The 72089-nt window shown below is 36.1% G+C and overlaps 1 protein-coding gene across 3 annotated transcripts; it reads left to right on the forward strand.

Annotated features, from left to right (window-relative positions):
* Positions 1–14685: 14685 nt before the first annotated feature.
* Positions 14686–56953, forward strand: LOC150081010 (TAR DNA-binding protein 43-like). 3 transcript variants are annotated; one of them, XM_090380606.1, is made up of 3 exons: positions 14686–15556; positions 20996–21073; positions 56175–56953. In XM_090380606.1, the coding sequence occupies exons 1-3, from the start codon at positions 14786–14788 to the stop codon at positions 56193–56195; spliced, it is 870 nt and encodes a 289-aa protein (XP_090236732.1). In that variant the 5' UTR covers positions 14686–14785; the 3' UTR covers positions 56196–56953. The 3 variants fall into 3 exon arrangements, 2 of the variants coding, with proteins under 2 accessions (XP_090236732.1, XP_090236731.1); XR_016547353.1 differs by lacking the exon at positions 20996–21073 and having other exon boundaries at positions 14686–16300; XM_090380605.1 differs by lacking the exons at positions 20996–21073; positions 56175–56953 and having other exon boundaries at positions 14686–16560.
* Positions 56954–72089: the final 15136 nt, after the last annotated feature.

A 72089-nucleotide genomic window follows, 5' to 3' on the forward strand; every position in this document is an offset into this window, starting at 1 on the left:
TTTTTTTTTTTTTTTGGCTGATGCTGCATAAGCTCATACACTTGGTTCCTTGCATCACATGCCACTACTATTACCACCTTCCAGACAGCATAGTTGGACATCTTGAGACATCTAGTGGAGTTAATGCTTAGGCAAATAGCGGATGTTATCCATGTGAAAGTAACTCAACACGGTATTAGGTTGGTTGTCATAAAGAAGTGAGCACTGAGGATATGTTGGTATATACAATTCTCTGCTTTGCGTTACGATTTGCTGCTCTTACGAAACAAAAGTACCAATCATTTATATGATTCCGAGTTTCCCCCCACGTCATAGGAATGTCAAATGTCATAGTTTTCTTTTCATCATGTTTCGACAATTGAAGCACCCTACAGATATATGGCACACTTTATGGTGGCACCTAAATTTTATCTAATTTAATTGCAAAATAGGTGCCATTTACATTTTTCACAAATGTTTTATCTGCCTATTCGCCATAACATAATTACCTCAAATGTATCAAAAATATACTGTGGATTGTTTCCGCAACAACGAGTTGCCATTGTCAAAAATAAAGAATATGAAAATCACTTTAGGAGCAAATACACATTGCTCGACAAAATTAACAGAACACGTAAATAACGTGGTAGAATTCGTGAAACTTGCGATGAAGCGAGACAAAATTTAGTATGGTGGGGTAGCATAGAATATGGATGAATTTTCCACCCCACGCCGGCTGGAAAAGGCTCGGGTTCGAATCCCGTCGATGACGCAAGGAACTTTAATTGGCTTTTTTCACTCAGTGGCTGAGTTCGTTGGTCTCGGGAGTAGACAGCAAGGTTCCCCCCCCCAGAAACGGGTTTTTTCGTCCAGCAAAACAGGCAAATCGACCAGAGAACACACGCAATTTACAGACAGAAATACGGGTTTATGTAATCAATTACGATGAACCCTAATATAATAATTTGATACCTGAACACAGTCTTCCAAATGTGGTCTTAGATTGCCTTGTACAGTGAATTATAATTTCCCTATCTCTACACGATAGTGTTCGATAAATCATCGATTGAACACCGTGGGCTTTCCTGGCTGTCTGTTTCCACTGTTCAAAAAACTTCATATCTGCTTGTATTGTAACTCCCAGATATCTTTCCCAACTCTATAACTCTCCCATACTATCTTTTTCTGCTCTATTTGACCAGCCAGCTCGGCACTCATCCATTTCGGCATCCTCCTCCTGCAACAGTTTCTTAAAGATGTGTATGCGTTTATGGCTTCTGTGAGTTTTGCTTAAAAATTATTGCATAATTCAAATGTATTCGCCATTCCGCGGCAATCCGCGCGGTTGTACAGATGCGATATAGTGTTTTAAACTGTCAAAGTCCCCTCTTCTGAAGTTAAAACGCTTGCTTTTACCTTTAAGTACTGCAACATCTTGCTTCAGCTAAGTACGAGCGTAGCCTGTGCGGACGTACATTTTTACCGCTCCTGGAACAGACAAGTTTTTCTGATTTATTTTCTGTTTTATTAGCTTAAATTGGCATATTGACTTATTTTCTAGAGTAGTTTTATATTCTTATTTATGATACTTAGATTAAAGTAACTTAGATAGAGATTTTGTAGGTATTATTTGGTATCGGAAAGGATATCAAATCCACGTGTTTACCGTCGTAAAAGAGCCGCCATTGCTACGCGATTCAAAATATCTCAAAATAGATAGTATAAGATTAATATAGTATAGTATAGTACATAATATTGTCAATTAATCAGATAATTAATCTTGTTGAACTTCATTGTCAATTAAATTGTACTTTTAACTATACATATAACGACTTGGGTTACGTAACATAAATAATTAGTAAAAAATAAATAATTAATACTTAACTTGATACGGAAGTTATGTAAAGGGATTTCGTAGTTACACTCGATACTGAAACATAAATACATGTATAGAGTTATAACTGTTTTGAGATATAAGTTTAGGGTTTTAATTTTGTACTGAAATTGAAATTTTATTGAAATTAAATCGAAATCATGACTCTGACCAGAGCAGAAAAGCAAAAGGCTCAAGCTAATGAGAGTGCTGTGGCTCAGGGGAGAACTGAGGGGGGGGGGGAAGTTGCCCTCTGAATTACAGCCTATTAAAATGCACTAATTGCTTGATGTTTGTGGAGCAGTCATGTACGGGACATGATACTGCCAGGGGGATGTCTTTGTGTGTGCGCGATGCAAGGAATGTAAGGAAATCAGGCAACAACTCAGCATTGTTATGGGCCTATATGAGAGCTTGAAGGACAGGGTGGATGCCATCAAAGCATTAAAAGTGAGGGGCACATCAAGCTCTCAGCTGCCCACACCAATGCCAGAGCTTGCACTTGGTCATCGCGCAACACAGCGGCAGCCCCCAAGGCAGAATGCGCTGGTCCCAAAGGAACTAGTAGTTGTTGGTGACTCTATTGTCAGGGAAACGGGAAACATGCTTTGTAAAAAGGATAGGTGAAACAGGACCAGGGTATGTCTGCCAGGGGCAAAGGTTGATGACGTTGTAGAGCGGATATCATCTTTTAAGGGCACAAAAGGTGATATAGTTGTACACGTTGGCACTAATGATATTAAGAGTAGGAGACCGGCGGAATTACTTAACAAGTACAGGTCACTGTTGAAAAAAAGCCGTGAATTAGGGTTGAATTTGAAAGTCTGCAATTCTGCCAAAACATGTTATGACGGAGTATATGATGAGAGCCCTGTCCATCAATTCGCCCCTGGAAGGATTGTGCAAGGCTCAAGGGGTAGAATTTTTTTCAGCCTGGTCTGTACTTGTTAACAGGAGAGACTCTACAGGGATGGGATACACTTAAATAGAAAGGGTGCAAGAATGTTTGCTGATGCTATCGAGGAGTGTTAGGTGGGTCGGAAAACTGCTAGATTGGGGGATACAATGACTAATAGATTAACAGTAGCCACTGGCAGAGGTGAAAGTGTTTCTTGCACTGCTTCTATTGGAATGAGCCGCAGCCTGGAAAATAAGATGCAGGATATTTCAGAGACTGCTGGGAATCATTGTGGTACAAATAAACACATAGGTTGTGGTTACGGTAGCTAAGAAAAAGAACAGGTGCATGTGTACTTGCGTGTACACCAATGCTACGAGTTTAATAAATAAATTTGATGAAATTGAGGTATTGCTCAAAACATCAAAGGCAGATGTGGCGATTTCAGAGAAGTGGTGTCACACAGATATAAGGAATGCAGAACTGGAATTTGGGGAGTACAATGTCTAAAGAAAGGATAGACAGGGTAGGAAGGGAGGAGGGGTCATGCTATTAGTTAAGGAATACATAAAATCCAAGAAAGTGAAGCCAGTCGACTTTTTGGACAGTGCAGTGTCCAGTCAGTTTGGTGTGACATAAGCATTGGGAAATCAAAATTGAGAGTAGGATTGTGCTATAGGCCTAATGACTCTGATGATTATAATAAGAAACTGTACGGGGAAATAGAGTGCGCCAGTAAATCAGAGAGTCTTATAATGGGGGATTTTAATTTCCCAGATATTGACTGGAATTTGGGGGCTGGTTACTCACACACTAGCAGGGCTTTTGTGGATTTATTGGATTATTGTTTTCTACATCAGCATGTTCGGGAGGCAACTAGAGGGAGTAATACTCTTGATTTGATTATCAGCAGTAATTCTTCATGCATTAAGAAACTGCAGGTAAATGAACCACTAGGTGGCAGTGATCACAGTGTGCTGAAGTGGGATTTACTCAAAGAGGTAACTACCATTAGGGGTAATGGGAAGGGTTATTGTTTTCGTAAAGGCGACTACGATGGACTGGGACAGTATTTAAATTCTATACAGTGGGACCAACTGATGATGTTACCAACAGCAAATTCAAAATGGGAGCATTCAAAGAACTTATCTTGGAAGCCACTAGGCTTTACATACCAACTAAGAAATATTGTTCAAGGTTTAGGCCTAAGTGGATGTCAGATGAACTAATGAGATATACGGCACAGAAGAAAAATGCATGGGATACACACAAATTAACACCTGACACAGAAGCCTATGATAGATACAAGTTGATCTGTAACCAAGTTACAAAGGAGGTTAGGCAGGCGAAGGCAGATTACGAGAAATCTTTGGCAAGGGATGCGAAGAAAAACAGCAAAGAGTTCTTTACTTATGTAAACTCTAGAAGGAAGGGGGATGAATCAGATTGGTCTACTTGATATCGATGGGTCAACTGTTGATGATCTTGCTCAGGTAGCTAACAAACTAAATGAATATTTTGCATCGACATTCACACAAGAGGAGTTATTCAGCGAGCGGAAAGCTAGAGGTGTATTCAACTCTAGCAGTAAGCTAGAGAATCTTGTAATAACTGAGAGTAAAGTGGAGGAGAAATTGTTGAAGATAAACACAACAAAGGCACCAGGGGTGGATGGGTTCTATCCAGTTATATTAAAGGAGGCAGCAAGGGAAGTAAGCAAACACTTAGCCATAATTATGAGAGCTTCCTTGGACTCAGGGGAAGTACCCATGGACTGGAGATGTGCAAATGTGGTCCCAATTAACAAAGGAAGATCAAAGGGCGACACAAGCAATTATAGACCTGTTAGGTTAACTTCTGTTCCTGGAAAATTAATGGAGGCACTGGTTAAAGAAGCACTGCAGGATCATTTAGACAAGACTTCAGTTCTAGCTCAGACACAGCATGGTTTTGTAAGGAGAAGTCTTGCCTGATCAATTTGATTGGATACGACGATGCAGTCACAAAAGAAGTGGATGCAGGGAATAACTTTGATATTATATACTTGGATCTTAGAAAGGTTTTTGATAGTGTTGCACATGGAAGACTGCTGCACAAATTGGAGCAGTGTGGCATTGGAGGAAAATTGCTGCTAGGGATAAAGGGGTGGTTGAGGGGGAGAAGACAGAGAGTGGTAATCAATGGACACTGCTCATCGTGGACTAATGTGATTAGTGGAGTCCCTCAGGGTTCAGTATTGGGTCCATTATTGTTTTCTGTATTTATAAATTATATTGATCATGGTATATCAAGCTTAATGTCCAAGTTTGCAGACGATACGAAGGTTGGCAGGGTTGTCAAGGACACTACTGCTGCAACAGGATCTGGCTGCAAGACGATCTGGAAAGGTTGAGCAGATGGGCTGAGAGGTGCCAAATGAAGTTTAACATTGACAAACGTAAAGTACTACATATGGGAAACAGCAACCCCAGAGCAACGTATCAACTCTGTGGTACTACACTGACAGTGGTAGAGAATGAAAGGGACCTGGGGGTGGTTGTGCAGGCACATATGAATTTTTCTGTGCAGTGCAGACGGTCCGCAAGAGTAGCTCATGGTGTATTGTCGATGATATATAGGAATTTTTCTAGCAGGGATAAGGAGGTGATTATTCCCTTGTACAAGGCAATGGTCAGACCACACCTAGAGTACTCTGTACAGGTCTGGAGGCCTCATTTCAAGAAGGATGTAGGAACGAGTACAGAGAAGGGCAACATGATTAGTGAATGGAACAAATGGGTGCTCTTATGAAGAAAGGCTTGCGTTTTGCAAATTATTGTGTCTGGAGACTAAGCACGGCGAGGTGATCTGATAGAGGTGTATAAAGCCTTGAATGGTTTGAGCATGCTCAATGCTGATGGGATTCTTCCTCTAGCTCAGAATAATCACCTGAGAGGGCATAAATTCAAATGGAGAAAAGAAAGATGTAGGATAGACGTGAGGAAATTTGCCTTTAGCCAGCGGGTGGTTGGTTGGTGGAATAGACTTCCATCCCTTGTCGTGGAATTTGATAGCCTAAATAAGTTTAAGGCTCAGCTGGACATGTATTTCGAACGAACAGAGGAGTGAAGTGGAAGTGGTTATTTTTTATTTATTTATTTATTTATTTATATATATATATATTTTTTTTTTTTTTTTTTGGGGCTGATGCTGCATAAGCTTGATTTCTTGCATCAAATGCCTCTACTAATGCTAATGCTAACGCTAATGTTCATAGACATTGAAAATGGCATTTTTGGTAGAGCACTTGTTTTCTGAGTTCTTCTGCTCTTACTTTTAATTTCTCATTTTCTATGATAAGAGTTGTCCATAATAAAGTTTATGGCAGACATTGTTATGTTATTTGCCTCATGGGTGATATATAGGCCACCATGTCACATTTAATCTCTGATGTGGCTTCATTTATAAATGTTAGAGAGTCAGATGTATGTTCTTTATTAATGTTAGAGAGTCAGATGTATGTTCTTTATTAATGTTAGAGAGTCAGATGTATGTTCTTTATTAATGTAATTGTTATTTTTCGTTATTGTATCTTCTGCTTTGCTACTGCAGGTATGCACCTGGCTGGAGTCATCAACAGCACACAGATGCTGTTCTGGCAGTTGGGAGCATTTTTATGTTTCATTTTCTGGTGGGGGAGGATGGTTTGCCTCTCTTTCCTGATTAATAATTTCCGTCAGTTCTTCTAGTTCTGGGAAATCCTGATGATCTAACCTGTCAACCTGCACCACCGGTCTTCCCTTATCTAACGTTGCACTGTCTGGGGGCCTATTGTCAGGGGCCCTGAACTTTGGGTGTTCCATTTTGTTTTTGTTGTAGGTGTGGTTTCCAGAAGAGAGTTGAATAATGGTTGACCCATGGCTTACTTTTAAGGCTGGAGTGTTTGGTTTTTGTTTTATGTTCCTTGAAATTCCTCAACAAGGGATGAAAACTGATGTGGTTTGAGAGACAACTCTTTTTTATTATCAATTTCGATGGTGTGGTCCTATAAGGGTATAGATGGTCTTAATGGAAAAACGGAGGTCTTAATTCTTATCTAGAAAAGTAGTTGAATGAAGGTGAGGGGTAAACTAAGGCTCCTCTTGGAAGTTACACCTTCAGTTACACCTCTCAAAGAAAAACAGAAAAGAGTTCTTTACCTATTTAAACTCAAGAAGGAAAGGGATGAATCAGATTAGTCCACTGAATGTTGATAGTTCAACAGTTGAGGATCCTCCTCAGGTGGCTAACAATCTAAACGAGTATTTTGCATCTACATTCACACATGCGGAGTTATTCAGGAAGGGGAATGTCGTAGGTGAAGTAAACATTGGCAGTGAGCTAGATGATTTTCTAATAACTGAGAGGAAAGTGGAGGAGAAATTGTTGAGGATAAACATAAAAAAGGCACCAGGTGTGGATGGGATCTATCCAGTTATATTAAAGGAGGCAGCAAAAGAAGAAAGCAAACCCCTAGCCATAATTATGAGAGCTCTTTGAACTCAGGGGAGGTACCCATAGACTGGAGATATGCAAATGTAACACCAATTCACAAAGGAGGATCAAAGGCGGACACAAGTAATTATAGGCATGTTAGTTTAACTTCGGTTCCAGGTTCGGTTCTAGCAGGGATAGGATGTGGTTATTCCCTTGTATAAGGCATTGGTCAGGCCACGCCTTTGTTTGACCAATTTGATTGGATACTATGATGTAGTCACAAAAGAACTGGATGCAGGGAATAACTTTGATATTATATATTTGGATCTTAGAAAGGCTTTTGATACTGCTGCGCATGGAAGACTGCTGCACAAATTGGAGCAGTGTGGTATTGGAGGCAAATTGCTGCTATGGATAAAGGGATGATTGAGTGGCAGAAGACAGAGAGTGGTAATCAATGGATACTGCTCAACGTGGACTAATGTTATTAGTGGAGTTCTTCAGGGTTCAGTGTTGGGTCCATTGTTGTTTTCTGTATTTATAAATGATATTGATGATGGTATATCAAGCTTAATGTCCAAGTTTGCAGACGATACAAAGGTTGGCAGGGTTGTTAAGGACACTACTGATGCTATGCTGCTGCAACAGGATCTGGAAAGGTTGAACAGATGGGCTGAGGGGTGGCAAATGAAGTTTAGCATTGACAAATGTAAAGTACTACATATGGGAAACAGTAACCCCAGAGCTGACAGAGTTAGAGAATGAAAAGGACCTGGGGGTAATTGTGCAGGCAGATATGAAGTTCACTGAGGAGTGCAGACGAGCTGCAAGAGTAGCTCATGGTGTCTTGTCAATGATATACAGGAATTTTTCTTGCAGGGATAGGGATGTGATTATTCCCTTGATAAGGCATTGGTCAGGCCACACCTTGAATACTGCATACAGATCTGGACGCCTCATTTCAAGAAGGATGTAGAGCTGCTGGAACGAGTACAGAGAAGGGCAACAAGATTAGTGAATGGAACAAAGGGTTGCTTTTACGAAGAAAGGCTTAAGTTTTGCAAATTACAGAGTCTGGAGACTAGTCATCGGCGAGGTGATCTGATAGAGATGCATAAGTCTTTGAATGGTTTGAGCATGCTCAATGCCGATGAGATTCTTCCTCTTGCTCAGAATAATCACCTGAGAGGGCATAAATTCAAATTGAGGAAGGACGGATGTCGGATAGATGTGCGGAAATTTGCCTTTATCTAGCGGGCAGTTGGTTTGTGGAATAGACTTCCATCACTTGTTGTCGAAGTTGATAGCCTAAACAAATTTAAGGCTGAGCTGGACAGGTATTTCGAACGAACGGAGGGGTGAAATGGGAGTAGTGGTTGTGTTTTTTTTTTTTTTTTTTTTTTTTGGCTGATGCTGAATAAGCTCGGTTTCTTGCATCATATGCCTCTACTAATGCTAATAATGCTAATGTTAATGCTAATGCTAATGCTCTCAGCCCAACTGCTGAACTTTTTTAAATCCTGTTGCAGCAGCGTACTGTCATTAGCGTCAATCGCCAGTAACAACCATGCCGAACTTCGTATCGTCTGCAAACTTGGACATTGAGCCTGATATACCATCATCAATATCATTAATAAATACAGAAAACAACAATGGACCCAACACTGAACCCCAGGGGAATCCACTAATTAATATTAGTCCCCGAAGAGCAGTATCCATTGATTACCACTCTTTTTTTCTCCCACTAATCCATCCCTTTATCCATAGCAGCAATTTTCCTCCAATGGCACACCGCTACAATTTGTACTGCAGTCTTCCATGTGCAGCAGTATCAAAAGCCTTTTTAAGATTCAAGTACATGATAACAAAATTATTCTTTGCATCCAGTTCCTTTGTGACCACAGCATAGTATGTAATCAAATGGGCTAGACAAGACTTCCCCTTAACAAATCCATGCTGTGTCCGAGCTATAACTGAAGTCTTGTCTAGATGATACTGCAATACTTCTTTAACTAGTGCCTCCATTAATTTCCCTGGAACATATGTTAAACTAACAGGTTTGTAATTACCAGTTTCTCCCTTTGACTCTCATTTTTTTGATTGGGGTCACATTTTCACATCTCCAGTCCATGGGTACCTCCCCTGAGTCCAAGGAAGCTCTCATAATTATGGCTAAGGGTTTGCTTACTTCCTTTGCTGCCTCCTTTAATACAACTGGATAGATTTCATCCACTCCAGGTGCCTTTCTTATGTTTATTTTCAAATTTTTCTCCTCTACTTTACTCTCAGTTATTACAAGATTATCTAGCTTAGTAATGAAGTCCTTAAAATTTACTTTACTTAAATTAACATTAGCTGAGGCATATGATGCAAGAAATCAAGCTTATATAGCATCAGGAAAAAAAAAAAAAAAAAACTCGTCATTTCACCCGTCCATTCACTCCAATTGTTTGTCTCGTTCTGCCTTGAACTTATTGAAGTTTTTCTTCTCCACTGCAACAGATGGAAGTTCTTTCTTACTATCAATACCAGATTGCTAAAGGCGAATTTCCGCACATTTATTCTACAACTGTCTTCCCTCAATTTGAATTAAGTCCCTTCAGATGAGTAATCTGAGGAAGAGTTACAATCCCATTAGCGTGTCTGCGCGGGTAGCACAGTGGTATCGTTACCGTCCTCCCCACACCGGGTGGAAAAGGCCTGGGTTCGAATCCCGTCGATGACTCGAGGAACTTTAATGGGCTTTTTTCACTCCGTGGCTGAGTTAGTTGGTCTCAGGCGTAGATAGCAAGGTTTTTCTCCCCAGTAACTGAGGTTTTTTCTTCCAGCAAAACAGGCAAATCAACCATAGAACATACGCAATTTATAGACACATATACGGGTTAATGTATTTAATTACGGTAACCCTAAAATAATAATAATAATCCCATTAACGTTGAGCTTTCAGGAACCATTCAAGGCCTTATACACCTCAATTGCCTAGCCTTGAGAAGCTTCGGTTTGCAGAACTTAAGCCTTTCCTGGTAACACCAACCGTTTGTTCCACTCACCAATCTCGTTGCCCTTTTCTGTACTCGTTCCAGCAGCTCTACATCTTTCCCAAAATTAGGCCTCAGATCTGTATACAGTACTCAAAGTTTGGCCTGACCATTGCCTTATACAAAGGAAAAAAAGACACTTATCTGTGCTAGTAAAATTCCTGTTTATCATTGACAAGTCCCCAAGACCCCTCTTGCAGCCTGTTTGCACTACTCAGAAAACTTCATATATCTGATTACACAATTACTGCCAGGTCCTTTTCATTCTCCACTGCCCTGAGTGTAGTACCACCCAGTTGATACGTTTCTCTGGGTTTACTGCTACCCATATGCAGTACTTTACATTTCTCAGTGTTAAACTTCAGTTCGCACCTCTCAGCCCATCTGCTCAACTTTTCCAGTAGCATGTTATGATTTCTGTCATTAACAACCCTGCCAACCTTCGTATCGTCTGCAAACTTAGATATTAACCTTGATATACCTTTATCAATATCATTGATAAACACTGAAAGCAACAATGGGTCCAACACCGAACGCTTTTGGAATTTTCAAGGCTATGCTCTTTATTATGTTACCACTCAAATTACCCATATCCAGAGATCGCAATTTACAGTCTTTCTCGGTATGAACATCCTTTTATGCTCACAATCTTGGTGCGCTTCTCTACATAGTTCAGCAGAACTATGTCTTTCCTGAAATGATGTTTCGAAACCTGTATGTAGTATTCCATATAGAGCGTAACGGTCTAACCATTGCCTTATGTCAGGGTTTCGTAAACTTTGTGTAGTTAGGGACTGGTTTTATTCAGTACCATTTTTTGTGGCCCAAAATTTAAATGCATATAAAAACAATAAAAAACTTAATATAACAATATTGAGTTAACACAATATTTATTTTTATATCAATAAATAAATTAGTATAACAGTATTAAGTTATAACAATATATAATTTTATAATAATAAATAACTTATAACAAAAGTTGTCTGGTCGGAATGATAAATCTTCGTTTACCACTCGTTTGGAGAGGACTTTCGCTTGATTCCAGTCAAAGACTGGAGAAATTTATGAATTTCTTACTTCGAGGTTGACGTTTTTCCGATCTCAGGCGGAGGATGTAGGGTTTCTCCATTTATTATATTGGGTTTTCAGTCAGTACAACATGCAAATTGGTTTGCAAAAACACTTATAAAGACATAATACGGTTATGAGCACTTGCTTGGGAGCTGTTAACACCACTACTTATTCATATATCATGTGTGCACTTTATAGTAGCAAAAGAGGAGTGCTTCATCGAATTTGATGTTCAATCTATTTCTATACATTTTTAAGACGAGTTACTAGTTAGTTAATTACTGCATGGGCTCACATCTGGTGAGTGTTGTCACCCAGGATCCTGAGCGCTCTCTCTCTCACACACACACACGGCACGCACGCACGAGTTACACAACAAAAGTATCAGGCTGCCTTGCACCAGGCTAATATAATAATAATAATAATAATAATAATAATAATAATAATAATAATAATAATACAGGATCATCGTGAAAGGTGCCTGTGATTTCCCTTTTAATTATCTTCTGAAATATTTGATCGATTGCTGTGATCGTAGCAGCAAACAGTGTGGTAACTCACTATTTTTATTTGACACCTCAACGATGACCTTGGCTGCGCTGTGAATGTTCGCACAATGACTCCTACGCGCATCACCTTAGTCAGTTTCAGTAAGGTGGCCATGCAACAGAAAACGCAGTGTGTGGTGCGGTACGCTGAATTTCAACGCAATACGTTGAAATTCAGCGTACAATACATAGCATAGTGTGCATAGTGTTAGGGTCGGGCGCCACCTGTGGTTTCCCACATCTGCGCCATATGTACACTGTGAAGGAATACAGAACACTGTAAATGCCAGAAAAAGTGTAGTGTGTTGAATGTGTAGTATTGTGTTGGTTTCTCTTGTGTGTCCTGGCATTTGGCCGCAGGATCCCTGATGGACCCCCACGTTCCCGCACACACCACTAGGAGGTAGCCAGGCTGCCCATTATTCTCTGGCAGGTCTCCGTCAGGGTCGCCTGAACTTCCTGAACGGAGACCAATTAAAAAAATAATAAAAAAAATAATAAAAATAAATAAAATAATAATGAAAAAAAATTTTTTTAATAATATTAATAATAAAAATAATAAATAAAATAATAATAATAAAAAAATTAAAATTAAAATATATTAAATAATAAAAAAATTAAAAAAAGAAAATAAATAAATAAAAAATAAGGTAGAGTGTGGAAGTACAGGGTGTACAGAAGAAGATGGGGGATGAAAGTAAGAGTAAGGGGATGTAGGTGAGAGCATCCCCTAAATTGACAGTGGAGCGTATGCTCCACCAGGAGAAAAGGGGGGAGGGGATGACTCCAGAAGTGTAGAAAAGCCACTCAGTGAGAGTGCTGAGTGTGACATATTTTGCGGTGGAGTGGTCAAGACCGCTGGAGCCTACCCAACCATGTGGGTGAGTTAGCAGGTAATCCTACCTTAGATGTTCTAGGGTTAGCAAGTCGATGCTGGTAAAACGGTCAAGTACAGATTTTTTATTTCAAGTTTGAGTAAGTCCCTCACAGGTTTGTATCCCTAGCTTGAGTTGGTTGTAGAGTCCTGCGCCTAGAAAAGAGGTTCTGTGCGTACGCCGTTAATAATTTGTAATATTGTTCTTCAGAAATTAACAGGTGCTCCTGTCCTTGAGGTATGTGTTGGAGTCTGGTGTATAGTGTTCCTCGAAGATCGTCATAAATTGGGCAGTTATAAAAAAGATGGTCCCAATCTTCAATTTCTCCACATGTACAGTAGGGGTTATTGATGATTCCCAAGGTAGTCAACTTATGATTTATAGAGCCGTGCCCAGTTATAATATATGTACAGTAGAGGCCAGGAGAGAACCAAGGCGGCGACGTTGGATAAACTAGTTTGACATCCGGCATGAATTTCTTAGTTATTAGGCCCTTATCCGTCTCCTCCCATCTTGTCTGCCAGATTTGTAGTAGCATGGCAGCTAGTTTATTCTTTTCTTGCTTACAGTCAGTGCGGGTGTCGATGGTATGTCCAAAAATGGTAGCTGGGATTCCCCGCGACAAGCAGTAGTGCAATCCTCGACGGATAACCTCCAAGTCAAGGGGGAGGACACCTGCAAGAACCTGGAGGGCCGGAGAACTTACTGTGCAACAGGCCCTGGTAATGTCGAGCAACATACTCCGCTGAATTGTTTCCAGTTTGCGTTTATTGCGAACAATTATTGCTCTATGGTACCAAATCCCGAATCCGTATGTAATAACAGGGAGGAATATAGCTTTATACAGGAGTTTGAGTGTTCTCCGGTTCAGACCCCAGTCACACCTGCTTACTCGGACCATTAAGGCTGCATAATTTCTGATTTTTTCTTGAAGGTATGAAAGGTACGGGAAGAAGGAGAGCTTCGAATCCAGGATGATACCCAGGTGGTTTAGGGAAGTTACCAGCTTGATGGTTTTTCCTTGTACCTTGATCTGAGGAGGCCTTGATATTTGTAGGGTGCCTTTGAGAAGTATGGATTGTGTCTTCTGTGGAGAAATCCGGAGCTTGTGTAGAGTCGCCCAGTCCTGTAAGATCTGTAGTGCTTGATTTCCAGTGGCCTCGAGAGCTGCTCTGGTGTTCGCTGCGATGGAGATGGTAATATCAACGTACAATACAGTGCAACGCATTGATGTTGCATTTTTTTTGTTGATGTTGATGTTGCATTGTTTTTACATATTTAAATTCAGCGTACCACAACACGCACTGCGCTTTCTGTTGCATGGCCATCTAACTGACACTGACCGAGGCTGTGCGCGTAGGAGTCATTCTGCGCACACTCACGGCGCAGCCAAGGTCATTGTTCAGATTTCAAAAGAAGTCAAATATTTCCGAAGATAATGAAAAGGAAATCATGGACACCTTTTTAGATGACCCTGTATAATAATAATAATTAGTGCTTGTCGTCGTGATTTGTGGCGTTCGTGAACATTTGTCAATAATAATAGGCTGGTGCGATTATTTTTTCTATTTTTTAAGTGTCATAAATTTTTTTTTCTACGACTGATGCCCGGCCCCTGACCACACTTCCGAAAACTGTGTTGTACAAAGGAGTAATCACTTCTTTGTCCCCCGCTGGCAAAATCCGTGTATGTGGTTGTAAGCGAGTTGCTAAGAAATGAACGAAGAAAAAAATGGAAAGAAAATTATAGGTCTTCATTATTATTCATAACCAATTAATAACGAAGATGAGAGATAAATTTATTCGTGAATACAATACATTTTTTTTTTTTTTTTATTTCTACATTTTATTTTGCTCTTTTTATGCGAGAAAAAGAATTATTGTCATTGGTCTGCTGAAAAGAATTGCGGCGTGTCTGAGGGCAGTGTAATTCGCCATGATATTTGGTTGTGCTACCATGTTGTTTACAAACAGCGTAAGTCGCGCTTAAAAATTTAGCAGTTAATTTTTTGTGTTTTTTTTAATAATTTTATTCGCTGCAACTGAAAATGAGTGCGTTCATCCAAGTAGCAGAAGAAGAGGGCGAGGAACCCATCGAATTGCCGACAGAAGATGATTGTACGCTATTGCTTACTACGTTGTCTGCTCAGTTTCCAGGTACGTGCGGTTTGAAATACAAGAATGTTGATTCTGGTTCTATGCGTGGTGTTCGACTTGTGAACGGTCGCTTGCATCCCCCTGATAGTGGCTGGGGTAATATGGTATACTACTGTGTTTTCTCAAAGGAAAATAAAAGAAAGTCTGATGAACAGCTGGAAAACAGTACAGCTAAAACAAAAAGAATGGAAAACAGACAGAAATGCTCAGACTTGATTGTACTGGGCTTACCTTGGAAAACAACAGAGCAGGAACTTAGGCAATACTTTGAAACCTTTGGAGAAGTTTTAATGGCACAGGTCAAAAAAGATCCCAAAACTGGTCATTCAAAAGGATTTGGCTTTATTAGATTCGCAAATTTTGATTCACAAATAAGGGTACTTTCTAAACGTCATATGATTGATGGCCGGTGGTGTGATGTAAAAATACCGAATTCCAAAGAAGGACAGATTGCTGAAATGAGCAGGAAAGTTTTTATTGGTAGATGCACAGAAGATATAACAGCAGAAGATTTACGAGATTACTTTTCCAAGTATGGAGAAGTCACAGATGTTTTCATCCCGAAACCATTCAGAGCATTTGCATTTGTTACATTTATGGATCCAGAAATTGCACAGAACCTTTGTGGAGAGGATTACATTATCAAAGGAACAAGCATCCACGTGAGTAATGCTGTACCTAAAAATGGGCCTGGTTCCCAGCATGTGTTTCGTGGTTATGGTAGAGTGGATGGGCGTAGTGGAGCACCAGGTTTAGCAGCTGGTATGAGTGGGTATTCTGCTGGAACTGCAGGGGGAGCACCTTTTGTAGGAGGTCAGATTGCTCATCATGGGGCCTTAAGTATGGGTATAAGCGATGGTGTAATGTGGAACCAAGGAACAGCAGCTGCAGCAGTGGGTGGGCACAGAGGAGCGGAAGTTCCTAACCTGGCAACTTTAAGTAGAAACTTGGGGATAACACACACAGTTAGCATGGGAAGTAATCAGAATGCTGGGCAGGGTGGGGCTACTGGTCAAGGTGTAAACACTACTCCACCAACAATGGGCATGGGAGCACTAAATTTAGGTGCTGCACTGCCAGTTGTTGCTGCTGCTTTGGGTCAAGTAGGACTTGGCCTGTTTGGTGGAAATTTTCCTCAGAGTACGGGCCATGTTGATGCAACAGCAAATAATCCTAATCAGCCAGTAGCTACCTCTGCACCTGCATTAGGTGGTACCGCAGCAAGTGCTGGATATTTAGGTTGGATAAATCAAGCTCAAACTGGTGGTGAAGCAGCAACTGCACAAGGTCCCTGGCCTCAGAGAGATGTGAAATCTGGTTTTGGTATGCCAGTGTCACAGTGAGTGAATGACTGGAAAAACTGTTTGTCTGCTAGAAGAATGTTATTATCCAGATTTTCTTTAGAGGTGAATGAATATGATTGTCTGAATGCCAGTGTCTGTAAAATTTTATTTGAATGACTGTATCAGTGTACCAGTCTATCAAAAAGAGCTGAATTAGAATAATTATGTTGTTAGGATGGATTGTATAACTGTTGTATATGTGGGTTAGGAGCAAGTATCTATCTCTCTCTCTCACTTTCTCCACTCACCTCTCCCCTTCTCTGTAATGTCTGTATTGTAGAGATCTGTATGTATAATAAAAACTAATTTTTCTTGCTGTGAAACTGCCTTAACCGTCACTTATTTTTTGATTGCAAATATTTTCATGTTTTAAAGTAAGTACTCTTTAAAAACCACAAATTCAAGAATATTTGGTATTCCTTTCATTTGTTTTGAATAAGTGAATGTAATAGTTTATGAAAGCTCCAAAGTAGTGCTATAAAAGAATCAGTGCTTTATGTATCTAAATTTTGAAAAATTAGCAGCCTTGAAATTTGAAATGCCAGGTACATAGTAATAATATTTTTAAAAATGCAATTTTATGAACGAAACATCTCAGAATTTTTTTTTTCTTTTTCTTTTTTTTTTTTTTTTGTGTGTGTTCAATTTAATATAGCAGTTATAAGTAATTTGGCAAATTTCATGATTGAGTTTTTATAAGTAAACTGATCTTATGATTTAAATGATACTTGAAAGTGCACATAAATTACTTGAGTTCAAATTACCAACCTGTAGCAACCGTTGCATGGAGGTTCAGCAATAGTACTGGTAGTTGAAATGTAAATGAATGGAGTACAGTTGAAACTTAATGTAACATCTATAGTTTATTGAAATATATAAATGCCTAAAATAAGTCTTAAAGCGTGGTGAATAATATGTGAATTTTTCCATGAATGTGTAATAGTTAATATTATTAGTGTTATTCATATGAAGGAGATTATTTTCAATAAGCTGTTTTTCCTAATCTGTGATTTATATAAACAGGTATTATATAACATATATAATGGCAAATAAGAAGCTAATAGATTTATTGTGATCTAATAGAAGAAGCTAATAGATTTATTATGAAAATAATACTTCAGAGCTTAATTAAAACATGATACTGGAAGGTTGTTGAGCTTCTTGTGAACCTCTACTGGTGGTCATATGGCTTCTCTCTGGTCAGCTGTCATTGCTTATTTTTTGGTATCAAATTGTTGTGTTGTGTAATCAACTAACTGTAAGCATTTTTTAATAATTGATACTCGTGTTGAAAGTATATTTATATTTGATTATATTAGTGAAATTTATGTTGGAAAAAGGTATTTTATGTAGATTTGGCATCTGCTTGGTTATGTAACTGCATTATGCACATGATCAATAATCCAACTGATCACAGAGCTGTTAACAGTTAATGCAGAAATAGCTCAAGATAAAAAATATATACTATTTGTTTTAGAACAGAAAGGAAAAATCCTTTTGTTTCACACATACAGAATTTAATTTATATTACCCCTAAATGCATTTTATATGGAAACTTGGTGGGGGGGGGGGAGATTTATAGTTGGAAATATCTTTTTCAGATAATAAATTTTACTGAATTTTATCTTTTCCTCCCTAGTTTGCATTACAGAAACAAACAAAAACATAAAGAGCATGATATATTCAGTTATCAAGAAAGAGAAAAAAAATAGCAGGATTGTTAAAAGATTTATCCCTTTCGTGATTAAATAGTAGGATATGCAGACACAGCAGGGACATCCGTGGGACACATTCACGACTACAGATAACATCAATCAAATTTGTAACCATTCTAGCAAAGTATGTTTATAATATCAACATGCCTGAAATATAAGTTAAGCTTTATGGTAATATAAAAACACTTCTAAGAAATAATTTTATCTTGCAGACATATTTTCACCAGTCAATTTATATCATCATTTGTACTCCTTAATAATAGTTTTCACTAATGGAAACTAATGCAATCAAGTTTTCACACTAAATAAAGTTATTTATTATATGGATAAAATTATTTTTTCCATTTCCTTAGGTAAAAAGATGCTCTCAGCTTTTCTGATGGCTTGATTAAAATGAGACATTTATTACCAGTACCCCAAATTGTTTGACCAGGGCTTGTCATATGTCCGATTGTCTAGGTATCAAGATGAAAGTGACATATTACAGTTACTGGCAGTAGATGCATGCACTACTATCCTAATTAAATGTTTTTTTTTCAAATCTCAGATATAAATTATTATTAAATAGTATGAAACTATGACGGATAAATAATACTGTAAAGTTATAAGAAAGCATTTCTCAGTTGAACTGTGAGAAGCAAGATAGTACAGTATTGATTGAAGAACCTGTGACAGTATTGTTTGTGCGCTCTGGATCTTTGAAATTTTCTCTTTCTATAAGTAGTGAGGTTTCCTTAAAGTAAAGTAGTTATTTTCATCATAAGAACATATGGTCCTGATTTATTCCACTTGCTATAATTTCTTCCATTCAATAATCTTCATTTCTGCCATGTTTTTTTTTTTTTTTTTTTTTTTTCAAAATTGCAGTTGCCATTACTATTAATATCTCTGATAGTTCTCAAAATGTGAGATAAAATGGGATGATTTGTACTTGCCATTGGCCTGTTATTTTTGTTAATTAAATGTACTTTGCCTTATATTTATACATTTATTGGGCCTATTAACTGTTTTAAACAACACACTTTTTATTGCAGACTGAAAATGGTCTGTGAAGATTTATATATACACAGTAGAATGTCGAAATAACAGCACCCCAAATAATGGAACATTTGAGCTAACGGCACATTGAGATCTGATGTTTACATATAGCCCAGATGTATTGCAGTGTAGAAAAAAGAAAATGGCAAGTCACATGATTACTGTATTTGTTTACTTAAGCCATTTTGAAAGTGAATTCTGTACTGATAACACGGATTATATACTGCTGTTTTGCATTTATTTTAAATTAAAAACCCCTCACTATGGCTCCTAAAGTTAGTGACAAACTTGATATAATCCAAACTATTACATCTGGAAAGTTAATTCATATACCCATGTGTGTTGTTATGGGTAATTGACCAGAGAACACATTCTCTGGTCAATCTGCTTGTTTTGCTGGACAAAAAAACTCCAGTTTCTGGGGGGAACCTTGCTGTTTATTCCTGAGACCGACTAACTCAGCCACAGAGTGTAAAAAGCCCATAAAAGTTCCTCACATTATCGACAGGATTCGAACTAGGGCCTTTTGCACCCAGTGTGGGGAGGACGGTGACGATACCACTGTGTTCCCCGTGCAGGCTAAGCTTGATATAATAAAGAAAATAGAAAGGAGCATAAGTAGGGGTGCATTAATGGCAGAATATAACATTTGATCATCAACATATTTATGTTTTTGTGTGCAGTTAATAAAATTGCATTCTTAATTTCTCTCTTTCTTAATTAGTCTCATTATTTCTGGATTAAATATATTAAAAGTAAAACTTTCTAAATAACGGCACCTTGAATCCCTGAAGGTGCCATTATTTTGAAAGTCTACTGTATGTAGATAGACACAGCAATTTTCAAAATGCTGTAAATGCAGTGTGTGACATCCAATGTACCTGTTTTCGTGTAGATCATTACAAACATTTCCTGGTGTAGTTTTTTCCATTCTCTAAAAAATAGCAAGATAATAAAGTCATGTGTTTAACAGAGTAAACCCAACCTAAATGTGAAGACTCTTGCAGGGGCATCCTTTTTCTGCTAGGATTCAAAACAGAAAATGCTGAATGCCACCAGTTGCTTGGGTTCTCGCAAGTAGTGGTACAATAACAGTTCATTGTCACTAATTATGTATTTTTCAAACTAGATTTAATTTTTGTTAATGAACATTTTATATATAGAGTTTACATTTTTTTACATGATCCAACACTATTATTACATGATAATAATACCATATGTATTACATGAATGGATATAATAATGTTAAATATTGAGCAAGATACATAAACCATCTTAAAACAGTAAAATTTAATATTACTAAAAATGGATATTTTTAAAAGTCAGCATGAGGAAGGGCATAATACATAGTGCTGCCTACGTAGTTGTGGGCTGCGCAATACAAAGAAACAGGCTACATGCAGGCCATGGGTTGTGTATTGCTGTTCTGTGTCATACATTGATATTATTTCTTACAGTTTTTAGAAATGTAAATGGTTACTATAGGGATCAAACATGCCTTTAGTTTTTGCTAAAGATACTAAATGATCTCTTTTTTAGCAGAAACTTCCTGTACGCTTGTTAGTTGCTGTTGTATCAGTCAACAGGTTGCTTTTTGCAACCTGTTGACTGATAACAAAGACATGTTTGTAGTACTTGCAAAGGTGCAATCACTTGATTAGTATGTAATCAGCAGCATGAGACACACAGAATTATGAAATTAATAAATTCGTTGTTAAAAATCATTTTAATTTTACATGAAAATTGTGAAATTAATGAAATGAAAATTTAAGAAAACTGTAAATGTATAATTCACATGATATATTTACAGTATTTCATGAATTTTCAAGTAAAAATCGACGTCAACTCTTGTATTTAAACAGTATAGTGCTAAGTTATTTATAGAACTATCATTTACAGAAGTATATATATCACCCTAGCCCCCTTATCATTAGCATAGTGGCTATGATCACAATTCTTCCATATTATGTGGAAAATACTTTGATTCTGAAAATATTTTTTTCAGATTCCATCAAGATATGAGGAATGTTCCTTTTTACTCTGGCTGAGGGTTGGATCCCCCCCCGCCCCCAAGAAATTCAAGGTTTTTAATCAAATAAAATATGCAAACCAATCATAGAATATATGCAGCTTACAGATTACATTGAATGATCACTGAATTATGATCATCCCTATGAAAACTGAATGCTACCTGTTGACCACGTAAGGTACAAGAGTGCAAGTAGTCTACCTATGTAGCACAGATAAGGTATCAGTGGTTCAGTAGGTAGTAAAATTCCGAGTGTGATGGGTAAAAGGAAGGATTTGTCAGACTTTGATAAAGGACGGATTGTGGGTGCTCGGCGAGCTGCCGCCTTGATTTCCCAAACGGCTGAACTGGTGGGGTGTTCGAGAGCCACCATAGTTAAAGTGTACCAGGACTGGCATCAGAATGGTCAAACAACGACCGGACGGCAAAACTGAAAAGGTCAGCGAAAGGGAAGGTTGACGTTAGAGGTGAGCACCAGGTCCGACGACTCGTACTGGCGAACAGGCACAGCACTGTTGAAGAGTTGACTACCCAATACAACATGGGCCAACCCGGAACAATATCTGGCATGACCATGCATTGCATGTATGGGCTATAGCAACAGCAATCCCTATGGCATCTTCTCCTAACCAAGGTTCATAAAAGACTCACCTGGTGCAAAGAGCATGCAAGTTGGATGTTAGAAGACTGGAAGAAGTTGTGCTGGTCAGGTGAGTCACGTTATTTACTCCACACTGTGGATGGTCGTAGATGGATTTGGCATCACCAACAGGAGGCTCTTGATCCATCATGCATGGTATCAAAAGTGCATGCTGGTGGAGGCGGTTGTATTGTGTGGGACATGTTTTACTGGCAGGAACTTGTACCCCTGGTGCATGTGGAACAATGTATCAGTGGTCTCCGTTATCCTGTCATCAACTGCTTGCTGACTGTGTACACCCCACTATGGTACACTTTTTCCCAAATGGCGATGGTGTCTTCCAAGATAACAATGTGCCGAGCCATTGGGCACTTGTTGTGCAGGAATGGTTTTAGGAACACAGTTCTGACTTCTAGTATATTGATTGGCCTCCGCACTCCACCGATATCAATCCCATAGAGCACTTGTGGGACACTATGGAAAGTCATATCAGGCATCTGGATACACCAATCACCTCCATACCTGCATTGCTGGCCGCATTATATACAGCTTGGTTGACCATACCTCCCGAATGCTTCCGACATCTTGTTGAATCAATTCCACATCAGATAGCTGCTGTACTGAGGGCAAAAGAAGGACCTACGAAGTATTAGGTAAGTGGTTATATTTCAGTGATCACTCAGTGTATATTGTTGGTTCATAGCATTAACTGTCTTCATTATCAACATCTAAATTTGTCACATACTGCAGTTCTCTCTGTTCCTTGTGTGATAGTGGCAAAATATCATATTTCGTCATTGGTGTACAAATCACTAGAATAGTAAAAATCACTCCTACCAGACCATTTGCCTTCCCTTCACTGTTTCCCCTTCATGCTTTTGACAACCTATTGATCACCAGCTCTGGAGCCCCTCTCCCCTAATACTTGCTTGATGCTATCAGTCCCCTTGGAACATATTACCCTTGTTTCCCTCCCCCACACACACCGAGATATTTATTTGCCATTTTCCCATCTCCTGTCTTTTTTTGCATGCCCATGCCATCTTAAATTTGCTCCACTTACCTTTAACTGTATGAGAGTTGCCCCGAAATGTTTTGCATTTACTTATTTGTAAGATGAACTTGTCATTACTACTGTTTAGTTCTGTTCATTTGTTTTAAATTCATTCTTGAAGATTCTGATTTTTGATGAGTTCCTTTATTCTCTACCCAGCTCTCAGCTTGAAGTTAAAATAGGTGTAAAAACCATCCTAGCTTTTATAATTTTTGATTGTTTTAACTGATCTTCATGCCAAGCTCTCTACAACTTCTATCTGTTTTTTTTTTTTTTTTTATAGATCCTTGAAGATCTTTCAAACTAAAATAAAATTAGTAATCCAAAATTTTGGTTAAACTTTTTTAATTTTTTTTTTTTTTCTGCATTTATTATTTTTTTCTCCTACTAATTTCACTCAGAGAAGCAGACATTTAATATTTACCATTTTAAGAAACAAGTTTTCACATGAATATAGTAAAATCAAAGTATTATGAATTAAGCAAAGATTAGTAAATTTTGTCCACATCACTTCTGTTTAATTCTTCAAATAGACCTCTGGGGTTAGGAATATTCTGATTCATAATAACTGCAATGATACACCAACCATATAACTGAAGCTTTATTAAAATAGAATAATATAGTATAAGACCAGATCAAATTAAAATGCTAAAATAAAATAAAATACACTAATTGTACAATAAAAGCAATAAGATAAAATATACGGAATAAAAGCGATAAAATGGAATGCAGTTGCACTATACGGAATAAAAGTGATAAAAACAACAATAGCTTTCAGTGGCAACTTCCTCTTTTATCAACAGTAAGACTTAACTTATCATGGTACATCCTTAAATATCTGCAGGATCATAGCTCGCAGCATGTGTTACCGTGGTGTCTCCATAGCCCGGTGGAAAGGAGCAGCAGTGTGTAGCACATGCTTCTTGATTAGACCGGGGTTCGAGCCCGTCACCACCAAATACGGAGGATGCAGAAAGGTCAGGAATGACCACCGCATATTCACTGAGCAATATGGCCTTAGTTGCTAATGCTCCTAAAAACCAAATAACAAACAAACAAAACGTGTTACTGTAGAAACATGGGCAGTATCCTCCACATGGCACTGAAGCCGGAAATGGTTCAGGACCGTGCCATGTGGAACTGTTCATCCCATCCCAGAATTACAGTTTCAAAGACTGGAATACGGATTCCCCTGTCTCTATTAATGGTATTATGCTCAGAAGAGCAAATCCGCAAGCGCTCCAGCCATTTGCGGTTTCACAATCAGGGCAAATGGTCGACTATAATGGCATCAACAGGTGAAATTTGGTGGTTCTCCCAAAAATATTCAGCCACAGCAGATTTCCCATAATCTGTGACCTTTGTTCTGTGATGATTGTTTTATCACTTTTATTCCGTGTAGTATAATTGGTATTCTTTATATTTTGTAAAATGAACTTGTCATTACTACTGTTTAGTTCTGTTCATTTGTTTTAAATTCATTCTTGAAGATTCTAATTTTTGATGAGTTCCTTTATTCTCTACCCAGCTCTTATCTTATTGCTTTTATTGTACAATCAGTGTATTTTATTTTATTATAGCATTTTAATTTGATCCAGTCTTATACTATATTATTCTATTTTAATAAAGTTTCAGTTATATGGTAACCTGCAGCCATTATCAACCTGCAGGATGGAAGCCGCCTCGACAATTCATGTTGAGGAAAGTGGACCATATCTGCCATGCTGATCCAGTGTGGCTTGGCAGATCGACTGTATTTAGCAGTCGTGGGCTTGAACCCTGGTCTACTCAAAGAGCGTGTGCTACTGCACTCCCGCTTTTGACCACTCGGCTACGAGGCTACTATGGTTGGTGTATTATTGCAGTTATTATGAATACTTCTGTTTAATGCCAACCACTTGGATGATATGGTGTGTAACAACTTAACTGTATTAAAGAAAAACAAAACAAAACTACAAATTCACCTTTACGTAAGGGTGTGTCAAGGAAGCAAATAGCCATAACTGTGTCTAAAGTAATGGCAGGAGTGTTCTCAATAAAATGAGTGAATGGTTAGGACAACTAATGCTTATATCATATGTCTAACCATCAGTTCAAATTCACTTTTTTATTGATAACACTTCTGCCATTACTGTAGACACAATTAAGACCGTTTACTTCCCTGACACACCTGAATGTAATGGTGAATTTACAATACAGTTTTTTAATACATATAAGTTTTTATACATCATAATACATATAGATAGTAGATAATACATATACAATATAGGAGGCATGGGACACATGCTTCTTACCAAAAGCAGCCCTGAGTGCAACAAAATAATTCCCATATTCAGAACTTATGCATGCCAGCATAGAATCTCTATAGTGCAAGGTAGTGAACTTGGCATGAAAATTAGTTACAAAAGTTCGAACAGTTCTTAAGCACTTTTAGACCTGAGAGCTAGGTACGGAATAAAGGAACTCATCAAAAATCAAAATCTTCAAGAATGAATTTAAGAAAAATAAACAAAACTGAACAGAAGTAGCAGTAGTTCATCTTACAAATGAGAAAATGCAAAATATTTTGGTAAAACTCTCATCCAGCTAAAGGTAAGTGAAGCAAATTTAAAATGGTATGGATGTGCAAAAAAGATAGGAGATTAATTTCTGACTACAGAAACATTAGCAGGAAAGCAATCACAGGTTAGTTGGATGATGAGAGGAGAGAGAGAGGTTGCTGTTGTTAAAGGCAAAAACATGGGTTTTAATTTCAGGAAAGGAGACTATGACAGTTTAATAAGTTTGCTGTCCAAACTTGCATTAATGCAAACTGCAATTTTTGTACCTTAATGCAACTTTGTGTCCATTCAGTTGCTGTCAATAAATGAGCACTGAAAAGGAAAGGCACGTGAAATTAACAACTGTTCAATAGATTTTTTTTTTTACAATAGTGGGCACACTAATTGAGCCATGCAGCCGGGATTTTGCTTAGCATCAGTCACGCTGTTTAGAGAGCGCTATATAAAGGCTGTATACTTGGTTCACAGTTTCATGTTTCTTTGCATACATTATTTTATCTAGTTAATATTTTTTTTGCATATGTTGAAGTTATTTTATCTCATTTAGTATTTTCCACAAGAAGAAAAGGTAAAATTTTTTGAAGATTATACTTGCTGAATTTTAATTCTTTAGTTTGTGAAAAATGAAATGTCATCCTTAATGTGTGTATCTACTGATAAAATTTTGTATAAAAAGCATTTTCCTATAAAATTTTACCCTGAAGGGTTGTTATAATGGGTCCACAGCTTAGGATGTCTGGGATGGATAGTATGTTGAAGCTGACGACATTGAATCAGTTCTTTATAATATGTCATCTGATACTGAAATAAAATTCAATTCAAGTGATGCAGATTCTGAACTTGTTCATATGCATCTGTTGATGTTAGAATGCTACAAGCAACAGATGCCGGTGTTGCCAGTGTTACTTGGAGCGATTATTCTTCACAGATGAAATCCCTTTCATTTACTAAAAGCAGTGCCTACTTATTCCAGTGCCCCAAGCCACACAAATATAAGTGGCAGTGAATGTGTTAAGATATTGTCTCTATCAACCAAGCAGTTAGCACAGTGAAGGCGAATATGTTAGAATTATGGAATACCTTGAAGGCAATAATCAGAGAGGCTGTGAATACATATTATTATTATTAGCCATATGGTGCAAGGAATCCTGAGACTTATGCTGCACCAGACAAAAAAAAAAAAATTTCTGAATTACTCTGAGAGAGAGAGAGAAATAGAAGGGAATCACCAAGAAAAAGAAGAATGATGATATCCAGCTCAGGACTCTGGGTGTGCCAAGCCCATACTCACCAGATGTGAGCGCCACCTTTTGCATGTAATATGTCATCCATGCCAAGGCCCATAAATGCCTTGACATGCACAACACAGGGTGTTGCAGGTGTCCTGTGGCGGTACTACCCATGCATTGCACAAAGTGTCCGATAATGCCTGCACATTATCAGATGGATGGTTGTAGCGTCGAATGTCCTTTTCGATTAGGTCCCAAACAAGAACAGTTAGGTTGAGTGGCCATGGGAGGATAGAGAATTCATTGTCATGTTCCTGAAACCAGTTAGCAACCTGCTGGGCCTTGTGGTGTGGCGTGTTGTTTTCTTGATAGACCCCAGAATTGTCTGGATGCACGCACTGTCATGGTGAAGGTGGTATATACTTGGTTGGTGACAGTAGAAAGATAGACATTCCCACTGAACCATTAATGGTGATCAGAGAACTCAGGGCATGCCACAAAAATATTCCCCGAACCATAACATCACTGCCTCCAGCCTGCCAAACATCAACAGTGCATCGAGTTGCTGTGGCCTCATATTGATTTCTCCGAATGCAGATAAGCCCATTGGCATGATACAGTTAGAAACAAGATTCATCAGACTAAACGATGGGTTTCCACGTGTCAGTGGTCCAGTGTTGGTTCTGACATGCTCATGAAAACTGCAGTGTCTTATGTCTTTCAGTAAGCAAAGTACCCATGATGGCCATCGACTGCTGTAGCCTACACAAGCTAATGTACAGTGCATAATATTCTCATGGACTGTTATGGCATAGTCCATGTGCATATTAGCCCTGCTATCCCTGTATTATACTAGTAGTTAGATGGGCCACTGTTCTACCTCACAGTGGCCGAGCTAACCACCCAGAGTCAAGATTTTGGCACCTGCACATCTTATCCCCACAATAATTCTTTCACATTTGCAGTCAGTAAGATCTCAACACAGACTCATTCTTCCTCACAGACACTCAAAAACTGGCCACCATGTGTGAAAACTACAATCTTATATCAGCCATTCCTGAGTTTGAGCCTTCATTGGCATCACAGACCAGTCCATTCCTACACAAAGGGGTGTTGCTAATGCAAGGCCAACTCAGTGAATATAGTGCGAAGAATGTGATGATCCTGGTTAGTAATTCTTTATTTTCATAAGAGTGGTCTATTATATCTACCTGTATAACTGTTGATAGCAACCTGTCAATGAACTGTAGGGTAATTATACAAACTTTATTATCATTGGTAAAACTTATGGTAATTGATTATGAAATTCATTATAGCCTGAACTGGCACTTTTGTATATAGAGCAGGTGTAATTGTTTGGAGGGTGGTGTATGTACATAATAAATAATAATAAAAAGAAAACAGTTTTAAAACTATATCCTTGAATTATGTGGGATTACCTTTAAAATGAACATTCTGTAGTATTTAAAGTTAATTGAAGCTTTGTTGTTAGTATACTTTGTTGTTAGAATCTTTTGTTTCTAAATGACACCAGCAAAATTATAAAGTGAAGTTATATGTGCAAAATTACAGTAAAATAAATTCTGCATTCCAGAAGTAGTAAAAATGTGTTTGTATAAAACATGATTCTGAATGGTTGTGGAACTGTAGCAATTTGAATTTTGAATAGTAATAAAAAAATATAAAGGTCGGTCCATAAGTTTTGCCTCTTTGGCCATAAAAGTGTAAAAGTTGAAATTTATATCATTTATTAAACAAATATTAGGAAGCTTATATATGTTATTCTATGTATCCACCTTGTTAATCAATACATTTTTGCCATTGTTCTTTCGCCTATGCATTGTGGCAAAAGGGAAGACCTTGGCATTGAAGCCACCCTGTCACACTATTTTTAGCTCCTCATCAGTGAAAAAGTGTTTTCAGTGAAGATGTCCTTTCATGTGTCCAAATGGGGGAGAGAAATCAGATGGAGCCAAGTTTGGAATATATTCAGGATGAGGCCTAGGTCTGCAATTTTCATCTGAGACATATCTGCAGTGTGTGGCCTGGTATTATTGTGACATGATGTGATTTTGTGACCTCTTAGAGCTTTCCTTTTTTGTTTTTTAACTTGATAAGCTTGTCAAGAAGCTTAACAAGTTAATTTCTCTTGTTAACAGCTTGGAGTATCTATTTGTAGCATAGTTTCCTGTAGTCTGATTTGTCTAAAATGGTTAACAAACTCTTCTCTGAACAACATGTATTTGCTTATGTGGTTTGCCCCATCTTTTTTTGAATAATTCCATCAAAATCTTCTTCACTGCACACAGGCTTTGATCTTCTTCTGCTCCTCCTTGGCTGATCATGAATGTCAGTGACTCCCTCAAAACATGCAGTCCATCTATGAACATTATTTATACCAGTAGTGCCTTGTTGGTATACTTTCTTCAATTTTTCATGAATCCTGACAGCTGAATTTTCTCCTGTCTTGAAAAGGAATTGTATCACTGACCATTGGTGGACATGAACATCAGTTGTACTGTTCATAACTTCACATCTATAATAAACAGAATCTTTTATTTTAGCATGTTTGTGGCTTAATGTTTATACTAGCCATATATAAAACTTGCATTACTAACTCAGTTACAAAAAATTTTGACACCCAAGAGGCATTAGTTATGGACTGATCCTTGTAAATAAGAATATCACAGATATTCTCAATCACAGATCTAGTATGAAACAACATTTACTGGGTATGCATCAGTTTATTCTTTATTCATTTATTATTTTTGCCATTCAAAACTCCATAGTCATATTTTAAAATTCAAACAGCCATTGCTCTCCATTAACATTAAGAATTGAGCATATTTTTGTGAACTTTCTTTTACTTGTTTTGGCATGTGGAATTACCTCTATAATTTTGTCAGCTTAATTTAGAAACACCCTATATATAAAGATTTTTTAGGTATAAGCTGTAATTATCTGTTAGACCTAGTCACTATTGGTCATCGCAGGTTACTGGGACAATAGAAAAGTACAGATCATAGCCTAACTATTAGCTAACTTATTTTAATCATTAGGCGCCTCCGTAGCCAGGTGGGAAGGAGCAGCAGTGCGTAGCACACGCTTCTTGATTAGACCGGAGTTCGAGCCCGTCACCACCAAATACGGAGGATGTGGAAAGGTCAGAGAATGATCACCACATATCCCGGAGCAATATGGCCTTAGTTGCTAATGCTCCTAAAATCCAAATAACAAAACAAACAATTTTAATCATTGTACCATAGACAGCTTCCAAGTATGCCACAATTTTCAGAGTAATAAGAAAAATGCTAAGTAATGTACAGCACGGTCAACATTTCAGGTACATCTTAATTTTGTATACACTTGAATTTTTGTAACATATATACAAGCAGTGGAACTGCATCATTTTTATGTATATAGCAAACTATATTGGCAAACTTAAGTCTGCAACAAAAGCATCATATAGCTCATATTTGAATCAAATCATAATCATTTGTCCCATTCTTGCAGTTCAAATAAATAGCACCTTCCCTGTAAGAAGTATACTGATATTGATTTCAGTGAAATGATCCATCTAATAATCAGATGGATCATTTTAGAGTTTATTTTGGCATCTCCCATATTGTGGAAACATAACTGGTTGTCAGTTCATACAGTGAAGGTGCCTAGTTACTCAGCAATGAAGATGCAGTAGATCTCTGAAACAGTTTGTCTGGCGGAAAATAATTAGTGAGCTGTTACTCTTTAACAAGTAATTGCTGTTTGTTTGGAATGCAATAAAGCATCAACTTACTGATTTCCTTCTTGGTATGAGATATAATGCTTTTATAGCAAAGTTATTTTACTGAAATAGCTCTATATGAAAATGATGCATTTACTCTGTATGCATGTTATATTAATTCTCTAGCTAAGTGTTTTAGCCATAAAGTTATATGGAGTTCAGGTTTTCATATTTTTATTATTCTTTGTAGCTTCTTAAATAAATGTATTATGAAATTTCATGAAATGAAAATCAGTTTAATATAACCTATGTTTAAAAGTAAATTAATATCTTGATACAAACACATACACGTTTAAATTATTGGATTTCTATTTATGCAATTTTAAATAAATTTGGAATTGCTTGATAATTGTTTCTAAAAGAGCCAAATATGAAATATCATGATTAACCATTCATTGAGAGTTGAACTAGTTTGGTATTAGTAATGATGCAGCAAAGCAAGCATATGCAATATCATAGGGGGAAAATCACACTTCCCACACCACTCTGACCCCTCTATAATAATTTATCTAGTTCCACCTTAAATTTCTTCAAACTACCCATTTCCACAATACTAGATGGAAGTTTGTTCCAACAATAAACTATCCACTGGCTGAAAGCAAATTTCCTGAACACTATCCTGCAGCCATCCTTCCTCAATTTAAATTTAAGTCCTCATCATGTGTTGCTTGAGCAAGAGGAATGATGCCATCAATATTTAGCTCCTACAGTCCATTCAAAGCCTTAAGCAAACATCTCAACCAGACCTCCACAGGTGCATTTTCCAAATGTTGCAATTTGTAGAACTGAGCCTTTCATGGTAAGGTACCCTTTGTTTTCCTCAAAAATCTTGTTGCCCTTCTTTGCACCTGTTTCAACAGATAGACATCTCTGTCTATCTTTCATCTTTCCTAAAATGAAGCTCACAAACCTATATTCAAGATGTATTCTGGCTAATCTTTGCCTTATACAATGGAATAATCACCTTATCTATTGCTGGCAAAATTCCTGTATATCATTGACAATACCCCATTAGCTGGCCATTCTAGCAGCCCATATGCAGTGCTCAGAGAACTTCGTGCATGACTGCCCAATTACTCCTAAGTCTTTTTTTGTTCTCTGCTACGCTCAGTATTGTACCATTGTACCACACAGTTGGTATGTTATTCTGGGATTACTGCTACTCATATGCAGCAACTTGCATTTGTCAGTGTTACTCTTCAAATGCCACTTCTCAGCCCATGTCCTAATTTTTATAAATCTTGTTGTAACATATTATCTTGTTGTATCCTGAATACAGTCATTAACAACTCTGCCAACCTTTGTATCATCTGCAAACAGGATATTTTTATCTGATTTGCATGGTGTAATAGATTATGTGAAACTTGTTTACAGCATCAGGCATAAATCATTGCTTCCGAAATGATGGATATTTGGTTATATTTTTATTCATATTTAGAACTTATCTACCATTTTGGACTTTTGAGTGTAGCACAGTGATTATGATCAATAGCCTTTCAGGACTATTTGGAAAACATCTGGGCTTGAATCTTGTCAGTGACGATATGAATTTTTTGAGCCCTTTTTCACATTACCGCCAACTTTAGTTGATTTCTCCCCCCCCCCCAAAAAAAGAAATTGTCTTTTTTAATCCAGCAAAACAGGAATTGACCACAGGATTGCATACAGATCTGAAACACTAATTTACATACAGCAGAAGACACTAATACCTCATACCTGTTATACCAAATTTTTAGTATAACAGGTATGAGGTAATTTTTGGTACCCTCATACCAAAAATATCATAATTTAATACAAAAATAAAACAGAAATCCTTTTCATGTTTATTCCTTGAAACTCGAGCATTAGTATATATTCTTTAATATGATGAGATTCAAACCCAGACTTGAAAATTACATGATACTGTATTTTCGTGGCACTTGAATATGTTTACAAACATCAAATTTTATTGGCATTTTATTTCAATGGCAAAATTATGCAATAAATCAAGCATATGTAACATTATTTAAAAAATAAAAATTGATTCACTTCATTTGTCCATCATATCTAAGAATTTGATTCGTCAATCCCTTCTAATAGCTTGACTTACCCAGTCTTTTGAATTCATTGGAACTATATATTTATTGCTGCACATCTATTCTGCAGCTCTCCTTTCTCACTTGAAATTTCTATCCTTATGAATGTGCCATTTGAGAAAGAGTAGATTCCATCAGCATTTAATTTACTCAAGCCTTGTAATGCCTTAAAACCTTCATTTATTTTGCCACATAGATGCCTAGCTTCCAGGTGCTGCAACTTGCAGAACCTGGAAGCTAGTCTTCCTTATTATACATACCCTTTTGTGTCCTTGACTAATCATGTTGCTCTTTTCTGTATATATCTTTCCTAAAACGAGACTTGCAAAACTATATTCAGTATTCAAGGTGTGACATAACTATTGCTTTATACAATGGGATAATCACCTCTTTGTTCCTGCTGTCAAAGTTTCTGTATATCATTGGCACAGTCCCCATGAGTTTCCCTAGCAGCCAAGCTGCACTGCTCAGAAAACTTCATGTTGGACTGAACAGTTACTTCTAGTCTTTAGTAAGTACACTGAGTTTGAAGTTGCTTAAATGGTATGTAATTCTGGACATTTATCAACCATACACAAACTAATATTAACCCAGATTGTGTGTGAAGACCCTAGGTGAAGAAAGTAATTTGATTCTCTTTAACAGAAATGTTTTGAATTTTTTTTATAGAGAAACCCAGAAAAACTTTTCTTGAAAGGTATTTTGAGTTACAGCTGGTGGAGGGGTAAAAGGAAAAAAGGCAGTCAAATTGATTCCCATGCAAGTGTAGTTAGCTCAGGAACTTATAAAGCCTTGCCTCACAGCATTTTCAAAAGTATTGCTGAACTATGCTAGTTTTTGAAAAGTTAGACACTGATGTTATTGGCAACTAATTATAATTAGTTACCAACTTTTTTTTTTTTTTCTTCATCTCAAGAGTTGCAAATTATAAAGGAAATTCATCTGTTGATTCCAAAAATACCATAATTATATATTTGTCATGTCTCCATTGAAAGATGTACTAAAAGTTTAGTAATGAATGAACAACTAATTTCAACTATCATACAGTAATACCTATGCTGTCTTAAAAATGAGTCTTATTCATTTTAAAATTCTTTTAATTACATTATTTATTTAGAAATGCTTGCCACTCAGAGAGTATTTCTTATAGTCCATTTTACTTTCCCTTTTAACCCATCACACAAAGGATTGTTCTTCCTCTATATGTGTCATTTGCTATGCACATACATTTGAAAAATCAGCGAAAAAATAATTCCAAATTGTTCACTTTTTTGATGCCACCTGTATTTTCAGTCTTTTCTGAGCAACTGTGAAAAATCCATTTTTTATATAAAAAACATATTTTTAATTAATTTTTGAAATTAAAACTCTTTAATGTTTTTTAAAATATTTTTTGTTTTTTTTTTGAATAAAATATATATTTTAAATTAATTTTTGTAATTAAAATTTTATTCTTTCTGATTTGCATTTTGGCCAATGCATTGCAAATCAAAAAAAATGTCAACAGTTTGATATCAGATGATACTTCAATGTCACGAAGCCAGAGAGCATTACCAACTGGAGGAAAGCCTGTGTCAATAATGCCAGCTAATTATCAATAATTGTATATGACAAATGTCACTCAATAGCAATCTGTACAGGTTCATCAGTAGTTATTGCCATTCACATCTAGTGGACCAATTTGTTTCTTCTTTTTCCTTCAAGTTTAACATAAGCAAAGAGATCTTTGCTACTTTTCTTTTACGTTTTAACCAAAGATTTCTCAAAATCTGCTTTAGCCTACCAACCCTGTTAGTTACTTGATTATTGACTTATTTATACTTATTGTAATAAGTAGTATAAAGAAGATAATTTGTAATCATTAATAATTTATAATGATACTACACATGTTTTTTTCTAGCACTATTCTTATCAGTTCATCTGACATCCATTCAAGTCTGAACCTTTTAGCATTAGTAAAGACATATGATGCAAGAAAGCAAGCTTATACAGCATCAGCTAAAAAAAAAAAAAAAAAAACCTAATTTCACCCATCCGCTTGCTCCAGATGTTTGTCTAGTTGAGTAGGATTTACTCAAAGAGTAAACACTTCAGCACACTGTGATCACTGCCACCTAGTGGTTCCTTTATCTGCAGATTCTTAATGCATGAAGAATCACTACTGATAATCAGATCAAGAGTATTACTCTCTCTTTTTGCCTCTCGAACGTGCTGCTGTAGAAAACAGTCATCCAATAAATCCACAAAAGCCTTGCTAGTGTGTGTGACCAACCCACAAATTCCAGTCAATAACTGGGAGTTTAAAATCCCCCATTATAAGACAGTCTGATTTACTGGCCCACTCTATTTCTCTGTGCAGTTTTTTTATTATACTCATCAGAGTCTATGCCTATAACACACTCCCACTCTCAATTTTGCTTTCCCAATGCTTATGTCACACCAAACTGACTCAGCATTGCTCTGTCCACCCATGTTGACTGGCTGTTAAACCATACAGCCTTAAAAAATACCTTTCAGTTTATACAGTTTTTATAGTAAAGAACTGGGATACTATTTCAACACAAGCACAAGCTTTGTCACTGTCAGAACAAAAAGTGTCCCCAGGCAGTCATGGCAGAAAAACATAATACAGTGTTGTATTATTTTCTCAAGCTATACAAAGCTTAGTATATATGCTACCTATGATTACTTACATATAACAGTCCAACTGATGTTGTTATCAGATACATATGCATCTGATAGCATCAGTTGGACTCGTAGAAAATTTGTAATTGTCTAAGACTATTGTGATCATCTTTGTTACATCTATGATATTGATGAAGGTGTATCAGGCTTAATGTCAAAGTTTGCTGATGGTACAAAGGTTGGCAGGGTTGTTAATGACAGTAATAACAGTATTTTACTGAAAACAGGATCTAGAAAAGTTGGGCAGATAGACTAAGAAGTGGCAACTAAAGTTTAACATTGACAAATGCAAAGTGCTGCACATGGGTAGCAGTAATCCCAGATAAATGTACCAACTATGTTGTACTACACTCAGGGTAAAAAAAAAAAAAAAAAAAAGACCTGGTGGTAATTATGCAAGCAGATATGAAGTTTTCTGACACTACAGAGAGCTGTTAGAGCAGGTCATGGGGTCTTGTCAATGATTTACAGGAATTTTGCTAGGTGATTATCCCTTTGTATAAGGCAATGGTCAGGCCAAAACTTGAGTACTGCGTACAGGTCTGGAGGCCTCATTTTAGGAAAGATGTAGATTTTCTAGAACAAATACAGAGAAGGGCAACAAGACTGGTTAGGGGAACAAAGGAGTGCTCTCTTACCAAGAAAGGCTAAAATTCTGTAAATTGCAGCATCTGGAGACTAGGCACCTACGATGTGATTTGATTGAGATGTATAAGGTCTTGAATGGCTTGAGCAGCTCAATGCTGATGAAATATGGGATACTTCCTCTTGCTCAGATTACAAACCTCAGGGGACATAAACTGAAATTGAGGAACGACAGTTGTAGAATAAATGTGTAGAAATTTGCCTTTAGCCAGCAGTAGTTGATTGCTGGAACAAACTACCATCTGTTTGTGGACGTTGATAGCTTAAATAAATTCAAGGAAGAAGTGGACAAACTTTTGGATCAAATGGGTAGGAGATTTTTGGATCAAATGGGAATTTTTTTTTTTTTTTTTTTGGCTGATGCTTACTTGCATCATATGCCTCTGCTAATGTTAATGCTAAAATATATCCCACATTAATAAATTGTGATTACTGCCATGTAACGGTTCCCTTGTATGAGGATGCTTAATACATGAAGAGTCGGTACTGATAATCAGATCAAGAGTATTGCTTTAACTTATTACTTCTCTAATGAGCTGATACAGAAAACTGTCATCCAGAACTGTTTTTACAATGTTGCATCATTATACTGGCAAGGTTTTTTTGCTACTCCCTGAAGAATTACTTTTTGTAGGTGGAATTGTTTGTTGATTGTGTGAAATTGGACACTTGGCATTGCAGGATTATTATTTTTTTTTATTATTATTATTTATTTTTGGATTTCTTAACCCATTAAGTGTTTTCTGTATGGTATACAGTACAGGCTTGCCTTCTTGTGGCAAGGATAGGAATCAACAAAGTGTTCATTTAGTAATTTCTGCTCCTTGCTAACCCCATGGACTCACATCTGGTGAGTATGGGCTTGGCACACCCAGGGTCCTGAGCTGTATGTAATCATTCTTCTCTTTCTCGGTGATTCTCTCTCTTTCTCGGAGTAATTCAGAAATTTTTTTTTTTTTTTTTGGCTGGTGTAGCATAAGCCTCAGGCTTCCTTGCACCATATAGCTAATAATAAAAATAAATGGACAGCCAAACAACACTCCACACATAATGTACAATGCCCTCATTACACACCTGACTGATTTGGCCGTTTTCTGCATCAACACGGTGGCACTCCTATATCATTGCTGCATAATGTTTTTATAATGTCTGCATTTAATGAATTAACCAATACTTCATATTCATTAAACTTATTTACCATGCTCCTAGGTTTATTGTATAAGCAAGTATGTGTTTGCTTGTTTGTTCTCTTAGTAACTCTAACTCAGCTCATAATTGCTTGTCCCATGGAAGGACCCTTCCCCCCCCCCCCTTCAGCAGGCCATGTAACCCCTCACCTCTGTTTTCCAGCTCTGCATGTCCAAATAAAGGCAAGATAGGTTGGGGGTTTTCAGACTTATGCATGCCATGATATAATTTCTGTGGTATGATACAGTTAAAAGCAAAGAGAAAATGCAAGTGTGAGTGTTCTTACAGACTGGAAGATTACTATGTGATGTGATGTGATGTGTGTGTGTGACGAGGCCTCTATTTGCAGATGGAATGAGTGAGAAAGCATGAAAAATTGGGAATTCGCCATAGGGGACAAAAATTTTTAAACCAGCTAAACAATTGTTGTTTACATCAATGTTAGGAAAGCACTAGGAGAAAGAATATTCTGTACTTCATCGTCACTCGTGAACCAGGTAGTATCACAGGGCTGGTAGTAGAGGAACTTCTAGCAGAAAGCGAACACATAATTGTAAGTTGCATGATGAAAAGAGAGAGGTCTTAGTTGCTAAAGGCAATGGAATGGGTTTCAATTAAAAAAAAAAAAACAGATTATGACAGTATAAACACACTATGATCACTATCAATTGGGAAGATCATTTTAGCAGAGGGAAGGCAAATGCAGAGCAATTTTGGAATACCTTTAAGGCAGCAGTCACAGAAGCCGTGACTTGTTGTATTTATGTTGTACTTAGAACACACCATTATACAATAGATATGAGAGCTGTAGACCAAGAGAAAGCAGTACTTGATCTTTATCAACAATGACTGTATTAAGAATCTTCAGGTAAAGAAACCACTGGGTTGACAGTGATTAATAATATATTGATGTGGGCTATATTTAAAGATATGACTACTGTCAAGGGAAAGGGATTAAGGCAGATAGGTATGCTATAATAAGTCTTTCTTTAAGGATGCAAAGAAAAGTAGTAAAGAATTCATTGTTTACAAGGTGTTGATCAAAAAATTCAGTCCTGGAATCTTTTTATCGCACCTCATAATTTTTTAATATTTGAGAAACGATGTGGCTTACTGGCTATTTGGATAGATTTCTTCAAAGTAGTCTCCATGATACTGTATATACCAATTCTTCTGCTTCTGCAACTTCTGGAAGCTTATCTTATATTCTTTCATGAATTAGGCAATCTGCCTGTTCCAATCTTAAAGAGGTCTGCCCATCTTTTCTTTGGTCTTCCTCTGTCTCTTTTTCCTTTTGCTCTATATGTGTAAGCTAATTTAGGGAATCTATTATCTTCCATTCTTTCTACATATTCTTTCCATCTTTGTCTATATTCTATAATTTTTTCATTAATTGAGTAAATCTTTAATTCATTTCTAATATTTACGTTTGGTATTTTATCTAATTTTGCACATCCTTTAACATATCTTAAAAATTTCATTTCTGCAGCTTGTATTCTGTTAATGTCTCTTTGTTTCAGTATCCATGTTTCAGAACCATAAAGAAGTGTTGGTATTGCCATTACTTTGTAAAATTTCAATTGTGCTTCTTTTCTTGTTTTCTTAGCCAGAGTTCTTTTTATATATTTTGAAATTTCGCCAATTTCTGGTTCATATCTTCTTCAACATATGTTATATCACATCCTAGATATTTAAAATGTTTTGCTTGTTCTAATATTTTATTGTCTATAACTATTTTTCTCCTTAAAAGCCATTGTTCTAGTTTTCATTGTTGATATTTTAACTTTATATTCTTGTATTATTTGGTTTAATTTAAATACTGCTCTTTGTAAATTATCTTCACTATCTTGAATAATTACTTGATCATCTGCAAATAACAGTGTATTAATCATATTCTTTGTATTTAAATATATACCTGTATTAATTTCTTCTTTCCATTTACATATCATATCCTCGATATATATGTTAAACAACGTTGGTGACAAGCTACATCCCTGTCTAACTCCTTGATTTATTGTACTTTCTTCTGCTAATTTATTACCTGTATTACTATTTTTGTTCCTTGATATAAACTCTGTATTATTTTTGTAAGATGCTTTGGGTATCCTTTATTACTCAATATGTCCCATAGTTTTGTCTGTTTACTCGATCAAATGCTTTTTCATAATCTATAAATGCTAAATGTGTTTCTAAATTAAACTCTTCATTTTTCTATTATTTGTTTTAATATAAATATATTATCTGTACATGATCTTCCTTTTCTGAATCCTGCCTGTTATATTAATATTTCATCAGAGATAATTTTAATTCTATTATTTATTATTTTGCTATACATTTTATGTAATGTATTTAGTATGCTAATCCCTCTATAATTCTTTGTATCATTTCTATTTCCTTTTTTAAATATTGAAATAATTTTTGCTATCTTCCATTCTTCTGATATTTTATATTGTTCCCAACGTTTATTAAATAAATTTAGTATCCTGTCTTTTAAAAAACTTTCTCCATACTTAATCAGTTCTGCATTTATACCATCCATTCCTACCGCTTTCCTATTTTTTGTAGCTTTCAATGCCTTTTACAATTCTTCCTTCATTATCGGATCTATGTCACTAACTGTATCTCTTCTATTTGATATGTTGGGTCTTTCCACAATTCTTCATAATGTTTTTTCCATTGTTCTTCCTTTATTATATTTATTCTTGAAGTGTCTTTCTCTGTTGCTATTCAAGTGTTTCATCATTTTATATGCCAGATTTTGTCTTCCATGAACATCATGTTCTATTGTGCATATAAATCTATCCCATGACTCCGCTTTAGCCTTCCTTATTATCTTTAGTTTTATTGCATTCTTGTTTATATATTTCTTCATTCTCACTTGCCTGTTTTGTATATATTTAAGATATTTGTCTTATCTTGTACGGCTTTAGCTATTTCTTCATTCCATATTTTTACCCTCCCACCCCCTCTTCTTATAGTTTTTCTTGAATTGTCCTAGTGTCTCTGTTGCTATCTTTTGAATTATATTTTGTATATTATTCCATTCTTCTTCTATTTGTTCTCTCTCCGATGTTTTACTTATTTCGTCTTTAATCCTTTTTTCATGTAAATTTTGTGTACTTTCTTCTTGAAGTAGATATACTTTATAACCCAACTCCTCCTTCCCCTGTTTAATAGCTTTTCTCTTCTTCCATTTAGCCCATAACTCTGTTTTTGAAGCCACTAAAAAAAAAAATTATCTGAATTGATATCATATCCTCTAAACACCCAAGTATCTCAACACTGTTTTGCTAATTTTTGATTTACTATTACATAGTCTATTATTGATTGTGTACCTCTTGTCGACCATGTATATTTATGTATATCACGTTTTCAAAAAAATGTATTTGTTATCTTTAAATTATTAAATGTTGCAAAATCTCTTAATTTATATCCATTTCCATTTACTTTATTTTCTCCATAACATCCCATAATATTTTTTATTGACTTATTCCCTACCCGAGCATTATAATCTCCCAAAATAACTACATGGTCCTTTTTTGCATTCTTATCTAGTTCTTTTTGTAACTGTAAATAAAATTTATCTGTTTCTTCCACTTTTCCATCTTCTGGAGCATAAATTCCAATTATACATAAATAACCTCTGTCTAATTTAAATCTTACTGTTATTATTTTTTTTTTATTTATAAATGTGAATCTCTGTATTTTGGTTTTCCATTTCCGATCTATTAATATTGCTACCCCTCCACTAGCTCTTTCCTTTTGAGCTACTCCACTGTATATTATTGTATAATAATCATAATCTTTCGTACCTTTTAATTTTTTCTTTGTTTCTGTTATTACTGCTATATTTACTTTCTTCTGTTTTAAATGTTTAAGTAGTTTGACTTCTTTATATCCTAATCCTCCTCTTATGTTCCATGTTACAATATTTAAAATGTCCATTATGCCTTTTTGTTTCCTTTTCCCGGTCCGAGTCGCGTCCCTTTGTCCGTCCGGTTTTCCTCTTTGAGCTTTGAGTTTTTATTTTTTTACATGGGAAGGAAACCAGCCTCCCACACAACCCCCAACCTGGAGGACTAGTATGTTACTCTTCGTCTGATCCCTACCCTTTGACCTATCTGGCTAGGGTGGCCCTACTGGTAGTCTAGCTACCTGCAGCATAGCTCTCTGGGTCATCAGGATACTCAAGCCTCCCCACTGTGACAAGGTAGTAACATTTCGGGAGGACTTCTGGAAGCATTACTGATAGGATTATTTTGGAACTGCTAAGAGTTCCTGTGTCATGTTCAGAATAATTTTCTGTCATTGTAAACCCGTGACATTTTCAGGGGACTTGAAACTTGGGTGGGGGGACCACAGAGAACTAAATTCACTGAGCTTAGCACATGGGGATCATAGTGATGGAGTGCTTCACAAGGAATTCTTGAATGGAAAATATTGACTATGTAGGGGCATTATCATGATGCAAGTGGCAATTGACCAATGCTGTTTTCTCTAAATAACATTGGTCGATTGCCACAGAACTGCTTTATAGTATTCCTCGTTCACTGTTTCACCATATGGAACAAATTCATAGATGAACAATGCACTGATCACGTTTGCTCATGACTGTCTTGATTTTTTGGCCTTGGAGAAGATAGCGTTTACCATTGAGAGCCCTGGGCTCTTGTTTGCAGGTCATAGGAATACACGCATGATTTGTCTCACTAATAATTATGGAAAAAAATAGTGTGGGTCAGCAGCAGCACATTGATAAAGATCCTGATGTGGGAACTTGCTCTCTCTCTCTCTCTCTCTCTCTCTCTCTCTCTCTCTCTCTCTCTCTCTCTCTCTCTCTCTCTCTCTCTCTCTCTCTCTCTCTCTTTCTATGCCAGAAATGTATCCGATTTTCAAATCTTGTGTAAAAATCAATATGTTTCAAGAGAAATGCCAGTTTTGCAGATAGTTGAAAATTGATCACTCCTGATCAGATGATGCATATGAGTTTGCAGATGACTTAGTGTTATGGATGGACTTAACATATTTTTTTATGGATTTATGTTATGAATGGAATTCTTTGGCATATGTTGTTAAGCCCCGTGCTGTTTTCGATATTTATTAAAAATAATGATGTAGGCAAATGAAGTTTGTTTTAAGTTTGCTGGTGATAACTAATCAGGGTATTTTATCCCATAGAGATCTGCATAAATTGGTAAATGCTGATAAGTAGGAAGTTTAGGTTTCACATTGGTAAATGGAAGCTACGCTACACTTCCTTACCATTAATCTCTGAATAACATTCTACATTGAGTGCTGGTACCACCCTTAAAATAGTGGAGAATGAAAAAGACCTATGGGTTATTGTACAGTGAGACATGAAGTTCTCCAAGCAGTGCAGAGAGGCTCCTAGGACAGCTCATGGGGTTCTTTCAATGATACAGAAATTTTGTCAGCAGTGACAATGTGGTGATTATTCCATTGTGTAAGGCTGGTTGAGCCAGAGGAACCTTAGCAAGAAACACATGAATTCTGTAAATTGCAGCATGTAGAATCTAAGCATCTGTTAGGAGACCTAATTGATGTGTTTAAAATTAAGGTGTTGAGAAAACTAAATGCTGCTGGCATTCATACTCTTTCTCAGATGATGCACACAGGGAGACATAAATTTAATTGGAATAGCATTAGTTAGTATTAGTAGAGACACATGATGCAAGAAAGCAAGCTTATTTGGCGTCAGACAAAAAAAACCAAAAAAAAAACCTTCCCATTTCACCGATCCATTCGCTACAAACATTTGTCTGGTTTAGCCTTGAATTTATTTAAGCTGTCAACTTCCACTACAGATGGAAGTTTGTTCCAGCAATCAATCACCCGCTGGCTAAAGGCAAATTTCCGCACATCTATTCTACAACTATCTTGCTTCAATTTGAATTTATACCCCCCCCTCGGATGTGGAATCTGAGCAAGAGAAAGAATCCCATCAGCATTGAGCCTGCTCAAACCATTCAAGACCTTATACACCTCAGTCAGATCACCTCACAGGTGCCTAGTCACCAAATGCTGCAATTTGCAAACTTTAAACCTTTCTTGGTAAGAGCACCCCTTTGTTCCCCTCACCAATCTTGTTGCCCTTCTCTGTACTCATTCTGAAATGAGGCCCCTCCAGGCTTGCACACATTACTCAAGGTGTGGCCTGACCATTGCCTTATACAAAGGGATAATCACCTTATCCCTGCAAGCAAAATTCCTGTAAATCATTGACAAGACCCCACGACCTGCTCTGACAGCCTGTCTGCACTGCTCAGAAAACTTCCTATCTGACTGCACAATTACACCCAGGGTATTTTATCCCATAGAGATCTGCATAAATTGGTAAATGCTGATAAGTAGGAAGTTTAGGTTTCACATTGGTCACCCAGGTCTTTTTTCATTCTCTACCACCCTGAGTATAGGACCACACAGTTGTTATGTTTCTTTGGGGTTACTACCCATATGCAGTACCCTCCAGCACATGACAGTAAGACAAAACAAATGGCCCTCAGTCCCCAGCGGCTTTCACTCCCCCTCTTATGGCAGCGAGAGGATCGGAGTGGAAGCAGAGGGTGCTAAGAATCTCTGGGTACGGCCAGGCTGCCATGCACAGAAACTGAACTTGGCCTGTTACAACGTAAGATCGCTCATCAGTGAAGACAGGATATTAGAGCTGGAAAAGGAATTAGAAAATGTGAATTGGAATATCATCGGTTTGGCTGAAACAAGAAGAAATGAATCACTTATAAGTTTATCAAGTGGAAATCTGCTGTACACCAATGGAAACAGTGAAAGGAGCAAAGGGGGAGTTGAGTTTCTGGTCCATAAAGATATAAAAAACAACATTTTGGAATTCAAAAGTACATCACAAAGGGTGTCAAGACTATTACTCAGGATTTTTTAAAAGTACAAGCATAAAGGTTATAATGATTTATGCACCAACATCAAGCAATGATGATGAAGAAGTTGAAGAAATGTGCACAGAAATTGAGAGTCTTCTAGATGAATAGAAAACTCACTGCACTATCATTATGGGGGACTTCAATGCTAAGGTTAGAAAGAGACAAAAGAGCATAGAAAGGGGAACTATAGGAAAATTTAGAATTGGTGAAAGAAATGAAAGAGGTGAAAGACTTGTGGAATTTTCAGAATTTCGAGGATTGTCAGTAATGAACACATTTTTAAAGAAAAGTGTGAACAGAAAGTGGACATGGAAGAGCCCAAATCGATTAACAACTAATGGAATCGACTTCATCCTCACTAACAGAAGATATATCGTGAATGATGTTACCGTCCTGAACAAGGTAAATGTTGGAATTGATCACAGAATGGTAAGATGCACACTTGATATAGATGTAACAAAAGAAAGAAAAAACTGACTTGAGTAAATAATGTGGTCTTTGAGATGACAGAAGAGAAGAAAAAGCAGTATGTACTGGAACTTAAGAACAAATTTGAGCTTCTGCAGATGGCTCAGGACCATGATATCGATGAGGAATATTACAACTTTCTGAAAGTGATAAAGCCCAAGAAATCCAAAGAAGAAAAAATTAGTCAAGAAACACTTGTCATGATGAACCGAAGACAATAAATGAAGAGCAAGAAAAACACTGACAAGGAAAAAAATTGAGTATACTGAGTTAAGCAAAGCCATTAGAAAGAGACTTAGAGAGGACATAAGAAAATTTAACACAAGAAAAGTAAAACAAGCATTAAGGGAAAACAAAGGATCTAAATCAGCAGCCAAGAGCAGTAACACAGAAAGACAAATGATACTGAAACTGAAGAATAACAACGATGATGTACTTATAAATAGCAGAGAAGGCATAATTCAAATAGCAGAAGACTACTATAAAGAGTTATACAAGGAGCGAGGGAATGATGCCAGCAGTGGGGAAGATGGATCGCAAATTAGTAACACACACAACATACCTGATATCCTTCCTGATGAGGTAGAACATGCATTGAAGAAAATGAAGAATCAGAAAGCCCCGGGGGAAGATGAAGTTACCGTAGAGTTGTTAAAATTGGGAGGAAGGGACATGACACAAAAACTGGCAAAACTCTTCACAAAATGCATTGGGAAAGGTGTTGATGCCTAAGGAGTGGAATAATGCAATCATAGTTTTGCTGCATAAGAAAGGATATAAATCAGAAATTGGAAATTATAGACCAATTTGCTTGTTATCCCACATCTACAAGTTGTTCACAAAGATCATTACTAACAGATTAGAAAGAACACTTGATGAGAATCAACCGAAAGAGCAAGTTGGCTTTAGGACAAATGAATATAAAACCAGTGTATACTTCCCACTGTGACTTATGGAAGTGAAACTTGGGCACTCACCAAAAGAATGGAAGAGAAGCTGAGAACTACACAGCGAAGAAGGAATGAATTATATTGGGAATCAGACTGTTAGATAAGAAGAGAAACACATGGATTAGGCAGAAAACTCAAGTAAAGGACATTCTTATCAAAACTAAAGAACTAAAATGGTCTTGGGCAGGACACATAGCTCAAAGACATGATGACAGATGGACTAAGAAAATAACAGAATGGTACCCAAGAGGAGCTAGAAGAAAACCTGGAAGACAATACCAGAGATGGACAGATGAAATTCGTGAGTTTGTGGGTAGTAAATGGATGGCCATTGCACAAAACAGAAGGAACTGGAAAGTTGCTGGAAAGGCCTTCATCCTGCAGTAGATTGAAAATGGCTGATGATGAATGTATGCACTACTTTGCATTTGTAAATGTTAAACTTCAGGTGCCACTTCTCAGCCCATCTGCTCAACTTTTCTAGATCCTGTTGCAGTAGCATACTGTCATTAACATCCCTGCCAACCTTTCTATCATCTGCAAACTTTGACATTAAGCCTGATATACCTTCATCAATATCATTGATAATTATACAAAACAGTGGTGGGCCCAACAGCGAACCCTATGAGATTCCACTAATAACATTAGTTCATGAAGAGCAGCATCCATTGATTATCACTGTCTGTCTTCTGCAACTCAGCCACCCTTTTATCCATTGTAGTAACTTACCCTTAATACCATATTGCTCCAATTTGTACAGTAATCTTCCATGTGCAATAGTGACAAAAGCTTTCCTGAAATCCAAGTATATGATATCAAAATTATTTTTTGCATCCAGTTCCTTTGTATTATACAACATCATAGTATCCAATCATATTTGTTAGAGAAGACTTTCCTTTAACAAACCCATGCTGTGTCTGAATTATTGTTGCAGACTTGTCTAGATGATTTTGCAATGCATCTTTAACCAGTGACTCCATTATTTTACCTGAAACAGAAGTTAAACTAACTGGTCTGTAATTACTCGTATCACCCTTAGATCTCCTTTGTCAATTGGGGATACATTTGCACATCTCCAGTCCGTAGGGATTTCCCCTGCATGCTTTCACAATTATGGCTAAGGGTTTGCTTACTTCCTTTGCCACTTCCTTTAATATAAATGGATAGATCCCATCCACTCCAAGTGCCTTTCTTATGTTTAAATTCAACAGTTTCTCCTTCACTTTGCTCTCAGTTATTATAATATCATTAAGCATCCTGTTACAGTTTGATGAACTTCTGGCATTCTACCTCCCTTAACTCCTCATGTGTGAATGTAGATGCGAAATACTCAATCAGTTTATCTGTCTGTCTGAGCAGGATCATCAACAGTTGAACCATTGATATCAAAAGGACCAATCTGATTCGTCCCCTTCCTTTTAGAGTTTATATAAGTAAAGAAGTCCTTGCTGAGTTCTTAGCAACCTTTGCCAAAGATTTCTCATAATCTGCCTTCACTTGCCTAATCTCCTTTGTGACTTGATTACAGACTAGCTTATATCTGCCATAGGCTTCTGTGTCTCCTGATAATTTATATGCATCCCATGCATTTTTCTTCTCTGCCACAAGTCTCATTAGTTCATCTAACATCCATTTAAGCCTAAACATTGAACAATATTTCTTAATCAGTATGAAAAGCCTAGTAGCTTCCACAATTAATTCCTTGATTGCCTCACTTAGGTGAAACACGTTAATTCCAATTTCAATGTGAAAAGCATGCTGGTTGTGTTTTCTTGACAGCAATGGAATTATGTCATCTGGAACATACTGTGAATAATGATTTTTACAAAGGTAGAATTCGATGGCATTTGTGGAATGATGCATTAAAAACATTCAAAGGAATGGTGCACAGGAGATTTGCCCCCCCCCCCCATCATTACAATGCCTTCACTTTGTAATGTCGCCAGTCAATCCTTTTTGGCTGTGCAGTAATTTCTGATCAAGATTCTGGTCTACCGTCTGCTGAATTTGCAAAATCCAGTAATTTTATCAGAATTGAAGGGGGGGAAGAGATTATGATGACCTCACAGTCCTAGAACAATCACAAACTACATTTGCAGTTTCAAACCCTTTACTTTCACAATGTATCCAACTAAGGCAGAATGTCTGGGCTCTCTATATCAGGTTGCAAGGAAACTTCATTGAAAATAGCAGCATGAAATAGTTGTTAAAATTGTAAGTACAAAGAAAAATGTATGGTCTAGAAACTTTTTTGATCATGCTTCATACTTATCAGAATTGTATATATAACAGAATGTTGTTTTATGAAGGTTCAGTTTGCTAAATGCATTGATCTTATTTTGTGGAGATGCGACTACAAATTGTCACAGTAATGTGTGCTGCCGCTTTGAATGAAAAGCACTACTTCAATGGAGAAAGGAATAAATAGCTTTATACTTTTTTTGGTGTAGTGTTTCTTATTTAAAGTGTATAGTACAATATCAAGACAACTTGTGATGAAGTTGCCATAATATGAGATGCATTCATTTTGTAGAAAACTTTATTCACTCGATACTCTAAAATCACCTACAAATTAATAGCTCTCATAGCACGAGACATTTGTCTTAAATTCATTGTGCTTTTGTTAAAATTAATATTACTAATCACATTTGTGATTAATAATTGGAATTATTAGTTAATTATAAACTTTATCCTAGATTCTTAAATAAATACAAATATTGTATTATGTATTTTTTGTAGTTACTAAGTCAGTAATTTATTATCATGATAATAAATCATATGTGTTTAGGAAGAAAATATAATTCTTTGACTTCTTAAAAGATAACAAAAAAAATATCACATCATAGAAATAATGGCATTTTCACTTTCAGGTATTTGTTGAAATCAGCATAAGAGAGATAATATAAGAAACTTTGTATTTGCAAAATAAGGAAAGTTGTAGGATCTGCCTTAAAAAAAAGCCTTGGTTTGTAATTGTAAGCATGTTCCTCCAGGTTTCTATTTTATTATTTTATAAGTATTTTTTGTCCAATCTTTTAAGTTTACTTAGTCCTTAAATATATGCATCAACTCCAATGTTTTAAAACTCATTGCACCATAAAACTACCCTGATCATCCACCTGTAATTTCTGTACATTTTAAGAAAAGGTTTTGTTTCAGTTTCTCTATTAAAAATTCAAGGAATCTGCACTGATAAGACAAAGATAACCAAGTACATTAGATAGGTGTACCTGCTACCCCCAGGTACACCTATTTAAGGACCAACTTTTCAGCAGCATGTTGATAGGTGAGAGTGTTTTAATAGCAGTAACAGGTAACCAACTGTTCTTTAGACTAAAAAAAAAAAAAAAACCCTGATGTGACCTTGGCTAGGTAACTTTATGCAGAAACCAACGTGCAGAAAAATACATGACCCGTTATTAATTATTGTGCTGTTATAGCAAAACAGTTATAGTAAAGATCTGAATTCTTCTGGCCATGGTTGACCATACATAGTATATATGTAAAATTACTTATAAAATTTATGACTTAGCTATGAGTGAAACATTAAAAAAAGTAAGACAACCAACCATTAAATTTATTGCCACTGAGTAACAAAAAGTTTTTACTAGTAACTTAATTCATTTCACAAATATATGTTATCATAGTTCTAATCTCAGTGATACCTATTTCCATGTATAATGTGATAAGAATCACTTACTTTTTCTGATGGAATCTTGATTATTGGTTTCCTCAACCACAACTCATTCCTTTTGTTCTAATTATTTGGACCCTGATTCTTTCTACTTTTGGGGTAAATATGAATACTTGTATATATGAGAATTCTTATTTCCTCATCTCAGACTTCCTGATGTGAAATCTCTCTCTTTTTTTCTTCTTTTTTTATCTCTTTTAAGTACAACTTTACTCCATTCTGTCAAATTCATTTATTGTTGTCTCTGTTGCTCTCGCAACTGAGCAAACTACTTGGAACATATTTTTAAGATGATAAGGATATTACAATTGCCCTGTATCCAAATCTCCAGCCTATTTTCTGTCTACATTAAAGCTTTGCAATAGTTATGAAAAAGCTATTTAAAAATCAAAAATTAATTTTGAGAAGTCTGAGAGTATAAATTTGCCTGTAATTCAAATTGTAGTTTGGCCTTCTGGTCTCTTGCCAAAGATTGATTTTCTGTCATTCATACTTCCACCTCTTTTACATCCAAATGATTCTATTGTATCTTCATATAATAAAATTGATTCATTACCATCTTAATTTCTCTAACCCTGGACTGCCAGTCTTTGTAAATCTCCTGTTACCATACTAAACATAGTTCCTCCACTGATCCCATCCCCTGGTTTTCTGAAAGAAAGAGATTACAAGGATCCTGAAAAATCTTGATGCAAGAAGCTTCCGGGCTCTCGCAGTAATCTCCACATGTCCTTAAAATCTCTGCTATTTTATATTGACTTCTTACACTTCTTATTCCACTAGTGTTTTTCCTTTCTGTTCAAAATTTGCTCATATCCAGCCAAATCCTAAAAAGGATGACAAATCTTTCCCCTCTAATTATCATCCTATTGCAAATTATAAATCTTATCTCTTTTCAAAGTAATGTTTCAGTCTATCAACTACAACTCTAAAACTATCTTAATATTAGTAGTGGTAAATGATGCAAGAAAGCAAGCTTTATACAGAGTATCATCCAAAAAATAACTTCTTACATCGCCTGTGCATCCCCTCCAGTAGTTTGTCTGGTTCTTCTTTGAATTTATTCAAACTCACTTTCACAACAACAGTTTGAAGTTTGTTTCAACCACCCACTGGCTGTAGGCTAACTTCTGCACATCCATTCTGCAACTATCCTTCCTCAATTTGAATTTATGCTCCCTCATGTGTGTGGTTTGAGAAAGAGGAAGAATGCCATCACCATTGCATTTGCTCAATCTATTCAGTCTTAAACAGCTCAATCAAATCACTTTACAGCTGCCTAGTCTCCATTGCAGTTTGCAAAACTAAAGCCTTTCTTGGTAAGGGTACCCTTTTTTGTTCCCCTTACCAATCTTGTTGCCTTTCTCTGCATCCATTGTAGCCAATCTACATCCTTCCAAAAATGAGGCCTCCAGACCTGTATACAGTACTCAAGATGCCACCTAACCATTGCCTTGTACAATGGGATAATCACCTCCATATCCCTGCTAGAAAAATTCCCATATGTTATTAACAAAACCCAATGAGCTGTCTCCTGGCAGCCTGTCTGCACTGTTCAGAGAACTTCATATCTCACTACACAATTACCTCCAGATCTTTTTCATCTTCCACTATCCTGAGTTTAGTACCACACAGTTGTTAAGTTAATCTGGGATTACTGCAGTACCCTCTAAAACTTCATTTCTCAGCCCGTCTGCCTAATTTTTTCTAGATCTTGTTGCAGTAATATACTTTGATTACTGTCAGCTTTGGTATAGTCTGCAAACTTAGATGTTAACTAATATACCTGATATGCTTTCATCAGTATCATATTAATATAATCCTGAATCCTTTTATCTTATTAATGCTTTCTGACATGGATACCTTCAGTGTTTATCCACTGTTAATGTCTTTGCTTGATGTAACTCATATGTGACATATTCTATGGAAAAGTTTATAGAAATCCAAGCAGTTTGCTTTTGATTAGGTTTAGCATATAGGTCTTCTAATCAGGCTTCTATTTTATTATCCACCTTGTGATTTTTCATCAGGTGATCATTTCACATGTAAAAGGTAATTGGCTCTGTCTTCTAATTTCTAAACTGACGTTGGAATCTTCCAAGGTTCCATTATTTTAAGCACTTTTTGATTCCTGTATATTAACCTTCCATTGCTAGTACAGCATCTGACAGATGTCACTTCAAAATTTTTTTGTTATTTTTTAAAATTTGTAAATTAAATTGAATCTTCTCATGTACATTTCAATATATTATGAATTACAAGACATTAATATTTTTGTGTGACATTTAAGATGCCAGATGAGCAGAAGCATCTGTCTTTCTTCTGGGCAATTCCCATTCCCTTGTGATGTCTGTGAAACACCAGCAACATGTACGTAACCTTGCCATAGAGTTTTTAATTTTATTGGCTAAATGCAAACAGCTGACAAAAATATAGACATTGACTTGGTATCTGGACTTCAATCTGGGAGATCGGTGACTTTGAAATTCTGAAAAATATAAAACTTTCTTCACTTTGTTTATTTTTGTTCAGTATTTTTTAATTGGGTTTAGCAAATCTTAATTCACAGAACACTGTTTTCAATTCAGTAAGATAACTAAAAATTAATTTTTTAGTTTTCTTACTGAATTTTTTATTAAGCTTTGACTAAGTACATATTCCCTGTCACGAACTTCGGCATTTTAGGCTTTTGCTAACTCTAATAACGGAAATTAATTTTTTATAATTAAGACAAAAAAGGGGTATCACACAGACAGACACCTATGTATTTATGTTAAATTGAGGGTGCAAATGTTGGAAGATTAATTTTCTTTTTTCCATTGATTGAAAATCCTATCTGTGACCTTGCTGATGTTAGTGTGCTGCATGCCACATTTCATTTTAACAGTAGGTAGTCTGTTTCCTAGAAGTGGAATTATTAAAACAACAAATAAAACTCTATGGATAAAAAAAAATAAATTCATTTCAATAGTCTTCCATGACAGTATAGTTGTTTTGCTATGTCACTCATTTGGAGAAGTCTTGAGTTCAAAGCCTGTCAACAATTGGAGGAATTTCTCAGATCCTCTTCAATCGAGGCCATATTTAGTTAATCTTAGGCAGAAGGAGTAGGGGTTCCCCTTGTGAGTTATGCTGGGTTTTTCAGTCTGTGCCCACATGCAAATCGGCCTGTGAACACACACTTCAACCGACAAAATACACATGCATGAATATGGGTTATTTCCAAGAATTGTTAAAATGATAATTATTAAAGTAATAATTCCATTTCAACAGACCCTTTTATGCACAAAATAGCTACAGTATCTCAATTATTCACCTCTAGTTTCTGAAATGTTGACCTCTAAATAATTTTTCACTCTTTCCATTTTCATCTTCAATAACACTGATTTCTAGACACGATCTTGTATCTTTAGTGCAGATAACCTTGATGCCTAGCATTTCTTGACATTATGCCAAGAAATGTTGTGTATTCTATGTACTATATTATGTTATTCTTGTAATTGCTATAAAGTTATGCTTATTTTGCTTATTCTGCATCAGAAACACTCTACTTTCTTTTTCTTTTTAGAGTTACTTTTCTTATAAGCAGCCACTTACCGTGTACAATTCACAAATGCATTCCAACATGGAATATTGTTTCATATCTAGAGTGGTATCCACAAAATTTGAATTAAACTTCTAGGCTCTGCTCATTAGAAGGTAGCTAGGTTAATTAATGATCACTCTCCTTATTACACTGTTTAGTTTCTAATGCATGCCTTTTCTACAAATATATTTGTGGACGCTGTTCTTTGGAACTAGCATCTGTAATTCTACCTCTTCCAAACCAATCTAGATACATGTGTCACCATCCATTCACAGTTCAGCTGCAAACTCTCTGAACTAACTTCTCTTCACATTTATACCATCTGCCCATTTCAAACAGCTTACCACCTTTTATATTTCCTGAAAATTACAATTTACAGAAATTATTTTCAACGCAAATTTTAACCCCCAGACTGCACATGATATTGGAGTATTGTTAGTTTTAATACCTTTTGTGTTTGGGGTCATCATTAACAAAAAAAAAATTAACTTTAAAAAAAACCTTTCTTTTAAAACTTTTAATATTTCACTGAAAATGCCCGATTCTTACACTTTGCAACTGACAGAACTTGTCCTTTCTATGTGAATAATTCTTTGCACTCATAATTAATCTCTTTGCTTTCTTCTACACAATTTCTTCAGTTCCATTTGCGTCTTATGCAGTTTCCAAATTTGTGTACAGTAGTTAAGATGTGTTCTCACTATTTCTATAACAGTTACCTTTTTGTTTCTGTTGACAAGTTATTGTATGCTACCTATACAATCCCGTGCAGATTATGGCAGCTTCTCTTCTTTGATGAGGGAAATCATGACAGATTTTATCTTTAGTATTGTTATTATTAGAATCAAAATGATGCAAGGAACAAGCTTACATAGCATAAGGTATTAAAAAAAATAGTAATAAATAAAAAAAAAAAATTTTTTACTCACTTTGCCCATCTCTTTTAATAATTTTGTCAATTCCTCCTTTAATTTGTTCAAACTATTCACTTCCACAACATCAAGTGGAAGTTTATTCTATTGATCACTTTCTCTGTGGCTGAAAGCAAATATTTGTATATCTGTCCTGCAACCATCTCCTTTTTCACTTTAGATTTATGTTCCCTCATGTGCACCTTCAGCATTTAGTTAAACCATTTAAAGCTTCAAACGCTACAACAGTGGTTTTCAACCGGGGTGCCGCAACAACATTCTTGGGGTGCCATGTAATTTGGGTTTAAGTTACTTGAAGTTATTATTATTATTTATTTATTTTTTAAATTTATATATTTACTTCATTATAAAAAGGGTGCAATATAAAGAGTATGATACAATATCCATTGTACCGTATCTTTTTAATTTTGTGGTGATCTATAATTGATCTTTATTTAATACCTCTATATAAAGAATAAAATTATTATATAGGTATATATTAAAAGGTTGAAAACCACTGTGTTAGGTATTTCTTTTGGCCTAGGGGTGCCGTGAAAAAAATTACTGGGACAGTAAGGGCGCCGTGAACCGAGAAAGGTTGGGAACCTCTGCACTACAATATGGTCTCCTCACAGATGCCTAGCTTCCTGACATTGCAGTTTAAAGAATTCAAGTATTTCCTGTTAAGAATACTCTTTTGTGCCCACCTGAGAATGGCAAGTAACCTTGTTGCTATTCTCTGTGGTTGTTCCAACAGATTTACATCCTTCCTAAAATGAGACTTCCAAACCTATGTGCGATACTCAGAATGCAGCCTAATCATTGCATTATATACCAGTACCACATCGAAGTTTCATTGTAAGGGCATGATTAACCAAGTTTTTGAGTTTTTTTTTTTTTTTTTTTTTAAGATAGACCTAGGAACTTATATGCATACACTTATAAGCATGGTTGGGGGGCATATCTCCCCTAATACACCCATGTTATATACAATGGAACAATCAGTTCTTTGTCTTGCTGGAAAAATTCCTGTATATCATTGACAAATTCCATGAGTTGCATCATAAGTATAATTTTACTTCATTTTGTCCTAGTAGCCTGTCTGCACTACTCAGCAAACTTTGTGTACTGCACAATTACCTAAGTCTCCCCCCCACTTTTCCCCATTCTCCATTACCCTGAGCTTGTATACCATCCAATTGGTGTGTTATTCTTGGGTTATTTCTACCCAATTGCAGAAACTTTGGATTCATCAAAGCTAAACCTCAGTTGCCGCTCAGGATAGTTGTGCATCTTTGACTTTATAATTTTCCTGATGAAACAAAAGATGGTGTGGCATACTGATTACTGTCATTAACTGCCCCACTATCTTTTGTTTCATCAGGAAATTTAGACATTAAACTTGATGCATCTTTATCAAAATCATTAATAAATATTGAAAGCTGCAAGTGATCCAGTGCAAAATCCTGAAGGATTTGGTGTTGGGTCACTAACTTCTTCTGTCATTAACCAGCCATTAAAAAGTTATTCATTGTATTAATTTATCACTAATGACACTTCATTGTACACAAAAGAAAAAGTTTGTGTGTGATTTTAATTTATTCTTAATAAATTATATCAAAATTATTTTTTATTTTCCTGTTTTTTCATCACTGCCTCAAGTTTATCATACTTGATATAGTTTTCCTTCTTAACTGAACAACATGAAATTCTATGGGTGTTGATGTCATTAAGAAATTGACCAAATAAAATATCAGAAGTGCAGATAGTTTTGATTATTGCTCATTGAAATTTTTTTTTTAATGTTAGCTGGTTAATGCGAAAGTTTGCCATGAAATTAAAATATTATAATCTTAAAGGCTGTAGTTTTTTTGTTTATTTTATTATTATTATTTTGTAATGTAAGAGAAATTTGATTTTCAAATATTTTTGAATGAAAAATTTTTATTTTATGACCACTTTAAAAAGTTGCAGTGTTGAATTTTTTTTAAGTTTAAAAAAATTTGTTTTGGTATTTTGTTAGTCTTCTAATCACCCTCCAGAAACAATAACTTTCAAATAAAATGAGTGGCACACACACACACACACACACACACACACACCCTCTCTAACAAAGATAAAAGGAAAGTTATAGCTTGCTAGTACCAGCAGGATATAGCATTCCTTTTATTGTGGTTTCTTGTTTACATTAAATGTAATCTTTATCCCACCCTGATGGGAATAGCGTATTAACTACTTGTAATTTCATTCGTATTCCACCTTTGACTTTATAATTTTTCCTACCATATAAGTCAAATTAACAAATCTTATATTAGTCTACTTCATCCTTAGAATCAGCTCTGTAAATCAAACAGTATTTGCACTCTCCAGTCTTCTGGAACTTCACTTAACCAAAACTGCCCAATTATTAAAACTAAAGTATAGTGACATCCCTTTTTGTCTAATTTAATATAGCTGGATAAATTTCATCATTTCCTGGTTACTTTTTTGCTTTAAATGTGATATATTCTCATTAGGTACCCTTTTTGATGTTAACGAAGTACCTAATTCTCAGTAATTACTCATTTCAAACTGATCATAACTTCAAAATGAAAAATGATAATTGTTTATGTACTTGTTCTGTTAACCATTACGTTAGTGTGCTTTTGTTTTATAATTTATGCAGCTGTATTGACTTAGGTATCTTAGATTTAGAATTAATATATAGTTTTCACTCAACAGTACTTCTAGGAAAAATATTAAAAATGAGACTTTTCATTTTGTTTTTGCAGATCAGAATAAGAATATATTGAAGCAGAGAATAATCATTAGATTCTGGTGAATAACAGACTGCTAAGTCCAGTTTTTGCTCTACTGAATACATAGCAGAAATATCACCAAAGTGGACTTCGTATGTGGGTGGCAACATTTGACAGGCAGTGAAAAGCTAGTTGGTCACAATTATTAAATTCTCTTAATAAATAAAGTTAAATTAATTTCCAAATAAAGTTTACTTACTACAAGGTGATCATTACAGTATATTGTAGCACACACATTGGAAAAAAATTGGCAAAATTTAAATTCTGTTGTTTTCTGCTAACTTAAAATCTTTGTTATTAATCAGGAGAGTGATGTCATGGGCTTATGTTAGCAAATTACATTTTGGATGGTGATGGCTTGCTGTGTTTGTTGTTAACCCAGCAATAGTATCGTCCCCCCCAACAGGGCCAGCCAGATAATATTTTATCCTGGTGGCTCACTGGGGATTAGTGGTTCATTCTGTTTGTGCCTTCCTAATAGTGTCTTTAGTCTTATATATACTGCTGTTTTTTTTAACTATTTATATTGTTTTTCACTTTGTGAAAAGTGAGTGGCCCTGAGAGGGTAGATGATATTGTTTACATTACTCCATTGTTTCTAGCTAAGTCATTGTGTAGTGGAGCACTGCTTTTCATTAATAACATGCAGGGGTGGGCCGTCCCAAGGGTGAAAGGGATGCACTGCACCCAGGCACCAACATTCAAGGGGTGCCTGAAAACCTGAAACTTAAATACACATATGAAGAAAAATTTAAAGCTGGGGGGGGGGGGGTGCCACATACCCTAGGAATGCTCCTGATAACATGTTTTTCACTATCTAAAAGCTCAAAGTTCACCACTTGTGAGTATTAATAACCAGAAAATAAGCAAAATTCCAGGAGAGTTTGTGGCTATGAACAGTAAATTAGCTAAAAGTATTCTACTTTATCAAAAATGCCAGAACATTATTCTGATAGGTAGTGTGCATCATGGAGACTAAAGTTATTGCTTTCAGGTGGGGGGGGGGGAAGAACTGACATGAGTTGTGTGCTATCAGCTGTATGATATCAGCCAGAATACCATACATAGCAAAATTGGGAAATCTATATATAAACAAATTAGGGAATTGAAAAATCCATGGTGATTTTTTTCTTCCCTAATGAATTTAGAAGGCATCAATTTGCAAGTGACATGCAGGTGTTAATATGCCAAGGAGGCTCTTAATAAGAAAAATAAAAATTTCCCTCTGGGCCAGTGGTGGCTCTAGATGCTGATGCTGCTAGATATAATTTTCCCTATTTCCTGACACGGCAGTGTAGTTTTATTACTACACTGCCCTGTCAGGAAATGGGAAATTTAAAATGCATTCCAGAACTCATTAAGCATATGTTATTTGTGTTTAATATTTTCTGTAAAATGTTTGTGTACAGTTTCATCTCATTAGGATTCTCCTCATTGATAATGTGTCTTAATTTATTCTCAAAATCAGGGGTGGTCCAAGGCAAACTGTAGAAATGACACCCCTTCCCCCAGACCCCAGGACAGTTGAGGTTTCTGATAAAGTGTAAAACATTTTACTGAGTTATTGTCATATTTATTAAATCATTGCTTATCGGATTTGTGGACTGGATTACCTGGACTCCACATTACAAATTAAAAAAAGAATTTCCTAAAATATTTAAAAATGTATTACTTATTATTTTTCGTAGTAAATAAAATATTTGACATATTAATATATCCAGGAAATGTAAAGAAATGGATAATAATTCATATTTTCTGCCATATGTGTATGGGAATTGAAAAAATGACATCATTACTTTATATTTTAACTTTAATTTGTTTTTCTCCATGAATTTGGCAACCTATAGCCCGCTGTAGTTCACATTTATTGATGGGTCATTGCTCCTGCTCTAAATTCTTGCAGAAATTTGTCTTTTTCCTATTTCTACTTTATCAAAAATGCCAGAACATTATTCTGATAGGTAGTGTGCATCATGGAGACTAAAGTTCTTGCTTTCAGGTGGGGGGGGGGAATTTTTATTTAAGAAATAAAAATTTCTTTTTATTTAAGAAATTTTTATTTCTTAAATAAAAAGGATGATTTTAAAAAATAAATTCTTAGAAATGAACTACAATAATACCCCGAAGTTACGCGATAGGTGGGTCCGACGAAAATCGCTTAAGTCGAATTCACATAAGGCGGGGTACAATTTTGCATATAAATACATAAATTTTGTTTAATTGGGACCAAGGACTAACAAAAACACTAGTTTAGAAGAAAAATATTTAATAAAATTGCAGTTATTTATACATATTAATATAAAATATGTATTAAAAAATAAATGATTTATGTAAAAAAGTTATTTCGATGTCGATGGCTTCATAAAATCTAACAAATTCGTCTGACGACACAGCGCCTTCTTTTTTCACACAGAATTTCTTCATAGCAAGCTAATAATTTTTTTATTCCTTGCTTTGTAGCTATAATGTGTTCTTTGTTGGAGTCTATGTGTTCTAAAATTTTTAAGCCCTTTTCAATTGAGTTGAGACCTTCTGTCAAACTTCCAATTGTCGTGTGCTTTTCTGGTTGAACTGGGTCTGAAGTGTCGGATACTTCAGTGACGTTTTGCTCACGCATCTCTATGAGCTCATTCATTGTCAGCTCCTGACTATGTGAATCCAACAGCTCATTGACATCATCACCATTGACTTCCAAATCTAATTGCCTGGCAAGATTAACAACTTCTTCTATCACATGAGCGACATGATCAGTTTCTGGCATTGTTTTCGTCTCGTTTTTTGAAAAAAAATGGACAAAGTTTCTTCCAGACACCATTCAATGTTTTTTTGTGAATTTCATCCCAAGATTCTTCAATGATTCTTACGGCATCTAAAACATTGAATTGTTTCCAAAAGTCTTTAACAGATATCTCACTATTTTGTCTCATAGCTTCATTCAGACGTGCAAACGAACGCCTTGTGTAATAAGCCTTGAATGTTTTGATGACTCCCTGGTCTATCGGTTGAAGCAAGCTGGTTGTGTTTGGAGGCAAAAACACAACTTTCACACATGGGTCGAAATTAATTAGGGTGGCAGGAGGGTGACCGAGTGCATTGTCAATAAGAAGCGCCACTTTAAATGGAATCTGTTTAGACTTGCAGTAACGTTCGACTTCGGGTATGAAGTAGTGACCAAACCAGTCCTCAAAAACGGAAGTTGTCACCCAAGCTTTATGATTTGACTTCCAAATCACTTGTAAGCTAATTTTAGATATACACCAAACGAAAAAATCAAGAACCGCGTAACTCCGAGTTCACGTAAGTCGGAGTATTACTGTATTTTAGTAATGAACTTTAAATTTTATGTTCACAGTGTGAACTACATAATCTGAACTGTGATGGCATGTGTTGCACTCATTCTTTGAGTTACTTATTTAAAATTTTCATTAAAAATAGCTACTGTAGATATGAATATATTAGATATTCTAAAAGGTTAGACTATACTTTACCAGCAAGAAGAAATTCAATAAAATATATGTTTAATTTATGCTATTTGCTTTTAAAGCTGAGGTGTAAAAATTGCCAAAAAACCCATCTTTGTAACCAAATGGTATTTTCAAAACAAAACAAAACAAAAAAAAAAAAAAAAAATCACTAGTAATATGAAAATGTTATTGTTTTTTAAAAAAATAACTATTGCAGCTATGAACTTAAAATTTTTATATTTTCAATGTCAACAAGTATCTTTGATATTTTTTTTTTGTAAAAATGAATGAAAAATGTGTAATAAATGAATGAATACAGAGTCAAGAATACTCTGCATTGCATTTTTAATCATTGCCTCCATGACTTTCCCTATCACTAAAGTGGGTGCAAAAAAAGAAATTCTGCTACTCACTACATGGAAATGGCACAGTAATACTATTTTGCCACTCTGGAGAGCTTATGTTAGGATGCAGTTGCTGCCAGGTTTCCATGTTAACACAGCCCTAATTACTATTTTTCTATCCCTCAAAATTTATGCCTGGATGCTGTAGTTACCTGTAAATGTTACCTTTGTATTTACCTGTGTTACACGGAAGTTATCTTCCATGTAACACAGCTCTGACTGCAGATTCTTCAAATTAATTTATTCTTTCTTTTACCAAACACTATTCCAATGTATTAAAGTGCTGCCAAGGATTTTTCATCCATTTATCTTAGTGCTGCTAAGAAAAATGGATATTGTTCTTTAAAAAATGTGATTGAATAGTGCAATACTCAGAAGTGGGGTTTGTGGGAATATGAATATATTGTGTCTGTAATGGGATATATTCTTCAGTTGGTTATCCTCTTGCCGAATGATAAAAAAAAAAACCAAGTTTCCAAGTTTATCATCTAGCAAGAAACTCTCTCCCAAGACCAACTAAATTGGCTTCGTTGTGGAAAAAGTCAGTGACAGATCCTCACATAAAGGAAGTTTTACCGGATCCCCCGAGATTCCAACCCTGACATTTATTGCATATTTGGAAGTCTTGAAGCTGCCAGTGTGTGTGTGTATATATATATATAAACTTAAGTGAGAATAATGATTAAAATAAAATGCTAGTAGCATGGCAATTATATATATATATATATATTATTTCCTTTACATCATACCAATGAGGGAATGGCATTTTCCTTGAACTTATACTGACAGGACCATGAAGCCAAATGGAAGAGATTCTGCAAATGGCAATTGATTAAAAATTGATTTGCTTTATATTTTATAACTTTGTTATAAAACAAAAATACTTATAAACAAAATAAGATCTAGTGTAAAGTCCTCCCCCACATAAAACTTATTAGACCGGGGTTCGAGCCCGTCACCACCAAATATGGAGGATGCGGAAAGGTCAGGGAATGACCACTGCATATCCCGGAGCAATATGGCCTTAGTTGCTAATGCTCCTAAAAAAAAAAAAAAAAAAAACCAAACCAAACCAAACATAAAACTTATTTTGATTTTTGTGTTCTGGTATTATACAAAACCATAATTGTACCTGAGTTAGGATTTTTAATTGTTATATTATGTAACAAAGTTGTTTAACTCTCTCTACCTTATATATATTTCACTTGATGAATCCACAGTCATTGGTTTTCTCTGTTATCAGTATTTAGGTGGCAATTTAAGATTTTATATTTTTGTGGCATTTATATTTATTAAATGGGTGCATACCAATATTGTGACATAAAAATCTGTAGTGTTTGTATAATAATAATGATGATGGTTTATAAGGAAGAATATTCAAAGGATTGGATCATTCCTTTGATTTTTTTTTGATTTTTTTAGGAATGATCCATTCCTTTGAGATATTCACACATCTTGAATATCTCCTTTTAATCCAAGGATACTCTCATAATGATGATGGCTAAATATTTGCTCACCTACTTTGGTACCTATGGAATAACTGGAAAGTAATTTTGATTTACTGCCTCACTCGGTTTGTGTAGTTATTTGTTATACTCATTTCAGTTGTTAGGCCTGTTACACAAATTTTACTCTCATTTTTTATTTTCCTGTGCTTATGTCACATCAGACTGACTCAGCATTGCACTGGCCACTCACATGAACTGGATGTGCTGCCTTTTTGCCTTGAATCTGATAAGTACATCTAAATTTTACTTATGTTTAAATTCTCATCCCGTATGTCTGAGTGGCACCATGTTATTTATTTACTTATTTTTATTTTATTTTTTTTTTTGTACAGTAACACTACAAACACTACTGGCTTCATCAGTGATCTATTTAGCTACCTGTGCCAGTCCACCCTGACCAGTACTTCAAATTTATTTACTATACTCCTAGCATTAGTGTACTTACAAGTATAGATGCACCTGTTTTTTGCTCTTAGTAATCCAAACACTGCCCTTGTATTTGCTTGCCCCCATGAAGCTTCCTAGCATGTAATCTTCGACACCTTGCTTTCCAAGCTGTTGCATCTCCCAATAGAAGCACTGTACAAATTGTTTTCACTTCTGCATGCAGCTGCTATTACTCTGTTGGTCTGGGAGTCCCCTCACCAACAGATTTCTGAACCATCTAACACTGCCTCGATAGCATTAGCCAATGTTCTTGAACCATTTATATTTATGTTTATTCTTATCTCTGTAAAAAAAAAAAAAACTCCATTATAAATAAGCACAGACCATACTGAGAAAAACTTTACTCAATTAGAAGTGATTGACACGTTGATCAAAATTTGCTGATAAATGTAATGCAAAATGTCAGTCAAGCCTGCTATTTAGTCTCTCACCTAGATTATAACAGACAGAATCTGGGCAATGTTAGCATTAGTAGATGCATACTATTCAAAAAAGCAAGCTTATACAGAATCAGCCAAAAAAAAAAAAAAAACTTCCCCTTTCACTCCAAAAGTTTGTTTAGTTCTGCATTGAATTTATTTAAGCTGTCAACTTCCACAATGGCAGATAGAAGTTTGTTCCAGCAATCAACCATCCACTGCCTAAAGGCAAATTTCTTTACATCCATTCTATAACTGTCTTTCCTCAGTTTGAATTTATGCCCCCTCAGGTGCATAATCTGACCAAAAGGAAGAATCCCATCAGCATTGAGCTTGCTCAAACCATTCAAGGCCTTATACACCTCAGTTAGATCACCTTGCAGGTGCTTAGTCTCCAGACGCTGCTTTCTGCAGAATTTAAACCTTCCTTGGTAAGAGCAACCCTTTGTTCGACTCACCAATCTCGTTGCCCTTCTCTGTACTTGTTCCAGCAGCTCTACATCTTTCCTAAAATGAGGCCTCCAGACCTGTATACAGCACTCAAGGTGTGCCCTGACCATTGCCTTATACAAGGGAACAACCACCTCCTTATCCCTGCTACCAGAATTCCTGTATATCATTGACAAGACACAGTGACCTACTCTTGCAGCTCGTCTGCACTGCTCAGAATACTGCACATCCGATTGAACAATTACCGTCTTTTTCATACTCCACTACCCTGAGTGTAGTACTGCATAGTTGGTACATTACTCGAGGTTACTGCTACCATATACAGTACTTTGCATTTGTCAACGTTAAATTTCAGTTCCCACTTCTCAGACAATCTGCTCAACTTTTCCAGATCTTGTTGCAGTAGTGTGCTATCATTACAATCAACCTTTGAATCATTTGCAAACTTAGACATTAACCCTGATATACTTTCATCAATACCATTGATAAATACAGAAAACAACAATGGGCTCAACATTGAACCCCAGGGGACTCCACTAATAACATTAGTCCACAAAGAGCTACGTCCATTGATTGCCGCTCTCTGTCTTCTTCCACTCAACCATCCCTTTATCCATAGCAACAACTTGCCCTTAATGTCATATTGCTCCAGTTTGTACAGTAGTCTTCCATTTTCAACAGTATGAAAAGCTTTCCTAAAATCCAAGTATACGATATCAAAATTAATTTTTTGCTTCCAGTTCCTTTGTGATCACACCATAGTATCCAATCAAATTGGTCAGACAAAACTTCCCCTTAACAAACCCATGCTGTGTCTGAACTATAACTGCAGTCTTGTCTAGGTGATCCTGCAGCGCTTCTTTAACCAGTGACTTCATTATTTTCTCAGGAACAGTAGTTAAACTAACATGTATGTAATTACTTGTGTCACCTTTTGATTCCCCCCCTTTGTGAATTGGGGATGCATTTGCACATCTCCGGTGCATGGGGACCTTCCCTGAGTCCAAGGATGCTCTCATAATCATAGCTACGGGTTTGCTTACTTCCTTTGCTGCCTCTAATATAACTGATTAGAATTCATCCACCCCAGGTGCCTTTCTTATGTTTAACTTCAACAATTTCTCCTCCACCTTGCTTTCAGTTATTACAAAATCATTTAGCTCCCTGTTAGAGTTTGATCAGCTTCTGGTCTTCACTTCCCTACAGAACTCCATGTGTGAATGTAGACGCAATATACTCATTCAGTTTGTCAGCTACCTGAGCAGAATCATCAACAATCGAACCATCGATATCAAGTGGACCGATCTGAATTATCCCCTTTCTTCTAGAGTTTACATAAGTAAAGAAGTCTTTGCTATTTTTCTTTGCATCCTTTGCCAAAGATTTCTCGTAATCTGCCTTTGCTTCTCTGACTTCCTTTGTGACTTAATAACAGACTAGGCTTCTGTTTCTCCTGATAATTTATATGCATTCCATGCATTTTTCTTCTCTGCCGCGAGTCTCATTAGTTCATCTGACATACATTTAGTTCTAAACCTTGAACAGTATTTCTTAGTTGGAACAGAAAGGCTAGTAGCTTCCAAGATTACTTACTTGAATGTTTCCCATTTAGAATTTGCTGTTGCTAACATCAGTTGGTCCCACTGTATAGAATTCAAAACTCTGAGACCACTTTAGTCACTTCTATGAAAGCAAAAACCCTTCCCTTTATCCCTGATGGTAGTTACATCTTTGAGTAAATCCCACATCAGTACACTGTGATCACTTCCACCTAGTGGATTCTTTATCTGCAGATTCTTATTGCATGGATAATCACTGCTGATAATCAGATCAAGAGTATTACTTCCTCTTGTTGCCTTTCAAACTTGATGCTGTAGAAAACAATCATCCAGTAAATCCACAAAAGTTGCTGGTGTACAAGTGACCACTGCAAGTTCCAGTCAATATCATAAGACAATGATATTGACTGGAACTCTATTTCTGGACACTATTTCTTTGTATAGTGGTTCATTGTACTCATCAGTCATTTGACCTATAACACACTCCCACTCTCAATTTTGCTTTCCCAGCTTATGTCACACCAAACTGACTCAACATTACACTGTCCACACGTGTCAACTGGATACACTTCCTTAGATTTTGTGTTCCTTAACTAACAGCATAACCCCTTTTCCCTTTCTATCCTTTCTGTACACATTGTATTCCCCAAATTCCAATTCTGAATTCCTTGTATCTGTGTGATACCACACCTCTGATATCCCAATAGTATCTGCCTTTGATGGCTTGATCAGTACCTCAAATTCATCAAATTTATTTAGTATACTCCTAGCATTTGTGTACATGCAAGTATACATGCATCTGTTCTTACTCCTAGTTACCCTAACACAGCCCATGTATTTGTTTGTTCCGTGATGACTCTCGCAGTAATTGAAATTCTGATCATCTCGCTTTCCAGGATGCTGCTCATTCCAGTAGAAGCAGTGCAAGAATCACTTTCACCTCTGCCTGTAGCTACTCTTAATCCATTAGTCTGTGGATTAAGAATAGCTACTTAATCACTGCCTCAATAGCATCAGCAAATATCCTTGCAACCTTTCTATTTAAGCATATCCCATCCCTGTAGAAACAGTCTCTTATTAACAAGCACAGACCACGCCAAGGAAAATTCTACCCGATGAGCCTCACAATCTCTCCAGGGCCGAATTAAATGACTTCTGTTCTTTTAGCCAGTGATTTTTCAGTTATCTGTTGGCCTAACCATTTCCATGGTACTATTACAAAAAATCCAATTCAAATTATTATTTTAATGACACCTCAACTTGTTGCATACACTTTGTAATTGTCTGTAGCAGTGTGTGTGTGTGTGTGTTCTTGAGCTGATTTGCATATTTTTCAGTCTGAAAACCCAGGATTACTTATAGAGGAAACTTCTCTCTCCCTGTGAGATTGGCCAACTACAGTCTTAATCGAATTGAGTTTAGAAATTCTTTCAGTGGGCAATGCAAATTGAACTCAGGCCTCTCCAAACAAATAGCAGAATTTGTATCAAGATGAGCAAGCTACCAACAGTGGATAATGGAACTATTACAGTTCTATGCTCTGTAGCCGTCCCATAGTCTTTTTCTTTTTGCCATATTGCTCATTCAACTGAATATTTATTAATAATGCCCTTAATCTTCCATCCCCTCCTAACTTTAACCCATCTGCTTTTATATATATATATATATATATATATATATATATATATAGTGGGAGTGTGTGTGTGTGTATATATATACACATATATATATATACACACACACACACACTCCCACTATATCCGATGTATCTTAATTAGAAGCTATTTTCTTTGCTTTCTGCTTGCTAACAAAATTTTACACCACAAGGTCTATTAGAGCAATTCAAGGAAAATTGAGGTGCTGTTGCTTTCCTTACTGTTACTTCTGTTTTGCCTTAGCTCAGCCTAGGCCTTTTCTTTTTCACAGGTAAATAGCTAAAATATTTGTCACAGGTATATAGCTCAAATACTTCACATCCCACATGAAATTTATTGTTGGCTCTCATTTTATGTTTTGTTTCACTGCTATCTGTCAGGCTATCTGTTATCCTGCCAGTTTGCTGTTAAATTTGAATATAGATTGCTGATAATTCTGATAATTTGAACCTAGCTAAACTAACAGATAACAAACAGAAAAGATAGCCTTGCTAAATATTGACTGGATATATTGAATGGTGCTAGCCCTCATCAATGTACCATTCAATGTATCCTATTATCAATAATTAGCCTCTAATTATTATTTTATTATTAAATTGTTTATTTATAGGGTATAATTAGTATTAGCAATGGCCACATAGTGCAAGGAAGCCTAGGACTTATGCTGCACCAGCCAAAAAAAAATAATAATAAATAAATAATAAAATAAAATAACAAAAAATAAATAAAATAATAATAAGAAAATTTTTAAAAAAATAAGTGAAAAGGAAATAGACAACCAATGTGTTTCCCTTCTCCCATAGGTAATTATCCAACTGGCCTTTGAATTTCTTCAAACTGTTATCCTCTACCACCCATGTAGGTAACTTATTCCAGTAAACTATAACTCGCTGGCTAAAATAAAACTTCCTGCAATCCAGTCTAAACGTCTTCCCTGCAACTTGAAATCATGGCCCCTTGTTCTAGAATCATAGCTGTGAAAATTTTGTCCTCATTTATTTTGCTTATGCCTCTTAAGAGTCTTAAACACCTCAATCAAGTCTCCTCTAAGGTACCTAGTTTCCAAGCTCTGAAACCCACATATTCAAAATCTTTCCTCATATGGACATCCTTTTGCTGATCTCACCAGACGAGTTACCCATCTTTGGACCCTTTTAACAAGCACAATGTCTTTCTTTAGGTGTGGTCTCCATACTTGAACAGAGTATTCCAAGTGGTCTGACAATAGTCTTTTATAATGGGATTATGACGTCCTTATCTCTACTAGCAATTGTTCGATAAATCATCGATAGGACATCATGGGCCTTCCTTGCAACCAGTCTACAATGCTTGGAGAACTTCATGTCTGACTGTATCATAACACCCAAGTCGCTTTCATCCACTACTGTTCAACTCCGTCAAGTGTATAAGTTATTTTGGTGTTACTGTTCCCCTTACACTTTGCTGGATTAAAGCATAGCTACCATTTTCTGACTGTCCCTGAAGTCTTTCTAGATCACTCTGAAGAAGCTCTGCTTGGCAGTGATCATTAACTATACCAATCTTTACATCATCTGCAAATTTAGACATCATGTCCTCTATCCCTTCATTGATGTCATTTATGAAAATCAAAAACAACTGGTCCTAATACTGATCCTTGGGGAATTCCACTTCTTACATCAACCCAATCTGAAGAATAACCATTTATCACAACCCTCTGCCTCCTACTCTGAAGCCATCCTGCTATCCATCTAAGGATTTTCCCTGTGATTCCAACCTGTTCCAGCTTATAAAGTAACCACTCATGTGGGACTGAGTCAACTGCTTTGCTGAAATCTAAATAAACAATGTCAATATTTTTCCCTAAGTCCAGCCCTTTAGTGACCCTGTAAAAATGTATAATGCATTAAACCAACTTGGGCTATCAGCCTTTATCGGTTCTTTTGGTCTAATGGCTCACTTTGTATACTGTTATTCTAAATCATCATGCTAAAGTCTTATCATACATCTGCTCCTTCGGCCTAAAGGCTCACCTTGAATACTTCTGTTGTACTTTAATACACTCTTAACTGTTGTAATGATATATATATATATATATATATATATATATACAGTATATAAATAAAAATAATAGGATGTAGTGACAAAACAGCTTCTAAAAATACAAAAAAATATTACTTTATTAAACTGGATTATGGATCTGGGGCACTCTAATTATAGCAGAAATACCCAGCAACCATAATGAAATATAGACAAATGTATATGATCAGTGTATTGGGTAAGAGTGCTGACCTGTCAAGTGTAATTACGGTTTATAATTACACTTGACAGGTCAGCACCCCTACCCAATACACTGATCATATACATTTGTCTATATATGTATATATATATTAAATTACTTTCAGCCTTCATAAATTACAACTTTTACAGGTTATTTTGTCAACCCCAGTGAGCTGTAGAACATCATTCCAATTGCTGAAATATTCCAGAACGGTTTTTGAAATATTAAAATAATTTTGGCAAATTATTTTAATATTAATTTACTGCCAATTTTTAATATTAATTTTTTTAACTATTTCATTTGATAAAACATACATACTGTATAGTTGTTTTAGTACTAGCCATATGGTGTATGGAAGTCCAAGGTTTTTACTGCATCTCAACTACTTGTGGAAGTAATTTGGATTCATCAAAAGAAAACTTGCAACAATCCAGTCTGTACTTGTATAACTTAAATATATGTCACCTAGTTTAGTATCTTTTAGTAAAATGAAAATTTCATTTTCTTTTCCTTTAATGGAGTATCCCATGCATAAAAAAGGGCACAGAAGAATCTTCTTAGGTAGCTATTTACCAAACTAGGCCACATTTTCAGTCTTTCCTAATATGGGCAACGTTTTGCTAACTGTGCGCAATCCTCATCTTTTGACTTTTGGAAGAAGCTCAATTTCTTTTTTTTTTTTTTTTTTTTTTTTTAGGTGTAATCTGCACAACCGGATATGGCATTCCAAGTTTGCCCTCTATTTCCTTGTGCAGTGGGATTAGACCTCCCAATGTCTACAAGAAAACATTCAAAAAATCAACAGGATTCTGTGGGCTTGCTTGTCAGTACTGAATGGAGAATATTATTATTATTATTAGCCATATGGTGCAAGGAAACCTGAGGCTTATGTGGCATCAGCCAAAAAAAAAAATTTTTGAGTTACCCTGAGAGATAGAGAGAGAGAGACGTAGAAGGAAATCACCAAGAAAGAAGAATGATGATATCCCGCTCAGGACCCTGGGTGCATGCTTGCCTATATTGTAACCCTCAAATCCTGTTCTTCCTGTACCACTGTCAATGATGCAAGAAATTTTTATTGGCCTTTTTTTACAACTTGGTTGAGTTGTCTAAGGCAAGGGTTGTGTGGGTTTTTTTTTTTTCTCATGGAAACTCAGGTGTTAATAAACCCACCAAAGAATATGCAGTTGAGACAGTATACTGATACAGGCAGTTCTCGCTTTACGAGTTTTTTTCCCCAAGTATCAACAAAATCAAAAATATGAACATTAATTGCAAAAAACGAATGTTAAACATTCATAAATTATTTATGAATGTGAATACAGTGGATTACTGGACATGGATCAATAAACTATAAACTAACATCCATGGGAATCACTGATGACCTCTATTATGCATGTGGTGAAATAGAAGACTGGAACCATCTAGTATATACCTGTCAACACTGAGGACCTCTCCAGCATCCTGTTTACTCGTATACAAGATAACCCTCAAGGAAATGAACACTTATTCATCACAATCATTGTTTAAACATAAACCAATTTCATTGTTGAGAACGTAACCCCAATTTTTAACCTTGTCTTTGGGAAATAAATTTCTGCTTTACGAGCGTGCGCTAGGAACGAATTAACTCATAAAGTCGAGAACTACTAGTAAGTAGTTCTCATGGCCTTAGTTGCTTTGGTGTTCAACGTATTCTTAATACTCCTTCCTATAATTCAACATCTCTTAAGTGTAAGTTTATGTAGTTATTTCCAAAAAGTCAAACCTTGCATCTTGGCACATTCAGATAAGTGCAGAAAGTGCTGCCACTTATCTGAATGTGCCAAGATATAATAATAATTATTATTATTATATCTGAGTGACCCTACTAGATATCACAAAAGAAAAAGGGTTTGGCGATTCAAATTAGTGATAAGTTGATCGTGGAGTATATGCCAAATCAGTTTCCAATCAACAGCGAAATTTACATTTCTCATTGTGTTGTGTCAGCAGTATTTAAGCACGTTTTCGGTTCATTTTGTTTTTATCATTCACATCAGGCAACCATGATTGCTTTACTGTTATACACTGGTGTTCAAAGAAAGTGCATCACCCCTTAAAATTGTAATTGTCATCCAAATAATGTGAGTATATGACAATATTGCATCAGCTGTTACTTTCAGCTATATAAAACCTCTGCAAGAGTTGCCATCATTCCTTGCTTGTGTCAGAATGGCTAGTTACGTGCAGTTGACGCCACAAAGAAAGAAAGAATGCTATTGTTGCTTTATATGAGGAAGGATGTTCTTCCCGTAACATTTCTTATGGAGTGTCTTGTAATATTCCCGTCACATTTCTTATAGAGTGTCTTGTAATATTCCCGTCATATTGCTTATAGTGTGTCTTGACAGTGAGTAGATTTCTTTCCAAACTCAGACAATTGGTGGCAAGTGCAGTAAGTCAGAAGATACCTCTTCAAAAATGGACTTGTAGCCCGTCGTCCTAAGAAGAAACCCCGCACCCAAAAAATGAAAAAGGCCCAATTAATTTGGTGTAAGGAGCATGTCAAATGGACCCCGGAGAAGTGGAAGTCAATTATTTTCTCGGATGAGAATAAATTCAATGTGCATGGCTCTGATGGGAGACAATCGATTCACCGTAGACGTGAAGAATACCATCTGGACTGTATGGTGTCTACAGTGAAATTCCCTACCAGCCAAATGATATGGGGGTGCATTTCGCATCGCAGAGTGGGTCACCTGCAGTTTATAAAAGGTTCCGTAAATGCCAATGAACACCTGGATATATTGGAAGGCAAATTGCCTCCAACCCTTTAAGACCATTTAAACCTGCCAAGTAATTGCATCTTTCAGGATGAGACTGCTCCTTGTCATTGAGCGAAAAATGTAAGTAGGCACTTTTGTGGTTACTTTAGCTTCATTTCTGCATTAGAGATTCGACGGTAATGTGTTTACACATTACTGTCGAACTGGATGCCTGTAACATTTGTTACAGGTGAAAAAAATGGAAGAACTGTTTATTACAGCTCTTAGCTGGCCAGGAAACAGCCCGGACCTGAATCCTATAGAGAACTGTTGGCATTGTGTGAAATCTGCAGCTGCCATAAAGAAACCAAAGACCCTTTGTGAACTTCAGGAAGCCATAATTCGTGTTTGGAACCACAAACTATCAGTTGATCATTTTCAGAAATTGATCGTGTCAATGCCTTATAGTGTGTTGCTGTCATCAGGGCCAGAGGCAGTTCAACTAAATATTCGTTTGCACCTGATCAACTTTTCATTTTGTTTTCCATTTAAAATGATAAATTGCAGCAAATTGAGAGCTTCTGATAACATTTCAGCCATAATTGTTGTGTTTACCAAAACTGTTGTATAGAGATTGCAAATGTTCATTTTGGAATATTTTGCAAGCACCTGTCAAATATTACTTAGCTTTACTATTAATAAATATCTTTTGTTTATATTTCTATTTGTGATGCTAGTCATTAATGTAGATACCATCGCGAAAAAGGGGTAGGAAATGTGAAATTCCTAGGTGATGCACTTTCTTTGGGTACCAGTGTACATGTTCTATAGCTTAGACAAAATCTCGAGATTTGAGATCTGCTAATCAGGTTCAAGTACAGGAACACCAAACAAATTATGGAAAGGTTACTGATGACCAACCATAAAAATCTATTCCTACTCCCCACACAGCTGTTTCCGTACTTATTAGCACCC

The sequence above is a fragment of the Mastigoproctus giganteus genome, chromosome 9, assembly GCF_048544385.1.
Source record: "Mastigoproctus giganteus isolate SK-2022 chromosome 9, ASM4854438v1, whole genome shotgun sequence".
Taxonomy (NCBI): domain Eukaryota; kingdom Metazoa; phylum Arthropoda; class Arachnida; order Uropygi; family Thelyphonidae; genus Mastigoproctus; species Mastigoproctus giganteus.

Excerpts from the sequence above, each read along its gene's own strand:
- LOC150081010 (XM_090380605.1), top strand. The coding sequence starts at position 14,786 with ATGAGTGCGTTCATCCAAGTAGCAGAAGAAGAGGGCGAGGAACCCATC.